The following is a 70785-nucleotide window of genomic DNA, read 5'->3' as shown; positions in this document are numbered from 1 at the left end:
TGTTCTGCTTCATCCATCTGAGTGTTCAGGAGTTTCTGGCTGCTCTTTATGTTCATCTCACCTTCAACAACTCTGGTGTGTGCCTGATAAAAGAACCACAAACATGTAAGAAAGCTTCATTATTTAATGAATCTAGACCAAAGTCTATCCACCAGAGAGCTGTTGACCAGGCCTTACAGAGTCCAAATGGACACCTGGACTTGTTCCTCCGCTTCCTCCTGGGACTTTCACTGCAGACCAATCAGAGACTCCTACAAGCTCTGCTGAAACCAACAGGAAGTAGATTACAGACCAATCAGGAAACAGTTCAGTACATCAAGAAGAAGATCAGTGAGAATGTGTCTGCAGAGAAAAGCATCAATCTGTTCCACTGTCTGAATGAACTGAATGATCGTTCTCTAGTGGAGGAGATCCAACAATCTCTGAGTTCAGGAAGTCTCTCCACAGATAAACTGTCTCCTGCTCAGCGGTCAGCTCTGATCTTCATCTTACTGACATCAGGAAAAGATCTGGATGTGTTTGACTTGAAGAAATACTCTGCTTCAGAGGAGGCTCTTCTGAGGCTGCTGCCAGTGGTTAAAGCCTCCAACAAAACTCTGTAAGGACACAGATTGTTATTGCAGTTATTATTGATTGAGATAAATCTGTTACTAAGTATTTAAATATTTATCCATGTTGTTTAGTTAATTTTTAATGCATTGTCTAGTTGATTTCACTTAATATTGTCAGAGTGAAAAAGATATTCATTCCACATTGAAGCAGTAAAAAATATTCTTTCTGCTAAAAGTGAAACTGTATTAGTTTAGTTAAATGTGGAACTAAATTACTAAATCTAGCCTCCTTGTTTCCTGTAAGGGAAAAGACACAACTCTAGAATAAGCCAGCTCACAACAAATGGCCAAAGATGTTTAAAATAAGACACTTCATTTCAATCTTTCAAAGAATTACATTGTTCACAGAAAACCCCACAAATTTTTATGAATTGTTCAACACAATATCCTCCCTGTCTCCTCAGACTGAGTGTCTGTAACCTCTCAGAGAGAAGCTGTGAAGCTCTGTCCTCAGTTCTCAGCTCCCAGTCCTCCAGTCTCAGAACTGGACCTGAGTAACAACAACCTGCAGGATTCAGGAGTGAAGCTTCTCTCTGCTGGACTGAAGAGTCCAAACTGCAACCTGGAAACTCTCAGGTAAAATGTTCTCAATCCTGGTGAAACCAGATTTCTGTCCATTACATTCTATAAGGGATTATGTAAATCTTATTCCAGTAGTACATTATAATACATCTGACTGTGACATGGCTAATCACGCTAAATTTTGACGCTTAATAACAGTTTGGTTCTTACTCCAGACTGAAAGAAACAACAGGAGAGTTATTTAGAAAGGCAGTGGTCAGGCTTGGACTGGTGTTGTAACTCTGGATACTTGACAGATTGCTGCAAATGACCATTATTGTAGATTCTTCCTCGAAGCAGTCGTGACACTTTCTAATCATAACTGCTCCCAACAAACTAAATAAGTATTTATATCCTTGCTGTTATTTGCAGTGTTTTTTAAATTTAAAATAAAAACAGTGTGCTGTTTCAACACACAAATTTGGTCTGATTATGCTGTTTCCAATAACAGTACAGAAGGATTTTCTCTATGTTGTAGATGTGTCTGTAATATTATTTTTTGTTACCTGCAGAACAAATTACAATTGTATAGGCCTGTCACTATAACAGATTTTGCTGGGCAATAAATTGTCTCAAAAATTATTGCGGTAAATGATAATATTGTTTGAAGACCTTTTCATATTGATTTAATGGAAATTACGTAATAATACATGCGATTTCCTGCCAAAGATAGATAGACTTTAATTTCAAAAGAACACTTAACATTGGGACTGATACACAAAATAAATAAAACAACCAAAAAAATAAAATAGATTCTTAGTCTCCATTAACAATAAATGTACTTGAATAAAAACTAAACAAAATGAAGCCAAAGTGGAAATAAACACTGCATTCAACCAAAAGAGTGTAGATTATGATCTGTATAGTATATTGTCCTAAAGTAATCATTAGATTTAAATAGAGAAGAATCAGACTGCCTGATGCAATAGTTTTTTACCCTGGATGACAATCTTAGAACGTTATTCGTTCTGAGATTTTCCCTTGTGTGTTACGGTAGATCGTTGTGGCCTTTCCGATCTAAATCAAGGATTCGCCCAGACTGGGAGCTTAAAGCAGCCTGTTGAATGTGACCAGTAGCCAATCAGAAAGCGCGGATTCTCCTCCTGCTTTCGGAGGGGAAACACGGAGGGAATCCCGAACAGCTGACACGATGCAACCCGAAGTCCAGCAGACATGGAAACAACATGAATGTTTATTCAACAGTTCGTGCAAAGAAAATATAAATAACTAGGGGAGGAGTTGGAGCGAAATTACTACCAGAAAACCCAGGAAATTTTCAGCTGTTCTTCGTTAACGTGACATAAATAGTTTATAATGATTTTCATTCAGTCAGACTGACACTAGCTAAATGCGTTGCAGGTAGATTGTAGTAAGGAATTGATTAATGCCTGGTTTCAAAGTTAGTAAACTGGACTTATTATCGTTTATTGCGACAGGCCTACAATTGTATTAATATTTTGTTATTAACAGGTTAAGCATCAGTATCTTGAGTGTTTGTCTTCCTAAAATTGACCAGTTCAGACCTTGGTTTCTACCTCCATGTTCTCATTTTCTCATCATGTGATGAATTGTGTGTCTGCAGCTTATCAGGCTGTTTGGTCTCAGAGGAAGGCTGTGCTTCTCTGGCCTCAGCTCTGACCTCCAACCCCTCCCATCTGAAAGAGTTGGACCTGAGCTACAATCATCCAGGAGACTCAGGAGTGAAGCTGCTGTCGGCTGGACTGAAGGATCCACACTGGAGACTGGGAGCTCTCAGGTATGGAGGAACCTGCTGCAGGAGCAGAGAAGGTCTGATAGAGGAGGAAGAGGGAGAAATGTCTGTAGTCAGTCTGCTGGGAAACATTTAGTTTGAAGCTGAATTTTTAATTTGATAATTAAACATTCAGTTTACAACCATCTCATTTATAAATGAATGGATAAATTTTTAACCCCATTTTGTTTCTTATGACAGTTTAATAACTCAAATTATCTCTGGTAATTTTGGTTATGTAACTTTTCAAACAGCAGCTCATTTAAACTGCAGGAATCTTTTACATGTTGCTGTATGAACCTGGGAAACCGACCCATCTACTGGAAGCACAATAACATGGTATTCAGAGCAGCAGGGGGCCAAATATAGCTCCATGTGGAACCAAGAGGTTGGAGAGAGAAAATCAGTTGAAACTGTTTCCTATCAGAGTTCAGTTTGTCTCTCTGTCTTCACAAACCAGGAGCATCATGGGCTGGGCGGGGCTTCCACTGATGATCTACTGAGGAAATACAGGAAGTGATTGGCTGATGGACAGGAAGTTAGATGAATTACTTTAACAGATATTATTGGCATCGAAGAGATATGGCTGAGATCAGTTTTGATTCTAGAATAAATGGAAATATTTCAGTAACAGAAAGAGGATGAGCAACATGTTAAAATAATCATTCATACTCAGAGAAGCGTCTGCCGTGAAGCGGTCACTGTACCTGTACATTGTGGTGAAGAAAGATCTGAGCCAAAAATCAAAGCTCTCAATTTACCGGTCGATCTACGTTCTCACCCTCATCTATGGTCATGAGCTTTGGGTCACGAAAGAACAAGATCGCGGATACAAGCAAATGGGATTTCTTCATAGGGGGCTGGGCTCTCCCTTAGAGATAGGGTGAGAAGCTCAGTCATCCGCGAGGCACTCAGAGTAGAGCCACTGCTCCTTCATATTGAGAGGAGCCAGTTGAGGTGGCTCAGGCATCTGGTCAGGATGCCTCCTGGAGAGGTGATCAGGGCACAATTGACCGGGAGGAGGCCCCGGGAAGACCTAGGACACGCTGGAGGGACTATGTCTCCTGGCTTAACTGGAAACGCTTTGGGATTCCCCGGGAGGAGCTGGAGGAAGTGGCTGGATGGATTCAGAGAAACAAGTAGAGAAATTTATCTAGAATATATATAATATAAAGTCAGAACGTTCTTTAAATTCACTGCAAAACAGACAACAATACATTTTTTAATCTAAACAGTTATTAATATCTAAATTGACACTTTGAAGAATTTGAATTAATATGAGTCACAAGAAGATTTTATTTCCTTTTGGGATCAATAAGCTGTTTTTAATATTAAGTTAAGTATAGCAGTAGAAAGAATAATAAATAATTTGATATTAAAGAAGAGATAACTATTATGAACGTTACATTAGAATCAGTTTGATCCCCACAGCCTGAATCTGATGACCAACTGCTGCCTTATTTGTTCGTCTCTCTTTTATTTTACCAAGACTGCCAGAACCACTTTGGGTCCAGATTGGGTTTAATAAAACCTCTTTGTTAAAAACATCATCTGGTCTGGACTTTGTATTTAGTGAGTTCTGTGTGATGACATGAGGATGGTAACATATTGGTGGCCCATCCTATTGTAACTAATGTTTAAAATATATTGGAGGTTCGTTCAATGTTGATATTTATGAATGTAATTTTAATTGTGGTGATTCTGAAAGTGTGTTTTCCATGAGTTTAGTAACTTTAGTGTCAGGTTGGTGTTTTCAGAACTTTTTAATTTAAATACTGGGTTAAATTTCCCTTTATTTAATGTTTGGCTTGTTTTTGGAATGTTTTAGGAGCGTTTTTTTGTTTTGTTTGTTTGTTTGTTCTTTTTTCCCTTAAATTAGTTTTTGTCATTTTAAAAAAAATCAAACTACATGAGTTTAGTTTGGAGTTTTTTTATACAATCCAGTGTTTGAGCAATTGGATCTAGTTCATGAAATGTTTTTGTGAGTTGCTGCTCAGTTTTCCATCTCTGTATCCAACAGTTAAACATGTAAAGATGAAACTGTAGATTTGCTCTGCTTTGATTCAAGCTGCTGTTTTTCCTCCAACCAGCTCTGATGCTGATCCTCAAAACTGAGCCTGATGCTGATCTTCAGCCCAGCCTTGATTCTCAGGCTTCATTGGACTCTTTCTGTTAAAACTGACATGGATTTATTTAGTTCATAGAGGAATTTAATATTTCTCTTGCCAGCCTCCTTGTTGCCTTTAGTTCAGTCCTTCATGGCTGGAGGCCCAAATATAGACTGAACCAGTTCACAACAAAAGGCAACATGATTATATATAAAACAGTTCATTAAATCAGTAAAGAGGAACATTGTTGACTGGAAAAAAGACATTTTAATAAATAGTTCAATAACAGATTTTCCTCCCTGTCTCCTCAGACTGAGTGGCTGTAACCTCTCAGAGAGAAGCTGTGAAGCTCTGTCCTCAGTTCTCAGCTCCCAGTCCTCCAGTCTCACAGAACTGGACCTGAGTAACAACAACCTGCAGGATTCAGGAGTGAAGCTTCTCTCTGCTGGACTGAAGAGTCCAAACTGCAACCTGGAAACTCTCAGGTAACCCTGGGCCATCCATCCATCCGTCCGTCCGTCCATCAGTTCAGACCTTGGTCTCTACCTCAATCTTCTCATTTTCTCATCATGTGATGAATTGTGTGTCTGCAGCTTATCAGGCTGTTTGGTCTCAGAGGAAGGCTGTGCTTCTCTGGCCTCAGCTCTGACCTCCAACCCCTCCCATCTGAAAGAGTTGGACCTGAGCTACAATCATCCAGGAGACTCAGGAGTGAAACTGCTGTCGGCTGGACTGAAGGATCCACACTGGAGACTGGAAGCTCTCAGGTATGGAGGAACCTGCTGCAGGAGCAGAGGAGGTCCTGGGCTCATTGTAAATGGGTGCAGCGCCACCTGGTGGTGCTGGTTGGTAGAGGAAGTGCTGAAAGGTTGGAGGTGTTTGTCAGAGGTGTGTGATGATGGAAGCCTCTCCCTGGTTTGTGAGTCTGAGCTCAGAGATCAAATCTTTGATTCTTGTTGAATCTTTGTTGAATGTGATGCAGCTTCTCCTTTTGAATGTTTGTATTTCTGGATATTACAGTGAGGCCACAGCAGGTTTTCAGCAGCAGGGCTGTTTAGTGTTTCATTCCTTCATCTGTGTGTGGGAGTGTGGATGGATCAGGTATCCAGGTGTTGATCAGAGTTTAGATTGATTGTATTTTAATGCTGATTATTAAATCAGGTGGAGCTTCCAGAAATGTTTCCTTAGTTTCCTGATGTCCTTTTAGGCTTCAGTGAGTTTCTTCAGGTTGTTACTGAGGGATTTCCTTTCTCCTCTCTGTTGGAGCTTTTCCTGTGTTTGGAGAAATGAGTTGTGCTGCAGCAGCACCAACTGTCCTTCCTACATCCACTGCAGTTTGCAATCCAGATGTTGGACTGTTCCTGTCTCAGTGGAGGACAATGTGTGTCTGAGAGACATGTAATGTCCATGTTTGCTGCTGAAAGAGACTGATGGTCTGACCCCCCTCCTCCTTTCAGGGTGGAGCCTGCTGGAGGCCGATTCTTGACTCCAGGTCTGAGGAAATGTAAGTGTGTTTTTCATCTGATTCATGACAACAAAGCAGCTCACATTCAACCATCTTCAAACTGTCACATCACTCATTCAGGAGTCAAAGTGTCAATAAATGATCAATAACTGCAGCTGGATTGTGTTTGTTCTCCATCAGATTCCTGTCAACTCACCATCGACACAAACACAGTGAGCAGAGAGATCCAACTGTCTGAAGACAACAGGAAGGTGACATATGTGGAGGAGTTTCAGTCATATCCTGATCATCCAGACAGATTTGATTACTATGCTCAGCTGCTGTGTGAAACTGGTCTGACTGGTCGCTGTTACTGGGAGGTTGAGTGGAGAGGAACCATTTATATATCAGTGAGTTACAGAAGAATCAGGAGGAAAGGAAACTGTAAAAACAGTTTTTTTGGAGGGAATGATCATTCCTGGTGTCTGAGCTGCTCTGATGTTGGTTACTCTGTCTGGCACAATGACATAAAAACTCGTCTCTCCTCCTCCTCTGTCTCTAACAGAGTAGCAGTGTATGTGGACTGTCCTGCTGGCATTCTGTCCTTCTACAGAGTCCTCTGACTCACTGATCCTCCTCCACACCTTCAACACCACATTCACTGAACCTCTGATTCCTGGATTTAGGCTCAGTTATCGTTCGTCAGTGTTTTTGTGCTGAGTTCAGTCTAAAGTTTTTCCTCCTGTCAGAAAAACTGCTTAAAAGACCTTTGACTTTCTACATGTCTGTCTCTTTCACTCAGAAACACGTTTACTGATTCATGGATTCAATCTTTTTTGGGGGAAAAGACCTTTTCACATTGATTTAATGGAAATTACATAATAATACATGCAATTCTGGATCTCCATTTGATTAAGTTGCTGCCCAAATTAATCAAATTTAGGCAGCAAATTTAAAATTTCAAATTGAACATTTTTCCTAAAAATTATATCAATGACCACTCAGCCTCCCACAAAGTCCTGACTTACATTAAAACATTCACATCAAATGAAGGTATTCTTTATGTGTTTTAAATAAAAATATTTTTCTTCTGAATTTGCTTCATTTGCTGCTCATTCTTTTTTTTTTCTATTCAAATTTAAATATTTGCATTAAAACATTTTTTTAAGCAACTCTGCATTTCAGAAAGTCCTAATTAAAGTAAAACATTCCCATCCCATGAAGGTCAGAGGTCAATACTTTGAAGTGTAAAGTGGGGAAATCTTCATATTTTCTGTTTCATTCAGAACTTCTACCTGAAACTCAGAACCTGCAGAACATTTTTCTGTTTGGAGAAAAAATCCCAGGAACTGGAAGATCAGAGCAGAATGAAAACTGGAGATCAGTGTTGGACAGAAAAGGTCTGATCGCTGCATCTCTGCTATATTTTACATCTGATAACAAAAAGTAAACCTGTTTTTAGCTGAGAATAAATCAACATGGATACGACCCGCCACAGCACCAACGTTGGCCACACCTGATTCAACCCAAAGTGGAAAATAAAGGATTTAACTGGAAATCCCAAAACACAGTAAAATCAGCAGCTGGTTGTGATTAAAATGCAGTTTGTTGCAGAGGTTCAAACTTCCTGATGGTGACCTCTCCTCCGTCCCTCACCTTGTCTGGCTGCTTTTAATCCTCACTGCAGTGTTAGACTGGAGCTAATCTCTCAGATTAAACAGATTAACACTGAGCTGCAACAGGAACCAAACGTCTCTCCTCCAACTTATTTCACTGATTAATAACAAGGTTGGATAAAAACATTGAGCTTCTCATTCCTTAAAGAGTCTTGAAGAAAGACTGACCCTGTAACTGCAGGAAAGAAGTTAGAAAGTTTAAAATATATATATTTTGCATTTAAAATGAAAAAATAAATAAATATACTTTAATATATGTTTGCCTAACCCTACCCTGAACCCTAATCAAATTAGTTTCCACCAGTTAATTGGGGTTTTTACTGGTTATTCTTCCAGCTTGAATGTTTCACTGCAGTTTGTTTTGTTCCTGTTTCCTCCAAGCTGAACGTTGATTCCATGAATGTTTCCCCTTATGCAGAACCTGAGCAGAGACATTTATGACCTTTATAGTACGAGAGCCAAGAGGTGGAGGATCGGCTGCTGGTGTCGCCTTCTCACGTTCTGATGTCTCCGACCAAACACTCCAACATCAACATCAACATTTAAAACATGCTGCAGGAATGCAGTTTTCCTACTTTCCCACTTGAAACAATCTAGTCTAAACATTACATACAGGGATGCATCAATATGAAGATTTGGGCCAAAATATTGACGTATTGACTGATTACGGATATTTCCACCTTCAAATTTGGTCTAAAATCATCAGGAATTTGGTCCATTAAAAGTGTTAATAATAAAAGTAAAAGCTTCTGCTGTTAATTGAGTAAAGTCTGTTTCCACTAAGAACTGTGAGGTTTTCCTTCAGTCTGTGGTTGGCTTTAATCTCCTGTAGGAAACCAAACCTCCACATCCAAAGTTGTGTCACCATGCAATGCATTTCAAACATAGTGTTTGGATGAGACCCAATGAGTTGATTTTATTTAGAGCTGCATTCATCCATTCATCATCCCAGTTTTCCTGCCATGCAGATTAATCTCCACTTATCAGCTTGGAGACCAAATGTCACAAACTGGGATTAAGATGTTAAGATGTTGAAATCTGTCACATAGAGAAAAGAAACTTCATTATGCTATAATTTGTTAATCTGAAAACATTTTAATGTATTTAATTTTGATGAAAGTGATTTTTACATCAGTTAATTGAACTAATTTTGACACATTTATCTTGTTACATCAATTAAATTCATGTGCAAAAAACATTTTTCTGCTTCATTGAAGGGAAAGAAAGTAGATCTGAACATTTAATCGGATTATGAGCACACTTTAATTCCAGAGAAACAGAGAGATTAATTCTACAAATCTGCTCAACATTATGGCCATTACTCACTGTGCATCAAAAACAATCATTTAAGAAAGATTAAAGACTAAACATGAAATGTAATGGAGCAGTTAGAATAAAAATAGAAAAAAAAATCCAGAGAAAGCTCTCAACCTCAGGGTGGAATGAGTATTCAATGTCTTCTCTGTAGTTTTGACAACATGTTCAACCACAATCCTCTGTACTTCAGGTGAGACTAGATCGGTTTGGCCTAACATGTGAGGTTTCTGGATAAGTTTCAAAGAACTGGGATCAGGGCTCTGAACAAGCTTAGAATAGTGGGGGTTATCAATGTGATTTGGAGGGAAAACAACACTTTGTGTAGGCTCTGTGTCATTATTAGGACACGGGCTTGCAACTGCCTCAACAGGTCCCATGGACTCTTCAAACTTTGACATCACTTCCCCCAAAACTTCTTCAAAAATCCTTCCCACTTAACTTAGCTAAGGACTTTAGTTCAGTGAGGTAGGTATCAGTAACACTACCCCCAAAGGTTTTTGTGTAAGCATCTGTTAGGGTGCGGATACAGTATTTAACATATGGATTATCAGCTGATGGATACAGGTAATGCAATGCAGGTGTTAATTGGTGAACAGCTAAAGCAGAGCTAAACTCCACAACACAGTTCTGATGAAAAGTCAGATGGTCTATCATTGACTGTTAGTGTCCTATTTGTTATACCACATTGTTGCAAAAAGTTTAAAAAATCATCCTTTTGAGATCCAGTTAAACCACTAACAATGACTGCATTTGGTACCATAATTCCTAATTTTTCAATGAAATCCATTGTACCAATGTGTTAACAGACAAGATTCAAATCGTTATTCCACTGTTGTCACAGAACTCTAGGCTCCTGGCTGGCTCGCCAAATTTTTCTTATTGTATGTAGCCCACAAGTTACTTTAAATACACCTAATAATAGCAAATGGCAGGTAATTCAATTTACTTCTCTGACTAATACCAATACTATTAAAGTATATTTTAAAAAGTTGGGCCTGATCAAAAGATTCTAAATTCTTGGGAGCCTAAATGTGAATAACAACAAGGGAGTGCACAAAGTGTCAATAAGAAAGAGTAAAATTTAATAATATAAATAATTGTGGATTTGCATGAACAATTGTAACAAAATTGCATGTGTTTTTTTTTAAAAACAGAAAATAAAATAAAAAACAGTCGTTTCAATGTATCAGTCAATTCAGTGTTTTTCCAGTCTCCTCCAATGTGTCAGTCAATTCTCTCAGTATTTCAACGTTAGTGATCAGTCGGGTCACTATCTACCATATCACTGGGTCCTCTGGGATGGGTCTCGCCATCCAAATTCAGAAGAAGTGAGTCTTGAAGTCTCTGGGCACTCCAGGCAAAAAGTGCACCATAAAAGAAAACCTGACCAATGCTCTGATGGTGTCTGATGCTAATGGGGATTTTTTTCCCCCAGTCGCAGCATTTCTCAAAGGAAAACATTTGTCCAGATTTTACAAGCTCTTTCAGGCTCTAATGAAAACAACGGTCAGCTGTGAGTTCTCAACCGCATCTGATGCGTTCTGAGCAGAATCTCAGCACAGTAGTAAAAGGGCAGGACAATCAACCCCATTGGCTGATGCAATATCAGACCACGCCAGCCATTGGCTTCCCAATCCATCAGGAAAACAATCACTAAAGGCCTACTTCACAGCTTTTAAAGATTTTTGGCACTTTTACATATAGTATATATTTCTGAGTAAAACAAAACAAAATATCTTTATTGTTAAAAGGCTGTCCGTTCTGGTACAACTACATTACCCATGGTGCATCTGTGTTTCCTTTGCTTGTTATCGTTGCACATAGCTAGGCTAGTTTTTTGATCTCATGTTCCGGTGTGACTGTTGTAAGGAGTGGGGTCTGCGGGTGACATCCACCATCAATCCCTTTTTATCCTGTTTGTGTAAAACCTGTGTGCGTTCTATATGATGCAAGTGTGCCGTTTCATATACGATACTGGTGTTTATGTCGATTGTTAGCGCAGGAGGTGGGGAAATCCTCGTGTTTGGCTGCCGACGGTACAGAAAATTTATCTGTAATAGTTCAGGTTGTGCTATACTCGGTTTATATATGTTACATATATATTATTGTATTATTATTACGTAAGCGTATTTACCATAACTGTATTTCTGACGTTTTGTCATTAGTGTGCTTACATTTTACCGATGGTATTGTAGTGCCCTCCGGTGGATTTATGTGGTGCTGCAGACCATTCTTTGTCGTATACCTATGTGTAGCTGTTCTTGTTCGCATAGTTATTAATGTACCTTTATTGTTTTTTCTGTTTCAGATAACCACACACACACACACACATACACATACATAAACTCATCTACTGTACCACCTTTCATCCCATATTCATTGATGCTGGTCAGTCTACAATAAACCTTCGAAGCTGCATCTGCGGAGTTGCCTAGTCCTTCTAACCGAGGAAGATTCAATTGATGAGAGATCTGAATTAGTGCCTGTCTGACGCACACAGCGTTCTTACATTTATACTTCCAATCTTGTGAAAAAAAGACATCAAATTAATATCATTCACTTTTCACTTTTGTTTTAACACTGGGTTACACTTGCCAAATACATTTAGTCTAAACTAATCAGAAAACATTTTAGATAAAGAGGAAAGCTGGTGTATGGAATGCTAAATATGCCTATCAAAGTATGGATGTTCACCATTCACATCATAATAAGTTAATGTAACCTAATCATAACTAGATTAGCTTACAGAGCTAACATGTTGTTTTCCACTTATGAAGACTGTAATCTGCTTATTAAAAACATATAGTGTCATGTCCTGAATAACTCCAGCACAACAGGGACAGCACGGTTAAATGTTTCATTGAACAGAAAAAAATTTCAATTATCTTTTCTGAACCAAATCAACACCAGGTCCTCACTGGAAGACAGAAGATAATTAATGGCTGTGAACAGACAACTGGTTATGAGTCTGGATCTTACTTTATGAAGTGGAGGAGGCGATCGAGGGGTGCAGAGCATCCACAGATCTGGAGGTTGGCTGCTTGCTGTTGGGCTGTGTGAATAGTAATTAGTTTGCTTTATAGGTTGCTTGGCTGGAGGAGATGGACAGTTGGACAGACAGGTGAGGACTGCAGGTGAGCCACAGGTAATCTGGGAGCACAGGGAGCAGCCAGGAGAATGAGACACAGATGCTGAAGGAGAAAATCCACAGGACTGGAGAATCAGTGTGGAATCTGAACACTGAGAACCTATGAGGATGGATGAGATCAAAGGTAAGTGAAATCATGTGATAGGACAGCAACCGCAGTAGTACCATGAGTCGAAGTAAATCATCTGGTGTCTGTCTCTGGAAATCCTCTACGTTCTGCTCCTTGATGAGGGAAATAAATGTCACCTGGAAGCTGCACCTGCAGAGGAGAGAGAGGAGAGAGCAGACATCCTGCAAACAGCAAACCGTCTGTGGATGTGAACATTAATCTATCCAGTTTTATTTGCTATGATGGAGTATAAGAAAAAAAAAAATGAGAATAAAGATGTAAACAGAATATAGTCAATATTACAAGAATAAAATGGTATTATGAAAATAAAGTAATAAAACTATGAGAATAATTTCAACATTTTATGAGAAATAGTTATATATAAAAATAGTCAAAATACTTATAATAGTCGTAACATTTTGAGAATAATGTCAAAATAATATAATCATAAGAAAAAATTTATATGACTTTATTCTTGTATTATTTTAACTTTATGAGTTCTCATTATTGATTCTATTCTCATAATTTTGACTTCATTAGGTTTTTATTTTCTTAGTGTGGGCTAATACTCTGTAATCTGAGACATTTAAGTAACTGTATCTTTTGTATTATATTCTGTACTTTTAGAACACTTTTGTAGCTCCATAGAAGCTACAAAAACCCCAAATTTGAACCTTCAACTCTTTGAAGTCGTGCTTAATGACGCCTATAAAGTGTTTAAAGATTTAAGTGTTTAGCTCATGATCTCTGTAAATCCAGCAGATTTTGTGATGACATGTGGGATGAGAGGAAGAGAGAGAGAAACAGATGGAGGATGATAACAGTATTTAAACATGAGCACCCAGATCATCCGAATCGACCGCTCCTCTCTCTGAGCGTTGCGTCTGATCTGAAGGAAATGATTCAGAACAGGATGTTGAAGGTTTCTGTAGGTCTGGTTTACTGGATGTCTGCAGGGATGCGTCCGCTCTGAGCGATGAGCGTGTTGAACCACCTCAGGGCTCGGAGCAGGAGGTCTGTTCTGCAGCTACAAGCCCGGTGGACGGATCCACCAGGTCCAGGAGCCGATCGATCACCTGGACCTGATCAGCTCCTTCATCAAGCCATGGAACTCCATGCAGGTCAGATCATTTAGCTTTTAACTGCTGATTTTTGATTTTCTCTCTTTTCTAAAGCAGGAAAAGCAAAACCTCACATTGGAAGTAAAAATTCTATTAAAATTTCAGGTTTTTGTTTCACAATTTGACTGAAAACAAAGAATTTTGCTGATTTTTTAGTTAGATTTACTGTTGTGGTTATCAGTTGTTTTTTTATTTAAAATTCTTTGTTAATTTAAGTTTTGAATTGCAGAAAAGCCTTATGGCTCAAAATGTTAACTTTTTTCTCATAATTTCTTAGTTTAAAAAGTCAGATTTTCTTCTTCAGTGGCCCTGATTCTCTCCCATATTTATTGATTTATTTAAATGTTTCTTGTTTTTCTTTTTTCTCATGTTTTGAGAAACTCAAAACATTGGCATCTTGAGAGATATTTATAATCAATGAGATAAAGATCAACCAAGTTGCACATGCAGCTGTTTTATTTGTGGTGGAGTTTCTCTTCCTTCCAGAGCGACCAACAGTCCCACAGTATGACTCTGCCACCACCATGCCGGACAGTGAAGGCAGTGCTCTATGTTTGAAAGTTGTACCTTCAGCCTTTATTCTCATTTGACCACAAAACCCAGAAGATATTTGGCTTCCTAGCAGCAACGACCTTCTATGGAATAAGTGAGGGTGGAGCTGAAGTGATTAATCATGATTAATAGACAAATGAAATAATTGTCTATAATTGCTGAAAGAATAACTCAGAGCAGCAATGAAGACAAAACTTTAGAAAAAATATAAACATTTTGCAAATGAAATGGGAAAATAAAACCTTTGTATTTAAATCAATTTTACCCAAAAGAATAATCCGTTAAGCATCTTGTGGTAACCAATTATTTATTAATGAATGGGAAAATGTATCAACAGATCAGATGTTTGAAGGATTTATTAGCTACTGATGCATCCATTGCTACAAGAATGTGCTGATGTTTATCCAATTAATCCTAGACTGAATGATTAATCATTTATTAATCAGGCTAATTGATTAATCACCAGACAAATCAATTAATCGACAGAACAATCTGACTAATCTGATGCCATTTAGTGTTTTACTTGCAGGTATTTAAAGGTTTGTCTAACCTGTGTTGCTCCACTAGTTAATTGGGGTTTACTCATTATTCTAAAAGCTTGAAGGTTTCACTGCAGTTTGTTTTGTTCCTGTTGCCTCCAAGCTGAACGTTGATCCCCATGAATGTTCCCTTATGCAGGACCTGAGCAGAGACATCTACGACCTTATGCCGAGTACGAGCGCGAAGAGGTGGAGGACCGGCTGCCGGTGTCGCCGTCTCACGTTCTGATGTCTCCAACCAAACACCTGACCTCAACATCAACGTTGGAGGAACGGTACTTCCAGAAAATCCTGCAGGAACTCTAAAATTTAGCAAACTATTATTACCATTAATAATATCATTATTATTGCAATAATAGTAATAAGTGTTATTGCTACACCAAGGATCACTTCTACTATTATTGATATATTAATAGTAATAATTGTATTAGTTATTGTTGTTACAAAAACTACAAAAAGTCAAAGTAAAATAAAAATGTAATAATGATGACAAAATAATAGATAAAACATTATTGAAAATAGAATAAAAGACTAGTTATGTAAAACAAAAGTTTTAAAGTATTGTATTACATCACTTTTTTTACTATTATGTTCAAATTAAAGTTCATTTTATTTACATAGCATTCTGTCTATTTTTTATTTCTTTGATTCTTTGATTTATCTTTTAAATCAATCATCTTTTAAATTTTTTCTTCACTTTTAATACTAATGTATAACTTTTATTTCTCATTTATTTGTGTAATCAGTATTTTATTTTGGCACTTCTGTAATCCCATACAGACTTCTACCTGTGCGTATTGCAGTTTTATGGTTCAAAATACTTTGATTTAATGATTGTGACTCAGAAGAGCGCAGTTGTTCCAACATTCCATAAACTTTTTAAACGTCTCCTCCCAGGTTTACCTCCTGCCGTACAGATTAGCCGCCCGCTACCCAAAGACCCGGATCGGACGTTTGGCCACCTACACAGACACAGCAAGAAGCTGGACCTCTGTGATGATTACATCGTCCAGAGCAACGAGTTCTTCTTCGACCGAGACCCAAAAGTTTTCCACAACATCTTCAACTTCTACAGGTCAAATGAAAGACAAAACACTTGTTACAAATCTGCAGAAATGGATAAAGTGTCCAAACATTTTACTGAAGTGAGATTAAAAAACTATTTGGCAAAAATGTTTACTTAATTATGGAGTAACTCATCAAATTATCAATCATTTAATATTTAAAAATTTAGGTCTTTTAAGGACCAAAATGACAGTAATTTATATAAGTAACAACCAAAAGAAGAAGCTGCAGCTGTGTGTCTGTTTCTGGTGAATCTTTGGTCAAAATATGTTTGTTTTTTCATTCAGTGAATAAAAAAAAATCCAGAAATTTTACTTCAGCAAAAGAACAAATATTACAGCGTAGTAAAAATACTTCTAAAGTAAATTTTTTCCAAAAGTTACTGATGTAAACCTAATTGAGTAAATGTAACTATTGTTACTGCCCAACTCTGACAGCCGGTTCTCACCGGTCCAACAGAACCGGGAGTGCTGTGCATTAAGGAGGAGTTGTGTCCGCATCACTTCCTGGAGGAGATCCACTACTGGGGCGTGAGGATCAAATACACGCATCGCTGCTGCCGCATCTCGTTTGAGGAGCGGCAGACGAGCTGACCGAGCAGCTGAAGGTCCAGAAGGAGCTGCTGGCCGAGGTGGGTCCAACAGAACCTCCTCGAACTGCAACAACTGGCAGCAGCTGCACTGTAAAAACTGTAAAAACACGTTACCAAGAATTTTATGGGACATCAGGGATGTTTAATGTGCAAAACACTTGAACAAAGAGAGGAAGTGACACTTTGTTGTCACCTTAAACAGCAGGAAACTTAAAGAACCGTAAAATCAGAGCATGAATAGAATAATGTTCCAGTTATTCGTCTTTATTTCTGCTGCTGATTTTTTCCACTTCAGGTTTTAAGTCAGTAATCTGCTGCCTGACCGAGTCCCATCTGACCCACATGATGCCGTCGTCTTGACAGATGGGCAGCAGAGTAATCTTCTCTTGGCCCAGATTCAGGCAGATGTTTCCCTCGCTGACGGCATCGCTTTGTTTCCCCAGCAGCAGCATTAAAGCACAAAGAAAAGAAAGAAAACCAGAGGAAACACAAACTGCAGATTCAGTTCTATTCATTCACTGAGCCAAAAAAACATTACAACTCTACCTGTTATGATTTAACTGGGATTTAACTATATTTCTTTATGAGGCTGAAAAAAATCAAATTAATCAAAATCAGACCTGATTATAAAAATATCTGAGTTTTGATTTTTACATTTTATATCTAAGAGAATCGGCTTTGTTGATGTTGGCTTGTTGAAGCACAACTAAATATTTTACAGCTTTAAAGATCAACACGTTGAAATCTGAAAAATAATGAATTACTGTGGATGATGGATGGATGGATGGATGGATGGATGGATGGATGGATGGATGGATGGATGGATGGATGGATGGATGGATGGATGGATGGATGGATGGATGAACCAGTTGGATGAAGGCTGGATGAATGGTCGGATGAACGGTTGGATGAACGGTTGGATGAACGGTTGGATGAACGGTTGGATGAACGGTTGGATGAACGGTTGGATGAATGGTTGGATGAACAGTTGGATGAATGGTTGGATGAACCAGTTGGATGAACGGTTGGATGCATGGTTGGATGAACGGTTGGATGAACGGTTGGATGCATGGTTGGATGAACGGTTGGATGAACGGTTGGATGAATGGTTGGATGCATGGTTGGATGAACGGTTGGATGAACGGTTGGATGAACGGTTGGATGAACGGTTGGATGAACGGTTGGATGAACGGTTGGATGCATGGTTGGATGAACGGTTGGATGAACGGTTGGATGAACGGTTGGATGAACGGTTGGATGAACGGTTGGAGATGAACGGTCGGATCCTGACAGAGTAAGTCTCTCCGCCCTGCAGCTGGAGCTGGAGGAAAGCGACTCCATGTTTGATCACATGACCTTTGGCCCGACCCGGAGGAAGATCTGGAACCTGACGGAGAAACCGTTTTCCTCCATCACCGCCAAGCTGATGGGCGTGGCCTCTTCCTTCTTCGTGCTGGTCTCCCTGGTCGCCATGACGCTCAACACCGTGGACGAGATGCAGTACAAACCGGTACCGAAACCCGGAAGGAAACGGTTCTGAACCGGCCCCGTCTCACCTGCGGTTCTGACCCTGCAGACGCCGTCGGGTCAGCCCAGCGGACGGTTCTACGGCGAGGGCGTCGAGACGCTCTGCATCACCTTCTTCACCCTGGAGTACCTTCTGCGGCTGATCTCCACGCCGGACCTGAAGTGCTTCCTGCGCAGCGTCCTGAACACGGTGGACCTGATCGCCATCCTGCCGCACTACCTGCAGATGCTGCTGGAGGGCTTCGAGGACGAGGACGTCCACCGCCACGCCGGGGACATCGAGACTGCGCGCGTGGGCAAGGTAACTCTGCACTGCACGCTGCGCTAATCCGCTAACAGCTGAGCTAATTTTCTTTTAGCGCTTCAGCTAACTTTGAAAACATTTTAAAGCGCTAATTTATGTCTTGTAAACTTGCAGTTACATAAGGTTTGATATAATATAATTAATATGTATAATATATATGATATAATGTATATCATATTTATGGAATAGATATAATTTGAATTGAATCTTTTGCAATAGATTCTGCTGGTAAAACATTTTGACATTTCAATAATTGGTGTAATGTTTTCAAATTATCTTCCACTTTATATCATATTGGTTTAGCATTTTAGCATTAAAATTTAATAAATACAATTTTAGTTTTGCACTTTAGCATTAGCTTCAGATAAATAGCATGTTGGTGTATCAGTTTAGCCTCAGATCTCACAAATTATTGTGTTGGTGTCGTCCTTTTTCTGAATCTTGGATCTTCTGTGTTCTTCCTCCTAAGGTGGGTCAGGTTCTGAGGATCATGCGTCTCATGAGAATCTTCAGGATCCTGAAGCTGGCCCGTCACTCCACTGGGTTGAGAGCGTTTGGGTTCACTCTGAGGCAGTGCTACCAGCAGGTCCGGATCCAAACCACGTGAGGATCGGGCCTGGCTGGTTGTTGATGGTGATAGTTGTTCCGTGTCGCTGCAGGTGGGCTGTCTGCTGCTCTTCATCGCCATGGGCATCTTCATGTTCTCAGCCATGGTGTACAGCGTGGAGCACGACGTCTACAACACCAACTTCACCTCCATGCCTCACGCCTGGTGGTGGGCCGCGGTGAGTCCGCTCTACAAGGCTTTGACTAGACCGCTACATCGCCGCCACAAGCTAGAGCAGAGGGGCTTTACTTCCAGGATGTTTCTGTTGTATGAAGAAGGAAGGACACTAGGAAGAAAGGAATGAAGGAAACCAGGAACAGAGGAAGGAGACAATGAAGGAAGGAAAAATCAAAGAAAGAAAGGAGGACATGAGCAAGATAAGAATAAGAGAGGGAAGGAAATAAGAAATAAAGGACACTTGCAAGAAATAAAGGAATAAGCAAACTAGGACGTGAGGAAGGAGACAACAAAGGAAGGAGCAAGTCAAGAATTAAGGAAAGATGGGAGGGAGGAATTAGGAGACAAAGAAAGAAGTTGTGGAGGAAGGAAGGAAAGAAGGATACTTGGAAGAAATTAACAAGCCAGGAAGGAAAGAAGAAACAGGAACGAATTAATTAAGGGAGCAAGGAAGAAAGGAAGTAAAGGAGGACACCAGAAAGAGCAAAATTAGATAAGGAAGAAATTAAGGGAAGAATGAAATGAAAGTAGCAAGAAAAGAACAATACAAAGAAGGATAGAAATAATGAAAGAAGGAAAAAAACTGGGAAGAGGGAATAAGGAAAGGAGACACCAGGAAGAAAGAAAGGACTCTAGAAGGAGAATGAAGAAATCAAGGAAACTTTGCTCCCTTGGTAAATGAAGTTGTTTTAGAGTTAGGATTAAGACTGTTGATCCAAAAGTAATAATATATAATAAAATACTTGGATAGCTGTAGAAACGTCTCCTAATAGAGAAATAAAAGTAAAGTCTCCTCCTGTCTGCTGGTCCAGGTGAGCATCTCCACGGTGGGATACGGCGACATGCTCCCGGAAACCAACCTGGGCCGCGTCTTCGCCTTCGCCTGCATCTCGTTCGGCGTCATCCTGAACGGATGCCCATCTCCATCCTCTACAACAAGTTCTCCGACTACTACACCAAGCTCAAGTCCCACGAGTTCGCCATGGTCAGCCGGGCGCGAGGGAAGATCCGCTTCATCAAGAGGGCCGCCAAGCGCTTCGCCGACTGCTGCGACGACGTCGCTCAGGCGAAGCCGCCTGGAGGGCGACGGTTGGTGGGCGACACGACGACGGAGTGAATGCGGTTACTAAACGTCAGAACCTGAACCTCCATCCATCAGCTGTACCCGCCTGTCTTTCCCGAGAGAAAACAAACACATGCAAACAACCAAAAAGCAGCAAATTCAGCTTCGTTGCAGCAAATGCATTGAGATGGACTGGGATGGAGCGCCATCAGGTGTTCAGTTTGTAATAACAGAAAACAATGGCGGTCCATTTTCCAGTCATATTGTCACCATGTTACTTATTACTAAATGTTTAGTTTGGAGCTAAATATGTAAACTAAATACTTAGCTCTAAATAAATACTTAGCTTGCTAACAAAATGTTTAGCTTATAGCTAAATAATTAGCCTCTAAACAGCTAATATTTAGCTTGATAAGTACATGTTTAATACAAAGCAAACACCATCAGTTAGCAAGCAAAATATGTAGTCTTGAGGATATTTTGCTTGCTAAATTTAGTTAAATTAGAAAAAAATACTTAAAATATTTAGTTTTTAGTCGAAATATTTAGCTCAGACTAAACACAATTAGCTATAAAAATATTGTTTTTGAAGCTAAGAATTGAGCTTGAGGCTAAACATTTAGCTTGCTAACTAAATATTTAGTTTGAAGCTCTTGTTTCTGGTTGTAGCATTTTAGCTAATAATCTCTAATATATAATTTTTCTACACAATTTTTAAAGAAACTTCACTGTGGATTTGCGGCACATGTTTCTGCCGAGGTCAGCATTTGAATATGGAATCTGCAAAAACCAAAAGGAGGAAATTCAAAACTGTGCCATAAATGTTTTTAAATATATTCAGTCATTTGTTGTGTTTGTTCAACCCTGAGAAATCAACATGTTTTTACACAAGCAAGTGAGGATGAGATGTAAAATATGTAATCATTAATAATAATAATACACTCTGAACACAGAATATTTCAATAATCTTTATTTTCTTCTCAGTTAATAACATTTATCACAATATTTCACAAACAAAAGAGACTGAATCAGTCCACAAACTAGTGTGTGCTGACTTTGTTATCGCTGAAAGGTTTGATGCTCCACTTTGATGTTTTCCAAACCCCACAAAAAAAGTGAATTTGTGTCATTTTTATCCGACATCCTTTAAATCAGTGACGCAGATCAGGATTAATGGCTGAAATCTCCAAAATGTTCCAGACTTTGTCCACTTCTCACGTCGTCCTCGATGTCTTGGACGTTTCATGGTCCAAACGAAGCGACGTTTGAACATCTGCAGTCCGTTTGTACGAAAACAAAATCTGCAGAAATCCGTCTACTTGTTGAGATTTTGCAGCAGGATTTCGGCTCCTTTATGGTTCTTGATTCTCTGGAGCTCCGGTGTGATGGCTCTGAGCGCCGCCTTCACCTCAGCAGCCACTGAACTGTCACAGCTGTTCACAAGGCTGAACAAAGAAAACAAACGTCAACACAAAACTCCTGCAACACATTAAAAAGTCCTAAATTAAGAACCGTAGGAGCAACACCTATATCAGCTGTTTGTGAGCATAAAGTCTCTTATGATAGTCACACATTCCAGATGTTCTCCATCATCCCTTCTGTAAGTTTTGCAAAGATACGGAGCTTCAGCTGATTGTTTTTAACTTTTCTTGTTGTCTTTGGTAAAATGTGAGGCTCACACATCGCTCACCTGCCTGGTGACAGGTGTGAGGAACTTAGTGAGGTTGATTTTTTTCCTTTTTATAAGTTATATGCGGTTATAGCCGATGGACGGATTATTCAACAATAAAACCACTTGAAAAAACATTTTTATGCCTGAATTAACATCAAATTGTACAGAAAATAAAATACTTCTCCCACTTTTGCTGTCAGTCAGATTTTGAATTAGTGATTATTGATTTGAACATTAAACACATAATTAGTGTGAATTGAACCAGATGTACCTGAATGAGCATGGTTCCCATGGTAACCCACTAACAGCTGAACCTGACCAGCTGATTGAGCTTCAATCCCAGATGTTTTGTTTCTGTTTCAAGTATTTTTTTATAGGTTTGAGGCGTTAAAGGTAAAATGTGTCAAAATGTAAATGTCAGATTTAAAAGACAAACCATTTGTTTTCTAAATAAAAACTAATTTTATAGACAGATGTTGTTCAAATTGAGCGTAAACCAGCAAAGCTGAGCATGAAGAAGCAGCAGCTGACCTGCAGAGCACCATGGCTCCCCGGTTGACCTTGACCCAGGTCTTCATGGTCTCCGTCCCGACCGTGTCCACCAGGATCCTGCCGAAGCGCTCTGTGGGGACAGAGACGTCAGAGAGGACAGAGAGGTCAGAGAGGACAGAGACGTTCTGCGGGTCTTACCCTCCCTGCCGTTCTTTTCCAACATGGCGTCCTGCTCTATGAGCCACTTCAGCACCAGGTGTCCTGCTGGGTGTTTCGGCCAAGTGGAGCTGCAGCAACAAACAGAACAAACTATTCAGACTCCATGTTTTTGGTTTTATTATCCATTTTGCTTACAATAATAATAAACCGACTGAGTAATTAGTTAATTTTAAAACCAATTTTCCAGTTTTGATCTTTTGACCTTTCAGGTTTTTAATCAACCTCATCTCCATGGAAACGCTGCTTTCAGCATATTTTTGTATAAACATTATAAAGTTCACCAGACTTTCAGAAACTCTGACATGTTCCAGGTTAGGAAGGAAGGACAGATTAAGGATGCTAGAGAAAAAAGAAGGAAGGAAGATTACTTCTTTCCTCCTAGAGGAAGGACATTGCAAAGGAAGGGAGGAAATAAGTAAGAAGGAAAGGAAGGGAGGAAAAGGAGCATACTAGGAAGGAAGAAATGAGAACAGAAAGCAAAGAAAGATACAAGAGAGGATGGAATAAAGGAAGGACAAAGGAAGGAAAGAAACAAGGACTTAAGGAAGTAAATAAAGGAAGGGAGGACAGTTTCAACGTGAAAGATGTGGAGACTTCCTGTCCGGTTCCCCTCACCTGTCCCTTGTCTCCTCCCGGTACCAGCTCCTGATTGGCCAGCTGGGCCACGGCCGTCATGGCGGGCCGCAGGTCGCCGCACGCCGACGCCAAAATGTCTCTGACGCTGACGCAGGCCGCCTTGCTCGTTACCATGGCGGCGACGTTCAGAAGGAGATGATCCAAAAGCGCCGGGGAGGCGGCCTCCAGCAGCTCCCGCCGCCGGGTCGCCATGTCCTTTTTACTGAGCAGAACCAGAGGCAGAGGTCACATAGAGGTCATCTAGAGGTCACCGAACTGGATCGACTTTTAATGTTTGACTAAAAACAGAACTCTACTTCCTGTCTGAAGGATTAGAGGCTTTTATTGTGAAGGTTTTAGAGGAAATTTGTGAAGCCGAGCTGAAAAGTCCAAAAACTCTAAAGTCAAACATCCCATAATATTCCCAACATTCATTTTGTGTTTATTTTTATTCAACCTGAATTTAAAGAGCAGAGGAGGAAGGAGCAAAGGAAGGAAAGGAGATGAGAGAATGAAGAAGGAAAGGAAAGATGGAAAATAAAGGACAAAAGAAGGAAAGAAAAGAAGGACCCAAAGAAATGAATGAACCAGAGAAGGAAAGGAAAGAAGGACAGAAAGGAGGAAAAGAAGAAAATAAAGGTAGAAGCTGACTAAAAGTAGAATGACTGAGATGGGATCACGTTGGTTTAATCTCACTAAAGATTTATTACATTTCAGAGCCAATCAGAAGCTTTTATTGTGACATGAAAGGAAGTGTTCGCTACCTGTGTGCGTTGCCGTCTCCTTGCTCCAGCTGCTTGACGACGTCCGGCAGCATGTGGGTGGGATCTCTGGGGCTCAGCAGGTAGAGCAGAACCTTCTTGCCGTGTTTGTTTCCGAGGACCTCCGGCAGGGCGGACAGCAGCTCCTGCAGAGCAGAGCAACGATTCAGTTCCTCCAGGAGGACAAACCCGTTTACAACGGCTGACTAACGTTTACAACGGCTGACTAACGTTTGATTCTACTGGACAAAATGTAGAAACAACAGATTCTTACTGTTTATTCTGTTAGTATTATTTTGTAAAGTCAAATTTTGTTTTCTTGGCTTTTTTGTAATTTTAACCAAAATAAAGTGAAACTAAATGTGAACCGGGTCGTACCGACAGAACCGCCTGCTTGGCCAGCTTGGTGTCATCCACGCAGTCGAATATCGCCAGGAGAACCATGTGACCAAACTCCCCCTGCAGGACGAAGAGTCCATCATCATCATCATCATCATCATCATCAGCTGATGGTTTGATTGGGCTACCAGCAGCAACGATGAACTCACCGTGGCGAACTTCACCATGTAGGTCTTCATGGTTTTTATAATGACTTTTCTGTCCTGAAAAACAGAGAAAATCTTTGAAGCTGCAGTTTGTAGCTGGATGATTGGCGCTGTCAATCAACCTCATGTACGTGTTGCTAAATGTGTTAATGTAAAAACAACTCAGTTTTACAGGAAAACAGTTTATCTGCCTTTATCATTAGCATTCACAACAGGTTATGCTAGCTAGTTATACCTGGCTCTGATTGGCTGTTTCTAGTTCCAGCTGAGTGGTTACCATGGAGATTAAAGGATTTCTCAAACATGTATGAAATGCAGATATATTGTGAATCCCAAATGATAATAATAATAATAACGGTATAAATGGACTGAGTTTCTCTAACAGTGTTGGACATCTGAACCCACCTTCGCCGTGCCGTGCCACAGGCAGTGCATGGCGACCCGGGCGCCGTCGTGAGTGTGAGCCATGTAGACCACGGCCTCCCTGATGGACTCGATCATCTCCTGCTCAGAGTCACAGCAGGCAGAACACGAGAGATTACATGCAACATCATGCAAACATCTGAATACACTGGAAATAAGACAAAACCAACTTACAACTAACTGTTCAGTAAGATATGGGGGCTTGTTTAAAGAGAATAATTTCTTAAAGGTGACCGATTTGCACAAATCTTTCTTCAATAATAAAATTTTAGTTGCTTCGTTCTGCTTATTTTCATCCTTTCAGAATAATCTGTTTTCCATCTTCTGTCACTTTAAATCCAAATAAAGTCACAAGAGCTTTTATTTCACTTGCAACCACACATCTTTGATTAGCAGAAGTGGAGCCTCCTGTTTTAAGCACTTGGGATAATGGTTGTAGAAACAGCAGAGAGAAACTAGAAGTTCAAAAACATGCAAAACGTGAGTCTAGCATAATAAGTCACCTTGATTATTAATGACAAAGTTCTAATTCTTATACTTATTTCACTTGAAACAATATATTTTTTAATGTTATGAGTGAAATAATATGCTAGTGGAACTAGCAGTTTATATTGACTTGAAATAAGTTCCTATGTCTTGATGACAAGCTATTTGTAATTAATCTTGTCTCATTTAAAATGTACTAAAATATTTGCTTTAGAAATTACACCAAAACTATGTTTATGTTTCGACAGGAAGATGGCGGCGCTCACCGATCTTTGCTTTTCAGGTGCAAACTGGAAGAAATCCAGAAAGACTTTATGGACCACAGAATGCCTGATGACCTGTTCTCTGTTGGAGAGACGCAGAAACAGTCAGCCATTTTCTAACCAATAACTAAAATTTAATGCATTGTCTTTTAGTGCATTTGCTTTTACTTCTGCGCCAGCGGCACGATGACCTGCTTGGTCTCCTCCATGATGTTCTCCGCTTCTCCGGGTTCGCCGCCAACACCTTCTCGATGGTGTTGAGCTCAAACGACTGGAAAACGAGCAGCGAGGATCGGTTAGCTCACCGCTGACCGCCAGGTGTGTGTGTGTGTGTGTGTGTGTGTGTGTGTGTGTGTGTGTGTGACCTTGCAGATGGCGTAGGTGTTCCCGTACAGCTCGCCGGTGATCATCAGCCTCTGAGCGAGCATGGCCTTGTCGTTGTAGGCGTACTCGACGATGGTGGAGGCGGTGGCGTGGCGCAGCATCTTGCGAATCTGACCGCTGAACAACTGGATGACGGCGGCCACCATCTCCTTGTTCCTGAGCGGGAAGGAGAACCAGAAGAAGAAGTAGTTTGACTTTTGGGGGTTTTAATTCAGTTGGAACGGGGGAGAACACAACGGTCAAATCTGACTCACCCGTACATCAGCAGCTTCTTCACCACATGTTTCCCGTACGGCGACTTGGACATGTCGAGGATGCTGTCTGCAGAGGACGGTGGATCGGTTATTTTATTTCATTTTATTTTACTTTAGAGCTGCAGCGGGTCAGAACCGGCGCCTACCTTTCAGCTCCTCAAACACCTGAAATCGCTGCTTCTGGTTGCCAAACTGGATGAAACTCTGCAGGACTCGGACAGAGTCGTGGGCGAACGCCATCTGCAGGCAGAGGAGCGCCATCGCATCAGAACAAAAGAGAGAAATCTGATTCTGAGCTGCAGCGTTAGCATGCTCATCCCTCAGGTCGTACGTCTCCATATTTTCCATCAGCCACTTGAGTTTCAAAATGACAGTTATTTTTCAAGATGGCCGCCGTTTTTGACCCTTTCAAAGTAGTTATCGCCATAAAATGTGACCTGTTTTCATGACCTTAATAAACTTTGTCACATCATGTGTTTACAGTTTTGATCACCTGAGTCGTAAAACTTTAATGCAACAAAATATGAAGCAAAATCAGAAACTGCTGTTTGTGAGTCTGGCATGTCGTCAACTGGAAAGAGATGAATTTGTGTCACATAAATTTTGCAGTAATTTTAGTGATTATCTTCCATTAATTTAATTTTTTCTTCAAACAACCAACCTGCTTTATCTTCCCACGGATGAGTCCATGAAGCTCCTTCATCAGCTTCGACTTCTGCTCTGTGTCACATTTCTTCCTGTTGACCCAAATGACAGCCATCAGTTGGAATCAGAAGAAAACCCAGCTGACCTTTGACCTCCACTCTGAGAACACCATACCTCCGGAGATTCCCCCATAATTCCTTGCAGCGGCTGATGATGTCAAACATCTCTTTCCTCTCCAACTGCTGCCGGTTGTTCTTCAGCTCCCTCTTCTTCTGCAGCCGCTTCTTCTGCTCTTCTTCTGCGGTCGGCGGCTTCTTGCCGCTCTTCTGCCTCTTCGCCGGCGGACCTGATCACAGACGCAAACACGACTCAAACGCTGTCGCCAACAAAAACAAAACACAAGGATGTAAACTCACCGCCGCCCCCTGCTGGCTGTTTCCTCTTCCCAGTTTTAGAGAAACCTGTTTTTTTGCCATCGTTTGGTTTTCCTGGTCTGCTCTTCTTCTCCGTGTTCTTGTACGGCTTGAAGGGTTTTTTCACTCCAGGTTTCCCTCCGAATTTGGTCCCCGCCGAGTCTGGAACGAGTCCACAAGCTGAAGCCCGAGTTTAGGGTGTAACTCCTGTTAATATGACACACGTCTCACCTTTTCCTTTTCCTTTTCCTTTGTATGACAGTTTTCGTCCAGGCTGGGAGGAGAACAGTTTTTGGGGTTTGGCTTCCATGGTGATGCGGGATCCCAGGAAATACTGAGAGGAAAACAGGAACAAAACTCACCTGCTCATCAGGTAAACACATTTTACCTGATGAGTGGAACAGGAACAGCTGACAGAAGGAATGCTTCACTGGTTCGGGTTTAATTAGCCTGTTAGCTTAAGGACAGAATCAGTAAATCTATGCTGGATTCCAGGAAGGTTTCAGTTTTACAGCAGATCCCAGTTTAGGGCGCTTTTAAATTGATTCAAATTATATCTTTTTTTCTGTTCCAAGAAATGAAACAGACATTTAAAATGCTTAATTTAAAGAGTTTTCAGTTGATTTTAAGATAATTCTTTAAATTAAAAACACAAAGTCATTTTGATGGACGAGAAATTATTAGATGGATGGATAATCTATGCTAACAACTGATAGCGTAATCTGGTCATGTTACTGTGGGATACTGAATAATAAAATGCACATATTGTCTCTGATGAAACTGAGCTGTAAGCATCTCGCGACAGTCATGAAACTATCATAAATCATCAGTCTTCGGTCAGAGGACTCTTCGGATTAGTTGTAATACTGACTGCTACAGGAGAGCCTTCCTGCCCAAAGCATCACCATTCAAATACTTAGATGCCATGAATCACTTCCACATTTAATTTCCTTTCGTGATAAATAAAGTATATTTGGATACAATATTTAGATGAAAATCCTCAACATGCAGGGTTTATTCCCATCGCAGCAGGAGGAGGTTTCTGTCTGAACAGAAAATATTAACCTCTTTAAATATCCACAATATAAGTTTGGATATTTATCAACAAATGACATTAAGTAAGTAGTAGAGACACAAAATAAAATATGGGAGTTTGTGTTGTAACATAGAACTGAGTCATTGTTTGAGGAATCCATCGGTAAACAGCAACACTTTGAATAAAACCGCGTCCTGTGACCAGATTCTGCTCTTTCTGTCGCTTTATAGTCATAAATGTGAACATAGATAATAATTTGTGACATATTAAAACTGAAAGTAACAAATTATTTCACATTTTCAATGAATAACTTACAGTTCAGCTGTAAGACGTTGTTTCAACTCAGTCCCATGCGTCTGTTGTCGTTCCGGTTTACGACAAGCCGTAAGTCATCTGTCGCTGTCGCAAAATATGTCTACCTTCATAAAAAGTGCGTTTGAAGCTCCGTTTCTACTTTTATCGTTTTTTTCGCTTTATTATTGCAAAATGCGCATAGATACGGTTAAAATGATGAATCCCAGCTCTTCCTCCCGGTCCTGCATCTTTATTTCTATCGGTACGAAAGAATCAGACTGAGTTATTTTTGGTTAAAGGTGAGAATTAAAACCATAATATTTATGCATTGTGTTAAGAATTTTTTTAAGTGTAATATTAGTTTATTTTATTCTATTTATTTTATTCTATTAATTATAGAGAACTACATCAACCAGAATGCTTTGCAGCCATGGCATTGCGTCGCTTTGTTGCCTGGCAACGCGTTAACAGACGGGAGACGTGCGAGAGCTGATCTATAATTTTTAAACGGCTGACAGAAAAAAAAACAAATCGACTAAATAAATTAGATTTTTTAATATATTTTTTAGTTTTACAGGTTGAGAAATCTTGAGTTTTGTCATTGTGATATTTTTGCTCATAGGAAGGAGATCATGGCGGATGAAACCGCAGGTTCAGTTTCTGACGGAGCTGAAAACACACCGACCTCCACACAGGAACACACCGAAGGTAATTCAGGCCCTGCTGCTGTCGCTCAGTTTCTGAAAGTTAAATTACTGTGGACACTTCATAATTATGCTGAATTTACTTAAATCAACTTCTGGCATGACTGCAGAACTCAGAGATGGGAATGACGTCACATTGAATCCCGATATGGCGACGCCCCAGTAGCCACTGAAGATCATTTTACAAGCCAATGCCACTTTTAAATTTCTTTAGTTTAGAGTTGCAGGCGCTACATGCAGCTTTGATTTTACACTTTACAAAAGCGTCAGTAAAAGCAAGGAGCGGCCATATTGGATTTCAAAGTCAGCGTTTCCAAAGGAAAGTTCAAATTGTGGATCTTCCAGCTGATTTTCTGACTCAGAAGCCAAAATTTCTGACCTATAACTACAAACACGATAACTATTAGGCCACTGGGATTCCAACACAAACTTTTTTTGTACAATGATCTATTACGACGATGGAACATTTTCACCAATAGAATCTCAGTAATTGTCTAGAATAAAGCTATGCAACCTAAAATTTGGATTTGACAAAGGAGACAAAATATTGTGATGTGAAGATAGTTGCAGAACTGAGTCTCTGTTGTTTCCTGGATGTGATGAACCTGGTGTGGATGTGGATGTTCCCTCCATCACCAGGAGGCGATGCTGAAGTGCCTGAGGTTCAGCCGGAGCCCACAGAGATGCTGGAGGAGAGTCCGGCTGAAGACGTGTTCTACAACTACGAGGAGCTCCGCTCCAGACCCACCATAACCCCCGACTCAGAGATCCCAGAGAACCTGCTGCTCTTCTCGTATCCGCACCGCCCAGCCCAGAACAAACTACTGAAACAATTACAGCAGCAGCTATTACAATAACTACACACCTCTCCTCTCCTCTGCTCTCCTCCTTGACTCCTTCGCTCTCCAGTCACTCGTTCGGCTACGACAGCTGCCGTAGGTCCAACCTGAGGCTGCTGGACGAGACGACGCTGCTGTTCATCGCAGGAAACCTGCTGGTGGTGCTGGAGATCTCCACCCGGCAGCAGACGTACCTGCGCTCCTGCAGCGGCGGAGGAATCGGCGCCATCGCCGTGAGGAAACTAGAATACAGCACGTTAACCTTCTTATGGATCTAAACCGTTTTAACTTAACAGAAAAAATATCACATTTTCACCTGGTTCTGCTTTTAAATATCTTTCATTTTAAAATTAAATGAATCCATTCAGGATTCCAGGACTAACGATTGAATTGTTTATTTCCTGGACCTTTAGTCATAAACTCTGTTACAGTTTTTACTGCCTAAAATACTGAAAGTATTTGGGCCATTGTAGACATAAAAAACACGACTAAATTCATGCCAAAAAATCTAGAATTTGGTAGAAAAAAAAAGTCTGAAGTTTGAGGTTAATTTCTCAAATTTTTGAGAAAAAAATGGAAAATTTCTCAGTCTGAAAAAAAATTACTGGAAAAACATCAGAAAACTGAGATGAATCTCAGAAATTTTGTAGAAAAACTTCAGGTTTCAACTTTACAACGTTTGGAAATTTCAAATGTTGCAAATTTGCTAGAAAAAACCTCAGACATTTTGAGATTACTCTCAGAAATTTTTTAGAAAAAATAAAGAAATCTCTCAGCTCGAAGTACCAAAATATTATTAGAAAAAAAAACTAAATATTTTTAGAATAATTTCAGAAATTTTGTGGAAAAATCCAGCAAATTTCAGAACTCAAAAGTCAGTCTATTTTTACTTTTGGAAATGTTCAGAGTTTTCTAAAGGACTTTTGAGAATAATCTCAAAATGACTGAGTTTTTTAATGAAATTTTACTCTGTTTCTTTCTATCTATAACATCCCTGATTCGTTGTCGTATAAAACCCAAACTAAATCTGTTCTTCTGCGTGTTTGCAGGTTCATCCAGCCGGACAGCTGTTTGCTGTGGCAGAGAAAGGAAAGTATCCGTTCCTCCTAATCTACGAATATCCCTCACTAAGGCTGTACCGCATCCTCAAAGGTAAACATGTCCACACTTTCCATAATCCTCCCTGTGGCGGCGCTCAGTGTGAACGTGTCCAGGCGGAACGGAGCGCCAGTACAGCTTCGTGGACTTCAACCCGGACGGCAGCCTGCTGGCCAGCGTGGGCGGCGCCCCGGACTACATGCTGACGGTGTGGAACTGGAGGCAGGAGGAGGTGATGCTGAGCTGCAAGGCCGTCTCCCAGGAGGTTTACCGGGTCAGCTTCTCCCCGCACAACCCGGGTCTGCTCACCTCCTCCGGCTCCGCACACATCAAGTACGCAGCAGACCCGACCCGCTCACAGCGCAGTTCAGCTCTCTGCCTCTAGGCGGCTTTTAAAGGACAACACAGAAATAATTGAGGGTCTAATGCAAATATTTAAACACCAAGTCATAGAAAATTAATATTAATGTATTATATATGAGATAATTATATTAATTTTGATAATGGAATTCTATATTATTAATATTTTATGTTAATGTTAATATTTATGCATTACATTCAAATGAAAAATTACTTTTAAATATTTATATTTAATATAGTATTTAATGTTTACATACAAATATTTGAATTTAAATTAATATTTAAATATATAAACATTTATCATTTAAGTCTTCATTTCTTACCAGACTGTGGATCTCTGCAGCTCCTCCAGAGTTTCAATAATAAAACAAAGAATTTAGTTCAGATTAGAAACTTGTTCTGTTTTTCTCTGAGGCAGAAAGAATCTCAGCAATGATCAGCAACAATCAGCAACGATCAGCAACAATCAGCAACGATCAATGTTTGATTTGTTTTGTTTGGATTTGTTTGTTTGGATTTGTTTTGTTTCTTTCTGTCAGGTTTTGGAAAATGGCGGAAACCTTCACGGGTCTCAAACTGCAAGGAATTATGGGGCATTTTGGGAAAACCGCATCAACCGACATTGAGGGCTACGTGGAACTTCCAGATGGAAAAGTGAGGATGTCGTTCCTGAAAGAACCTGGAAGAACCTGGAATTCTGCCTGGATTCCTTAAAAGCAATCCAGGAAAAATTCACATTTTGTACATTTTGATCTTCCATTTGAGTTTCTACTGATTCTGAAAACAGCTCAAACTCTTACAAACAGGCCAGGCAGTTTTGGCAATAAGTTAATTTGAACTATTTTTGTTTCTTTGTCTTGATGTCTGGAAAATGAGCTGATTTAAATCCCGGCTCATTACCCAGCAACCGAAGCTGAGTTCTGTTTGGACAGCTGGTTTTACAATGGCTGCTGGAAAACACAAGTGTTTTGTTGTAATTACCATCCAGAAACCACTTGCTGCAAGCTTGTTGGTTGTGCAGAGGCTCCACTTCTGCTTTTCAAGAATGTACAGTAAAATGTTAAATGTTAAGCAGTCGTGTATTTGGATGTAAAGTGACTAGATGCCCCAAAGCAGATCAAAATGCAGAACTGAATAAACTAGAATCTCATTATCTAAGAATGATTTTGCACAGAAAATGTAATGAACATGTTTAAACAAATTATTTAGGACGGTGAAAACACCTTCAAGAATCGTGTGTCTCCCTGTCAGGTGATATCGGGCACAGACTGGGGCAACCTGTTGCTCTGGGAGGGCAACACCATCCGGATGGAGATCACCCGTAAGGAGGGGCGGAGCTGCCACGTCGGGGTGGTGCAGCCCTTCACCCTGGAGGACGGGCAGCTGATGACGTTCGGTGCGGACGGAGCCGTGCGGGTAAAACGGGCGTGGAGGTAAACGCGGTCAGGGGGCGATCAGACGGGCGATCAGACGGGTGACGCTGCGTCTCTGACTGCAGAAACTGGGACTTTGAGAAGATCAACATGGCCACCATGAGCGACAGCAGCAGCAGCAGCTTCGAGGTGGAGCCCATCAACGAGCTGCTGGTCGACTACAACGTCTGCCTGACCTCCATGGTCCGGACCAGCGTCCGACTCCTTCATGTGGTTCGCTCAGGTCCGACCGTGCAGCCATGGCCACCAGGGTAACCGAGGCAAAAACTCAGGTCCACTCAGTCTCAATGTTTTCTGCTTCACAGGATTCAAACGGAACCATCTGGAGACTGGACCTGTCCTTCACCAACACCGTGAGTCCATCCATTCATCGAACCATCCATCGAACCATTGAACCATCCATCCATCCATCCAACCATCCATCCATCCATCCATCCATCCATCCATCCATCGAACCATTGAACCATCCATCCATCCATCCATCCATTGAACCATTGAACCATCCATCCATCCATCCATCCATCCATCCATCCATCCATCATCCATCCATCCATCCATCCATTCATCGAACCATTGAACCATCCATCCATCAAACCATTGAACCATCCATCCATCCATCCATCCATCCATCCATCCATCCATTGAACCATTGAACCATCCATCCATCCATCAATCCATCCAACCATCCATCCATCCATCTATCCATCCATCTATCCAACCAACCAACCAACCAACCATCAATCCATCTATCCATCCATCCATCCAACCATCCATCCATCCATCCATCCATCCATCCATCCATCCATCCATCCATCCATCCATCCATCCATCCATCCATCCATCCATCCATCCATCCACCAACCATCCATCAACCAACCATCCATCCATCCATCCACTCATCTATCCATCCATCCATCCATCCATCCATCCATCCATCCATCCATCCATCCATCCATCCATCCATCCATCCATCCATCCATCCAACCATCCATCCAACCAACCAACCATCCATCCATCCATCCAACCGTCCGTCCGTCCATCCATCAACTTGTTGAACTTCTATTTAATTCTTCAGAATTTGAACTTGAATCCTGACATTCTGTTTCTGTTGAGGCTGCTGATCCAGAGTGTCTGTTCTCCTTCCACGCCGGGCCGATCCAGGGGATGGACGTGTCCAAGAAATCCCACCTGATGGCCACCACCACTCTGGACCGTGAGCCCAACGTCGTTCCGCCTTCACACCAAATGTCCACGCATAAAAAACACAAAAACTACCAAACTGAAGCTTTAGCTGCTTGTTTCCGTTCTCTTCAGGTTCGGTCAGAGTGTTTGACTTCGTGGCTAATAAAGAAGTTGCAATGAGCCACTTCAACCAGGGGGGAACGACGGTCTTCTGGGCTCCACTGATGGTGAGAGTTAGCACGTTTTATGGGCAGCGGCTCAGGGCAGCTTTAGAAAGGGGAGGGTAAAAATCACAGTTAGCAAGACTGAAAGGTTTTGTCTAACCAGAGGGGTTAGCAGAGGAGCACCACAGGGATCTGGTCTCTCACCAGTCATTTGTTGACTTCAGACCTGCACAAATCAGACTCACATGACTCAGCAATCGCCGGGTAGATTAGAGATGGACAAAAAGCTGAATGTAGAGAACATTCAATTTATCACTGCAAAAAAAACAAAATCTTATCAAATACTTTTAATCTAGTTTTCTAGTACCAATATTGTACATGTACAATAAGATATTAGGATTAAATATCTTTGCTTTTCAGCAAGACAGAGGAACCTGTTTGAAGTCCACAATAATTTAAGTGGATTTTTACTTTATAAGATTTTGTGATGTTGCAATGTATAGACAACTCTTTATGAATGTCTTCAGTCAGAGGGTTCTTCAGAGCCGCTGTAATACAGACTGCTACAGGATTATCAACAACTTTTAGAAGAATCTTGAATAACAGAAGTTAAATAAATGTTTATTTCCATATGGGGTCAATAGTTTTCTTTTATTTATTTGATTAAATTTGGATAAATACGTCACTGATATTTTATTAGAGACCTGAACAGAGTTGCAGGGGTCAGCAGAAGGAGGGGCCCGCCCGGGGCCTCATTGATGCCTCAGTAACCGGTTCTGTTTTCTCCCAGGTCAACCAGAGCAGTGGGTTGCTGGTGGCGGGTTTCGAGGACGGAGTGGTGCGTCTGCTGGAGCTGTTCAACCCGCAGCGGCTGCAGGACGTGACGTCGAGCCGGGGCCCCGTGATGGACGCCGAGCTGCGCCTCAACCAGGCCTTCAAGCCTCACAACGGCCCCGTCACCGCCGTGGCGTACGACCGAAACGGAGAGATCCTGGCCACAGGGGTGAGTCGGTCCAGACGGAGCCAAACGTTCAGCCTGATGGGTCTGCAGCACGACTTCAGGGGAGAAATGGAGCGATTGATTAAAAATGATGACCAGGACGATTAAAACTAATCTGTTCGATTTCTAATGGTCTTCATTAGGATGTTATGAATACTAAGGCTAGTTATAAATGATGGATAAACAGCTTCCCTGTAACTGTAAGTTGTTTCTCCACCATGAACACATTTAGCAGCACAAACACGAGAGTGATTGACAGCGCTAAGGCCAGCCTCCTGGCTCTGATTGGTTGTTTTTGGTGCATTTCTTCAGACAGTAATAGCAACACAGAGAGAAAGTGGAGCAAATTTTCACAGATTCTGTCTCATAACAAACTGTGAACATGATGACAGTTTTAAAAATATAAAAAACATATTTTTATAAACGTGACGTCCTGCAGCTTTAAAGTGGACTGAACAGAGCTGGTGGGAATCCATCCAGGTAACCACAGATGTCAATAATCACTTTGTACACAAGCAGTTTGACCCTGAGGTCATTTAAGTTCCTTTAAATCTGTTTCCAGGTCTGTGTTGGATGAATAAAGAAGCATTTTTACAGAGACACTTCTAATCTTTTAAAATCTCCTCCTTCCTGTTCAGAGTTCAGACTGCACCGTTTTCTTCTTCACGGTTGGAGAGAAGTACAGCCCCATCGGCTTCATCCTGGTCCCCGGTCCAGTCAAAGCCCTGGAGTGGTCCTCCCTCCTACGTAGGTCTGAGCTCCTTCGCCTCGCCCGGCTGCAGCTGGACGCTGCTGCTGATGAAAGCTTCTGTTTCAGAGTGAGAACCGGCTGCTCATCCTGTGCCAGACCGGACACGCCGTGGAGGTTCACTGCCCCGACCCGGAGGACCACGAGTCCACCAAAACCTTCCAGCTCCAGAACCTGCCCAGGAGCTCCTTCAGGTTCAAGAGCATCAAGTCCAAAATCAAGGTGTGGAAATGAACCATTCACCGCTGCAATCCACCACCGGGTGGGCGGTTCTGATCCGCCGCCAGGCGGTTCTGATCCGCCGCAGGGCGGTTCTGATCCGCCGCCGGGCGGTTCTGATCTGCTGCAGGGCAGTTCTGATCCGCTGCAGGGCGGTTCTGATCCGGTTCTCTTTTCAGAGAGACGAGGAGATAAGGAGACGGCAGGCGGTGAAGGACAAGAAGAGGAAAGAGCGAGAAGAGAAGATTAAGGAGCTGAAGAAGGCGGGGTTGCCGGTTCCTGATGAAGAGGAGGAGGAGGAAGAGGAGGAAGAGCTGCCCCCCATCATCATCCCGAAGCCTCCCAGTCCTCTCTGCTGCGGCTTCTACTCACAGCCGGGACAGTTCTGGCTCTCAATGGTACCAACGGATCAAATCGATTCATAGTCTCTTTATTCTGGATCAGAATCAAACCGTCAACTTTATTTTCAGTTCATAAATCAGAAAATGCTTCAGCGACAGTAAAATGCTAAAAATTAAGGCCTTAAAAAGCCTTAAATTAAGTTGATTTTAAATAAATTATACATTTTATTGTAGGAGGATTATTTGATGTATTTTGCTCACAGGACTTTTCTGTTGGGGAAATTTAACTCCAGGTGGATTAAAAAGGTTTTAAAACGTCTCGACTCGCTGACGCCTGAAGCGTCTAATTTGTCCTGCAGGGCGGCTTCGACGCAGGTTTCCTGTATCACTGCAGGCTGTCAGAGGATAAGGATGGGGAAGATGATGCGCAGCGGCAGGACGAACCCTTCGCTTTCCTACAAATCAACAACGCCGAAGACGATCCCATCTGCTCCATGACTTTCAGGTCAGGTTTTACAGCACGACTCATCACATTTTGTACGTCCTTGTGTTTCCTCTTGGGCTTCAGCTGTTTTGGGAATTTAATTTTTTTTAATGTCTCCGTTTCCTTTGGCCATAAAACTGTGCAAATTGGAATTATGAAAGTAAATTTCCTTTATGGAAACACGGCAATTCCAAATAATTGAAATTATTGTATCTCACAAAACTGAATCACATGATCAGCAACCAGATGTTGCTACTGGCAGAAAGGATGAAGAAGATGATGACAGGAAGTGGATGAAGGCACTGCATGTTTTTTATGAACATATTGTGTAAACAAACTTATCCACAAATGGCTTTAACTGGAAAATTGTGAAACTATGAGCTTTGGACATTAGCAAAGCTAATCTTCAGAGGTTTGTGGGTTGTTTCCTTCAGTGAGTTTCGGTGTAGCGCCCCTGCAGGCCCGGAGGGTAACAGGTTGTTTACAAGGTTTAGTTGATTTGACTCAGAGCAGAGAGAAAGTGAATTGCAGCAGCTGGAGATGGAACAGATGGTGAAGTTTTGATTCTGAATCGAACTGATCAATACCTTCATTGCCCTCCTACGTCCTCCAGACAGCATCCATTTGGTGATGTTTCCCTGCACTGCTCTAGTGTTTATGATGGTATTCCCTCATGTTCACCAGCTCTGAAAGGAAGCTGCTGTTCTGCGGCATGCAGTCCGGCACCATCAGGGTCTACTTTCTGCAGCCTGACGACTACAACCTCACCTCCATGAAGGCTTACTGGGCTCTGAGCATCCATGACAACCAGAACGGGCAGCTGCGGCACCTGCGCTGCAGCTTCGACGACCTGTTTGTGCTGACGGCTGGAGACGACGGGAACATCTTCTCCTTCTGCCTGCTGCCACCCGAGGAGCTGCAGAAAACTCTGGACAAAGTGGCCAAGATTCCTTCACCTCGGGTCGGTTCCCCTCATGACGTTCTGATGAAGTGAAGCTGAAACCCTGCATGTGCTGATACTGTGCTCTCAATCTGATGAATGAACATGTAACATGGAATAAAGGACGTCAACATGTTTTTCATGTCAAATGTAGACAGGTTTGGAAACCGAACCGTTTGCTCTGGACATCGAAGACCCAGCAGCTTACAGGTGAGAATAATTTAACTTGTTTATCATGCTCTCCTTTTTTATGGGTTGGTTGAGTGGATAATTGTTTACTGTCAACTAAACAGTTAACTTTGCTAACCATAAAGTACCATAAAGTTCAGTTGAAAAAAAAACACCCAATTCAGTATTGATCATTTTAACTAGCAGAAGCTAATGCTAAGCACCATACTAACACTGAATTTAATGGAAGCTAATGGTAATACCAGTACAGCATCGTTTGGTGATATTATGGTGCAAACATGGCAACATGGAAGTCAGTGGAAGCTAAAGTGCAAATTCAGGCATTTTGCTCCTCGCCATGAGTCTGTGACGCAGCAACGTTTCGATTAAATTTGTTATTTTACAGCTTCCTGTGAAGCTTCTGCTTCAGGAAGTGATCTGTTGGCAAACCTTTCACTCATGGTTTCAGTTTTATAGTTGTTGAGTTTTGTTAATGTTGCTGCTGTTTTGGCACACAGGACATTCCTTCTGTAAGAAATATAGATAAACTGCAGCATCACACTTATTATTCCCATTTTATTTACTTTAATGTTTAAATATATGAATTTGATGTCTGTATGAGACGAGTGCTTGAAAAAAGGCTGTTTTGTGTCACAAAGTTGGTCAATAAAGTTGATTCTAATTTAAAACAAATGTGAAATTACCAAATTTATTAAAATGTTTAGGTGAAAGTATTTTTTAAAAGGATAATAATAATACGATATTAGCATATTATAGCTGTTTTCTGCGTCATTTCTTTCTACATTTTCTTGATTTTGAGTTTTAAACCTGGAAGAAGCTCTGGTAGCTGCTTGTCTCTCAGCCAACCTCCACCTTCACTCCGCCCAGCATCGAGACGGCCAAGCAGAAGACCGAGAAAGACAGCCTGCGCCGGGAGGCCGAGCAGAAGGAAGCAGAGACGCTGAAACAGCTGCTGGAGCTTCGGAGGAGATTCAACGAGGTCCAGAGCGACAACGAGAGTCTGCCGGAGCACATCCGGCTGAAGCCACAGGTACTGGAGCCAACAGCAGAATTCAGCTGCAGTACCGCCCTTCAACTCAAAGGGGCAGCACTGAGACGATTTCAGGCCAAATATATAGCAGAACTAAACAAGTGTACACAAAAATGTCACAATTATCTCAGAAATTTAAAGATGCCATCTTTAAGGACCAATTTAGATTTTATTTTTGGTTTGAAATGCACACCACACTTTTCAGATTTTAATTTGCGCATCTGTTCGTGATGTTAATTCTGACCTTAACAGACAAAAATCTCATTAACTAAAAATACATTTGAGCAAAGTTAAAATTAATGAGCATGTTTTGAAGAGGCTGTAGACTTATCGTATTTAAACACGTTTCCACGGCGGTGTTGTTGATTTGCTGCCGTTGGTTTCTGTGCGTCTGGCCGGGTTCGTGTTCGTCCAGGCACTGGTGGTGGACCGGCGGTTCTTCGAAGAAGAACAGAAGCAGGAAGTGCTGAGGTTGATCGAGGTCCGGAAGCAGATGGCCTGGGAGCAGGAGCGCTGCACCATCGCGCTGAAGAAGCCCAAGGAATGGTACGCAAACTACTTTGGTTTTGTTAAAGAGTTCAGGTTGCGTTCACACCAGCTCAGTTCAGTTCGCTTCAATCCGACTCCAGTTCAGTTGCTAAGAAAGTCCGGTTTGTTTTGTGGGGTGTGAATCTGTAATCAACCTCTGGTCTGGGTTTAGTTGAAGTGAACTCTTGGTGTCGTTTCATGTGCATGTGAAACTGGAAGTGGACTACAGAGCAGTGCATTCTGGGTAAATACAACCAAAACAAAGGTGCTATCCTGGTGCTAGCGAGAGAAATGGCTTGAGAAACAACTGTTAAAATCTGACATTCCATTTCAAGAAGAAGAAAGTTGAGTTCAGTGTTTTTTCAGAAGTTTTTGTGTCGTTTCCTTCAGTGGTTCTTGGAGCAGCGCCCCCGCAGGCAAGGAGGGGAACAGGTTGTTCAATGGGTTGGTTGGTTTGACTCAGAGCAGAGTGAATGTGAACTATTGCAGCTGAAAATGTAACAAACGTTTCCATTTAGTCCCAAATTGAAAACAAATCACATATAAAAACACTTGATGTTTAAAAGTCTGTGTGTTTCAGGTCTGACGGGTCCGTGCAGGTCGACCTCATCACGGTTTCTGCGATACGCAGCGACCACAAACAAAGTCCCCTCTGCCAGCGTTCCCAAAGCTTTTAACTCTAGAAGAACCTCAGGTGGACCGCAGGGTCAGCATCGCCAGAGAATCTCTGCCGGAACGGAGGAGGCTCAGATCGGAGCTGCCCAGAGACGTTCTTCCACCGGAGGGTCGGTAGCATCAGGCTGACGGTTATATCTCCAGGTTTCAGCCTGCAGTAACGCGCTCCCTCCCTGCAGAGAAGCCGATACCGCAGCCCTCCATCCCCGTTAAAGCCAAGGTCAAACTAGGAGACCGGGAGGAGGAGAAGCTCCGAAAGGCTGCAGAGAAAGCAGAGGAAGCTCGAGCCAAAATACTGAGGAGGAGGGCGGAGTGGGCCGAATGTGAGTCAAAAATCAGGTTTCATCTGTTTACTGCAGAGCCAGAAGAAACATCTTTAAATGGGCCGTATTACAAAAAATCTACTTTTTCAGCTTCTCATCATGTTCTAATGTTATTTCCTGATCAATATCATTTAATTCTTTCATGCATGTTTAAGAAATCCTTAAATCTGTCTGGCCACCATTCACGTTGTCCCACCTTTGAGGCTCAGCTCCTTCGGACTAGTCAGCAGCAATTAGCAAACACCTGCTGAGCTCATTGTAGGAGCTGCTGCTCAGAGAAATGCTGGTAGAAACGTTAAAGGGTTAATAGAGGAGAGATGTTGGGATGACTTCCTGAAGGCGGAGCTTCAGAAAGAGCGGAAGCTTCTTAAAGAGACAGGTCCAATTCCAAGGCGTGAAATTACAAAGTGAATTGTTTGTAATTCACTTTGTAAAAATACTGCATGTATCATATCTGATACATGCAGTATTTTTATAACAACTGAAGGTAACATAGTTACTCAACTATGCTACAAAATAGCACTTTGTGCCTAATGCTGCCCCTTTTAATAATTGGATTTATATTTGTTTTACTGATGAAAAATCTGTCTTTCGATGTCTCAGTTATGCAGATAAGCCGGAGGAGAACTATATGGACACACTGCATGCTCAGGCCATTAAGGAGGACAAAGACAGCATCAGGGACTTCATCAGGGGGAAGCAGATGAGGGTGAACGCCGAGCAGAGAAGAAGAAAGAGCTGGTGGCTCTGAACGAAAAACGTACGAAAACACTCAAACGTCGTCTCGATGCTTCGTTTCACACTTTATGAGCCAAACCATTTCACTATTCACTAAATTAAATAGTAAAACATGATCAAGTATTAAATTATTATAGCTAGTTCAAATTTATTCAAAACTGCTTTATTTAAAATAAAAGGGTAAATTTAAAAAATCTATTATTTTTAATAATAATAGAAATAATAATTGATTATTAGAATATCTGTATTTGAAATAAAAATAATGTTTTTTTAAATAAATATATATATATATATTAAAATATTATATAATGTCCAAAATGAGGTTCTGGAAAAGTTTGAAATGCTTGAATTTCACTGTGAGAAAAGTTTACGAACCTGGATTTTCTATTTAGACAAGTTTATTTCTGACCCAAAATTAGTTTATAAAAAAATTAAATTTTGCTTTACATATGTGTCAAAAATAATTTATTCCCTTCTCATAAATCAAAATAAAAAACTCCAACTCCTCCTTTTGCATGTTTCCTTTAGTAATTTGAAAAATTATTTTGCTGAAATTTTTTGAGATCCCGATACGTTTTTTAAAATAAGGGCTGGTTTTTTAAGACTTTATTGTTAGATTTTGTCTCTACAAAATGTTTTATTTTTATTCTTAACATTACTTTCAGCTCATTATTTGACTCTGAGCTTTTTTCCCCAGATCTATGAGAAGCAGAATGAGAAGAACGAGCTGATCGTGGCGGTGCGAGACATCAAGGTCCAGGTGGTGTCGTGGTTGAAGGGTCAGGCCCGGCGGCTCCATCACGTCCATCCTGCTCTGCCTGCCGACCTGCGGCTGCCGTCTCCCCCCTCCGTCTCCATGCTGCCCGAAGAAACGCCGGAGAAGAAGCTGCAGATCAGCCAGGCCATGCTGGAGCGATACCACATCCTGAGAGAGGAAAGGTACGCAGCAGGGCTGGATCTAAAGGGGGACCAGAGGGGACCATGAAAATAAAAATATTTAAAGGTGACCTATTATGTCTCCTTGGACTGGTTAGGATAAGTCCATAATCTAAACAAAACATGTTTACTACATTTCCTTCACAAAATTATTATTAGATAATGAGATTTTAGTTGTTTTAGGGCATCTTGTGACTTTAAATTCATATAAACTCTTATTTTTACAATCACACATGAAAATGGCTGCAAACAGATCCACAGTTATATAACTGTACATCTTTGAAAAGTAGGAGCGGCGCCTCCTGCACAACCAACAAGAATGCAGCAAGTTGTTTCTGGATGGAAAGTGAACAAAAGAACACTTATCTTTTCCAGCAGCCATTATGCAGAGCATACAGTGGTGAAACCAGCTGACCAAACATGCTGGAACCAAACTTGGGTTGCTAGGTAACAGGCGGGGTTCTTACAATCGGGAGGCTTTTCAAAGAGCTAATTTTTCAGACAACTAAAAACATGAACTTATTGCTAGATTTTTTTTAAGCAATTGTTTTTAGAATCAGTCGAGACGCAAATGGAAGCATAAAAACATGCAAACTGTGAATTATTCATAGCAGGTCCCCTTTAAAATGTTTAGCACAAAGTAGGATGCTCATATTTCCAGTGTGGAGAATATAAAACATGGCAATTAAGTAAATTAGTCTCAATCTGGTCTAACTTTTTTGTTAGCATTGCTAACAAAAATTAGCGGTGTTCACTCTAAAGCACTAGTCATAAATATTAGCACTGCTAAAGCTAAATGCTACTCCAGAGTTCTGAGAATCCAGAGACATTTTTGCTCTCAGTCCTGCTGAAAAACAACAATTACTAGAAGTTTTGAATCTTGTGTTTCATTGAATGTATCCATTACATGTTCTGTTTTTAGTTGTTTTCTTTGCTTTTCTGATTGGTTGTTTTTAGATGAATATCTCTGTTTGTTAGTCTGTAATGTTTGTTTTTATTCACTAATTAGTGAATAAATTGAATGAAATATACAATTAAAATGCAGTAATAAATGTATATCTCCCTCATAAAGCAGATTCATTTCAAACCGAAGGAGAATCTGATTCCCTCTTCTCAGATTATATTTGAAACAATCTCGGTTTATTTATGTTTCTTTTCTAAACAGAATGAAGACTTTGCATCTGGGGGAGGAGGACAACTCTGAGTGTTTACTGGAGCAGCTGGAGAGAGAAAAGAAGCTGGAGGAGGAGAAGGAAGAGGAGCAGGAAGAGCAGGAATGCTACCTGGCTTTAGCAGAGGCCACTGAGGATGAGGACGAGAAGAGTCAGCAGGAGAAGGAGATCCGGCTGCTGCACGAGCAGGACTGTCTGCTCCACCAGGTCCATCTTATTAACTCTCCTCTGAGCGCAGAACAGAGCAGGACGGTTGAGTTCTGTGTGTTTCCTTTAGATGGAGAGCTCGGTCTGCTGCTTCGACAAGAAGCTGCTGCAGCTGCACTTCAACAAGCAGCAGCTGGACAGCCAGCTGAAGCTGGCCGACCTGCGGCTGCTGACGCTGGTGCAGGAGATGCTGCTCCTCAAGCAGTTCGACAAGAGGGAGGGCGTTCTGCAGGACAAGCTGGATGCCCTGATGCTGGAGGACATGAACATGATGGTGAAGAAAACACACAACCACCCCGATTCCTTCACTTCTCTCTCTAAAACTTAATCAAACCTCAAATATCAAGTTTTCATGTTTTAAAAATCTTAATATATGGAAGCTGCACATCTTAGTCTGATCATTTAGAGTAAGTTGTAATAACATAATTTAATTCTACTGTAACAATAAATGCAAACTCTTTGCCTGAAAATGTTTGTCTTCATTAAATTAACTGATTTAGTGACATTAAAATAATAAATCTTAATTAACTAAACCCCAAAGTTTATTTCTTAACCAGAAGCTATAAAGTTATTGAAACTGTTTTTCTGGCTCCTGCTTATTATTTACATTAAAAAGTCACTTTAACTCATCAGCTGACACATTTAAACCAAGTAGAAGTAATTAACCCATTATAACCAATCAGAAACTCAAACCGGTAACTGATTAACTAACAATTAACTCGATCAATAACTAATAAACTCACCTGGTAAATTATTCACACTAAGAAATTACCTCACTCACTAACTTACCCACAAACATCTCACCTAATTTAGTTATTTCATTTGTTAACTAAATAACTTCTAACTTAACAAACTAACTTATCCGTTAACCGCTCACATTGACTCATTACTAACCTATTAGTCACCATGTTGACACTCACACAGTTGGTTCTCTACAACATTTTCACACTGACCAATAAATACATTAATCAACTAACTAACTAACTAACTAACTGACTGACTGACTGACTGACTGACTGACTGACTAAACTAACTAACTAACTAACTAACTAACTAACTAACTAACTGACTAACTAACTAACTAACTAACTAACTAACACATTATTCTTCTATCTATTGAACTAACTCACATTAACTCATTAAGCACTAGCTCTGCCTCCAGGTGAGTCAGTTACCTGAAACAGGAAGTTGTTCAGCGTTTTGTTTCTGCTCCGCCAGATGAAGCTGAACGAATACAACGACGTTCTGGAGATGAAGAGGGAAAACATCGCCAGGCTGCAGGAGCGGGAAGGCGCTGGCCGCCACCTTCAAGGCGTCGCTCGGGGAAAGCAACCCGTTCCAGGACTTCCTCACCAAAGTCTTCAAGAAGAAGGTGAAGCGGGTGAAGAAGAAGGAGACGACCGGAGAGGAAGGTGACGGAAACCGGTGAACCCGCAGGATTCATTTTGACCAGGCGTCCATCTAAACACCGGTTTGTTTGCAGGACAAGAGAAGGACAGCGACGAGAGCTCCGAGTCTGAGAGCGAGTCTGATGAAGACTACGACAGCGAGTCTGAGGAGGAAGGAGCTCCTTTCGATGACACCGTTTGTCCCCCGGGTCAGCAGCTAAACGACCTCTGACCTTTCTCCACTCCGTCCAATTTATCATATCAAATCAGATTCATGATGCTAAGCGATTTCTTTTTCTTCTCGCTTTCTTTTCTAAAGAAGAAATTAGAGATGACAGAAAATACCTTCTAAAAGTGGTTTTATTTCTGTATGGTGGAGTTTTATCGCCGGCTATGATAATTTCTGTTTCATTACAAGAATATAGTTATAATATTAACAGAATTAAGACAAAACCAGGAGGGGGAGCTATTGTGGAAATTTATATTTAGCATGTTTTTTACTTTCATTTGGTTCAACTGCTTCTAAAAACACACTGATTCATTTTTTGGTAATAAATTAATGTTTTTGTGTGTCTGGAAAATGAGCCGTTTCTGAATCCTCCAGAATGTAACGTCACATTCAGCAGGTATTACGCCGTTACTGAGCAAATCCAGACAAAAACACCACAAACTTTGAGATGAGTCCATGAAATCTTAGACAGAAAAATGAGGACATTTCTGAGATCGAGATAAAAAAAAATTGCTTTTGAAACTCGGAAATTTACTTTTTTCAACAGTTTTCTGAGTTTTTTTGGTAGGAATTTTTTTTAAAGTAAAACCCATCTGCAAAAGTCAAAAAATTTCAACTTTTAATGCAGTTTGTTCTAGAAAATTTCTGAGTTTGGTCGAAAAATTTATGAATTCATTCTAGCAAATTTTACATTTTTGGAGCTCAGAAACTTTCTTGTTTTAGCGGAAATGTACCCCCCATTTTATTTCTGTCCACAATACTAACTCATTGTTGTACGTTTTTAGAATGAAAACATTTAGCCTGGCTCTAACAGTCGCAGAGTTGAGCTGAATTCAAAGTCCAAATAAGCTCTCAAACAAGATGGCCGTCGTGAGTGCATTGACATCGCCATGAACCCAAGAAGTTAATCAGCGGAAAATAAACCCAGATTTCCAAACTTTTCATTTTCCGCCCTGACCTGTTGTGTCTCTGCGCGCCTCAGGCTGCGACCAGGAGCTGTTTGAAAGCACGCTGGAGCTGCGGGAGCATCGGCTGGACGTGGAGGACCTGCTGACGGAGGAGAAGAGGGTCATCGAGACTCTGAGGAAGGAGAACGATCTGCTCACCAAGAAGGTCAGCGCTGGCTGTCTCCGGCTCTGCTGCGTCTCTGCGACGCTCTGCTGATCGTCTCGGTGTTTCTGTCGGGTTTTGGTTTCTGTATTTGCAGAACAAAGTTTTAAAGAACAGCCGGAAGGCGCTGGAGGACGACACATGGAGCTCATCAACAAGGAGAAGCAGATGAAAATGAACGAACTGGACGTGGTGGTTCCTCTCAGGCTGCATCAGGTGAAGAAAAGCTTCATTCATCAAGAAAACACGACATTATGACAGTTTTATTAAGAGCTAGAAAGTAAAATGTGAACCAGTGTTTTGTAAATCTCTATTTGAAACATGTGTTGAAAACCAAGTATTGTTTTTTCTTCCACTTCATATTTAAGCCCTAAAGAGTTTATGGAAAGGTAAAATCATCCAAGTCAAAAGAAAACAGATTATTTTATAAAAATACAGTAGAATAATGTTTTTTTATTATTTGGCCAACTTTAAAAAATGGAAGCAAAACAGCAATAATATAGATTTAAGCTGAGAGTTTAGCATGGTAAATGTTTAGTTAGCTGTGACGTCTAAATGATTTTCTTAGTCTATTTTCTCTATTTCTGTACTTGTGTCGAATTTTCCTAACCAGATAGCGTATCTCATCGACGACGCAATGCCCTCTGACCTGAGCGAGGCGCTGGTGCTGTACCGCACCGAGCTGCACAAGCTGCAGCAGCGCGTCCACCAGCTGGAGGCGGAGAAGGTGGACGAGAGGAACCTGCACCGTCTGGCTCGCCAGCAGAGGAACAAGCTGGTCAACGAGGGCCGAGACAAGAACTGCAAGATCCAAGGTGAGCTCTTCATCTCTCTGTAAACAGAAACGTGTTCACTATCAGTCTGAACGGCGCGTCGATGCAGAGCTGGAGAGGGATTTCAACCAGCTGCAGATGACGAAGTTCGGCCGGCTGGTGGATCTGGAGTCTCTGCAGATGATGACGGGCAGCAGGAAGCTGGAGGAGCTGAAGCAGGAAAAGCTGCACTTAGAGTCAGTTCAAGCCAAGGAGGTGCAAGAATGGGATGTAAGTTCACCAGAAACAGAAACATCTCTCTATCATTTAAGAACTGAAACTGCTAAGACGAGCTGTGCTAACGTTTGCTGTAAAATCCAGGCCAAGATGGAGGAGAGGCTGGAGGCTTTAACGGCAGAGATGAAGAACAACAACGAGTTTCTCTTCGACATGACGGGTCTGTGGGAGCAGAAGAAAGGCCTGGAGCCCAAACTCAACGCCAGGCAGAAGAAAATAGTCAGTTTCTCACAGATTACATCAGCTGGGTTTCCAGCAATGATTTTTAATCCACATTCTGAAACAGTTGATGAAAACGGGAAAATTCTAAATAACTTCCTCCATCTTGCAAAACAGTTTCCACACAAGCTTCACATGGTTTTTGGCTAAAGAGGAGATGGACTCACATGTGTTGAATAATTTCTGACGTAGTGCCTTACCAGAGCCACAAACTATAAAAGAATTCAGTCACTCAAAGTTTGCATGACAATATGATGAAAACATGGCTACTGTGGGCAAGTTCAAGGTAACAGCTTACCATGTTAGCCATGTTTCTCTCAATGTTTTTCTCTGCATATTTTGAAATATTGCATTAGAAAAGGTTGATTCAACAAATCTAAACAACTTCCTCAGTTTTTACGCTTACTTGACATATTTTGGCTTTTCTGGAAAATAGTTCATTACCTAAAGGGAGATGGAAACACTTTGTCAAATAATCTCTGACATAATGCCTCACCAGAGGCATGAAACCCAAACGATGTCCAAACCTCCAGCTGGGAGAGGAGGACATGTTTGTCAAACAAGATGGCCGCCATAGGCTTTCTAACATCAGTATGGAAATCCAAAGAGTGTACTGGTGAAAAAATATCCAGATTTTCCTTAAATTGAATCTTTAAAGACAAAAAAAATGATTTGATAAATTGATCATCTGGGACCAAAATGACGATTTTATACTCTGATTTTGGGTTTTATTGACCTTTTAATCTTGCGGCAGGTTTGAGAACCGGCCAGGAAGGTGCTGGTTTGGTTTTTAACGACTGGTTTGTGTTCCTGCAGGGCAGACAGCAGTTCCAGGACCACCGGAGACGGATGGACCAGGACGCCATCTGGCAGTACAAGGAGCTGATAGTGAGGCAGACGCAGCAGGCTGATGCCATGTGGAGCGACATCACCCTCCTGTCCACCAGAGGGGGACACGTGTTGCCCGACAGCTGCCTCCAGCTGCCTCCCACCACCCTGCTGCCTACGCCCATCGCTGACCATCAGACAGAAATCAACAAACATACACCAGCAGACGGCGCTAGTCTACTGTAGACAGCAAGATGAAGCTGCAAAGCAGCACAGCTGGTGCTGCATTGTTTTATGTCTCAATTAGAGATACATACGGAAGAAGATTAGGGCCATTGTTTTTAAAAAATTTTAAATTCTGAATTTAATCTCAAAATTTAGATTTTTGATCTCAAAAGATTAAAGTTAGAACTGTTTTTTTCTGCCAGTGGCACTAATCCTCTTCTGTAGATACATGAACAAAATTAAACATATTTGACTTTTCTTGCGATTTAATGTGGGGGGTTTTTTCCACAAAAACTGCTGTAATTTTTATAGTTATAAGTTATGAGGATTAAAGGGTCCCCACAATTCAAGTCTTCCAGCTTCTTACCTGTAAACAACCCAGTTTTAGTCAATTTTTATATCGTCCTTGGAGTTTACTGCTGGTTAGTGATGTAAGAGGCTCTTTATTCACCAATGTAATGCTAATATTTAGTTTGCTGTGCCTGTAATACCTTACTGTTACAAGGTTTTTTTTAGCACTTTCTCAGTGAAACTTGAAAGGCTTTTATTAAACCTGAGGAACTGTAAAAGTGTTCAGGTCAATTGAACCTGACATTTATTTGGTCCTTCGAGCCGGAGCCCACCATACCTAAGGATTCCAGCAGGTGAGGTGGAATCCAGAGAGACTGTGCGTATGGCTAAACTCTTTAGAATGAGTTTATATTTCCCTTTCTGGCACTGGAGTCAACCTGCCAGCTGGAATCTGATGGTTGACGTGACTCTGTGAAAGGGCAGAGACAACTTTCTTTTATGAAAGAAAGTGTGAAAGAATCGACCACGTTAAAAAATAAACCCTGTGTAATCCTAGACTCTAACAGCTAAATGAAAAGAAAGGTTTGGAACCGTACCCTGTTCTCCTGTTCTGGGAACAGGACCCGAGAAATACCCATGGTACAAAGATAGCAGAGTCCTGCAACAACAGGCGGTTAAATTTCATAATAAAAGTTTGAGTCTGAGAGTGATTGGACGTACAAATACCATTTGGTATTTTATCTCATATAAACTAGTAGGATTGCAAGTACCAAACCAATTGTGGATGCAGAGGAAAGAATTAATTAATTAAAATGAAAAAAAAAACATTGGCTGTTCATGAGATGCACAGTATAAGTAAGTCCTGCTTTAGCCAGGGTGAGAAATGAGACATTACACCTTTCAGAGATCATATTAAAATATTCACATTTGCACAATGAAATGTTTTCTGTAGCTTGTGATACAGTATAAACTCTTGTAAAATATTTAATTAGTTTTTATTTACGTCTGGCCTTCTCCAGTGGTTGTTCACTTTGCCCAGGTTGATGGGTCAGTCTACCTTTTGCTTTATGTACTTGAATTCAACATATTGACTGTTAATGGCCTTCATAATCTGTGGGTGGAGGAGAATGGCCTCATACTTCTTTTCCAGTGTACGAATGTCTGCTTATCCATAGACAAAAGTCTGAACTCAACGCTTCAATATCAAATGCAGACCATTCCTTTAATTTATGCTCTGAAAAATGAGCATCAATGTGACCACAGAGCTTACTAATAAAAAGAATATCGCTGTAAACTGTACTGTTCTTCTAGTTGCACAAACTCCGACGGCCGTTTGATCTTAGAAGAAGCGCATTTTGTTTTTACTTTGGCTTGGTGAGTGGATGTCCCACTGAGACATGATAAGGTTTTAGCTTTCACGTCTCTATACTCCGCCACACTATTCTCACCTGCACGGTGCCACAGCGCATACAACCAAGGCACGTACACAAATAGCATGCGATGGTTGGCTGCGTAGTGAAAGTGAACCGTATCGTATCATTGGCTGGATTCCTGTCACTCACAGAGGTCGATCACAAAATAGTACAGAAAAAAATGTTATTGGTCCAAACTGATGTCTGAGCTCAATGTCCAGTTTACGTCGGACTTTATTTTATGCGCTACATAGATTTTCTTGTGTGCTGAGAATATGCGAGCAGTGTGCGATTGCTCAGGCGCACAGCTTAGAGGGAACATTGCTCACAGCACATTTGGACCTGCCAGGTATGACCAGCACCCTTCCCCACGACCAGAGCCAACTTACCACCAGGTAGTGGTTCGTAGACAACTCCGCACCTCTCTTCACCCGAGTGTCCAAGACATATGGCCACAGATCCGATGAAACGATGACAAAGTCGATCATCGAACTGCGGCCGAGGGAATGTCCTGGTACCAAGTGTATATATGGACACCCCTTACGCCTGAACATGGTGTTCGCTATGGACAATCCGTGACGAGCACAGAAGTCCAACAACAGAACACCACTTGAGTTCAGATCGGGGGGAGTGTTCCTCCCAACCACGCCCCTCTAGGTCCCACTGTTGTTGCCCACGTGAGCATTGAAGCCCCCACCAGAATGAGGGAGTCCCAACGTGGGGCACTCTCCAGGACCCCCTCTAAGGACTCCAAAAAGGGTGGGTAGGCTGAACTGTCATAAGGCCCATAAGCACAAAACTACAGTTAGAACCTGTCCTCCCACCCGTAGGCGGAGGGAGGCTACCCTCTTGTTCACCAGGGTAAACCCCAACGTACAGGCGCCGAGATGGGGAGCAACAAGTATGCCCACTCCTGCCCGGCACCTCTCACTGTGGGCAACTCCAGAGTGGAAGTATGTCCAACCCCTCTCCAGGAGACTGGTACCAGAACCAGAACCATGCGTCAAGGCGAGACCGACTATTTCGAGCCTCTCAGCCTCACACACCAGTTCCGGCTCTTTCCCCACCAAAGAGGTGGCCTTCCACATCCCAAGAGCCAGTTTCTGCAACCAAGGATCGGACCGCCAGGACCTCCTCCCTCGGCTGACACCCATCTCACTTCGCACCAGACCCCTTTGGCCCCACCCATGGGTGGTGGGCCAACGGGAGGGGGGACAAATGTCTCCTCTTCAGGCAATCAAATCTTTAAGACAAATAAAGACATCTGCATTTATCTTATCTTAACTACATGTATTGCATTTAAAAAGTTAGATTGTGTGTTGTTGATCAAACAATTAGCATTGGCTAAACAAACAAAAACCACATTGTGTTCACTACTCATCACTTCCATTTATAGATCAGTGCATGACAGCTTCTTGGTTCCAAGTTCACTGGGTGTTCAGATCTAAATAATTTTTATATTTTAAGTTTTTAAAAGTGCACAATAAACAAAAAGATATACTAATTGCTTGGAAACCTGTAGCTCCTTTGTCTCCAGCTGGAGCAGGTCTGAAAAACCACTTCAGGCGCAGTGACTGGCTGAATCCTCTGTGTGACTGACTGTCAATCCAACCAATGGAGCAGCAAAGTTGGGATCAAGGGCAATTTTTACCCTGGGTTACATTTGGTATTGTGATCCCATTAGTGGAAAACCAGAGAGTGAACGATCTGGAATGAGTTAATACATTGTGGTACGCAATTCCACCAAACAAATAAATAAATCATTAAAGATTATAACTGAAAGATGGGAGATATAATATATAATGTTTTAGGAAAATAGTCATCTTGAAGATTCAGATCATGTCTGCAGGTTTTGAGTTACAGGTAGAAGTTTTGAATGAAACAGAAAATATTTTCCCACTTTATGCTTCAAAGCATTGACCTCTGACCTTCATGGGATGGGAATGTTTTATCTTAAGTAGGACTTTCTGAAAGATAGAGTTGATAAAAAAAATGTTTTTAATGCAAATATTTAAATTAAAACAAGAAAAGAACAGAATAAGCAGCAAATGAACCAAATGCAGAAGAAAAATATTTTTATTTAAAACACATGAAGAAAAACTGCAGCAAATTTACAAGGAAGATTTAATATACAAATCTGACATGTTGAGAAAAATAGGAGCCAATAGAAACAGAAAATTATCAGATTGAGAAAAACTGATCAATATTTAAATGAAATCTGATGAATGAAAGGAAAAAATAAGAGAAACAACATCTTGATATTCAGAGTGAAGCTTTGACTGGAAACTGACAGAAAAACATGAGGGTCCTGGAATAATCCTGAATAATCCTGGAATAATCTTGGAATAATCATGGAATAATCTTGGAATAATCCTGGGATAATCCTGAATTACCCTGGAATAATCCTGGAATAATCCCAGCTTCCATCTTTAAAGAAGTGGAAGAAGAAAAAGTTTCCAAGGACTCAATCAGAATCATTTCACCAAGAAATAGATTGTAGAGACTGAACTATCTGTTCACCAGTGAGAGAGTTTCTCTGACAGGAGGAAAACTTTAAACTCTAGACTCAAATCATCTCAGAAACACTGAAGAGGAACCAGAACTGAACCCAAATCCAGGAATCAGAGGTTCAGTGACTTTGGTGACGAAGGTGTGAAGGTGGATCAGTGAGTCAGAGGAGACTCTGTAGAAGGACAGAATGGGACAGTTCACATACACTGCTACTCTGTTAGAGACAGAGGAGGAGGAGAGATGAGTTTCTCTGTTATTGTGCCTGAAAGAGTAACCATTAACATCAGAGCAGATCAAACTCCAGGAATGATCATTCCCTCCAAACCAACAGTCTCTACTGTTTCCTTTCCTCCTGATTCTTCTGTAACTCAATGATATATTAACATCTCCTCTCCACTCAACCTCCCAGTAACAGGGACCAGTCAGACCAGTTCTACACAGCACCTGAGGCCAGAAATCAAAGCTGTCTGAATGATGAGGATATGACTGAAACTCCACAAATGTCACCTTCCTGTTGTCTTCAGACAGTTTGAGTTTTCTGTTCACTGTGTTTGTGTCGATGGTGAGTTGACAGGAATCTGATGGAGAACAAACACAATCCAGCTGCAGTTATTGATCATTTATTGACACTTTGACTCCTGAATGAGTGATGTGACAGTTTGAAGATGGTTGAATGTGAGCTGCTTTGTTGTCATGAATCAGATGAAAAACACACTTACATATCTTTAGTCTCCATGGACCTGGAGTCAAGAACTGGCCTCCAGCAGGCTCCACCCTGAAAGGAGGAGGGGGGTCAGACCATCAGTCTCTTTCAGCAGCAAACATGGACATTACATGTCTCTCAGACACACATTGTCCTCTACTGAGACAGGAACAGTCCAACATCTAGATTGCAAACTGCAGTGAATGTAGGAAGGACAGTTGGTGCTGCTGCAGCACAACTCATTTCTCCAAACACAGGAAAAGCTCCAACAGAGAGGAGAAAGGAAATCCCTCAGTAACAACCTGAAGAAACTCACTGAAGCCTAAAAGGACATCAGGAAACTAAGGAAACATTTCTGAGGAGAACAACTAAAGCCTGGAACAGACTGACACCAACATCCTGACATCTCAACCCTGAACAAAGCTTTGCAGCATCAAGGCGACTCTTAGCACCATATATGGACATATTTCCTCTAAAGGGGGCGGAGCCTGGATTGGAGGAACCAGCAGAAGCTTTCAGGAACAAACCTTGGGAACCTCTGGAGGAGAACATGGAGATGAGATTCCGGCTTTAATCAGTGGATTCATGGATAGAAAACATGAAATGTCTGAGAGCTGCAGCTCCATTTTCTACAGATCTGCTGGAACATCAGATAGAAATGAAGAATTTCATCATTTCACATCAAATCTGTTCATCTTCCACAGATACAACTGAATTATTGAGCTGAACTGGTTCTAAAGTTCTGGATGGTAAAAACATCCATTGTTTTGTGTCTCATTAGTTTTCCAGAAAGAGTTGAAATGTTTCAGAAGCTTTATCCAGCAGCTCAGTAAAGATCTCTCCTCTTTCCAACCTGATTTAGTCCATGAAGCAAACATCTCACAGAGGTATAGTGCAATAAGTGCACTTGTAGTAATTACTAACAAGACAGCCCATTCTAGCTAACATGTCTTATGTGGAACTTTTCCACATTTTGGCTACAACTTCTCCCTAAAATATCTGAAAATGTCTTCATTATTAATTCCACTCGTCATCATCATTCCTGTGTTAACGTCTCTCTCGTTTTTTTCTGGGAAACTACTGTATTTTCCCTCCCACCAGGCTCCAGTATTAGAGTTTTCCCTTAAATATGCCCCCCACTCTCACAATAGCTTCTCTCTCTGAGCCTTTATGGTAGTGTAAAGCAGTGCATAAATGTTCAGAGAGGGGGCGCTGTTGTTTTCTGTAATGGCTGGCACTACATCAATTCTGACATGTCCTGCTGTGGACAGCGTAGTGCAAGAAATTTTCACTTTATTCCTTATAGTGTGTTTACTGCCTGTAAGATAAGCAGCAGCTCTGCTAGCCCAATGTAAAATATACATTACATTAATATACTGAGCAATTTCTGTTTATTCAGTTTGCCTATTAAGTACAAATTAAATCTTTCTACTGGTGATGTTTGATTATTTTGTAAAAAGAAAACGGTTGAATGGTGACAGTGCATTTACTGCCTGTAAGGTGAACGAAATAAATGCTCTAAAGTCTCTGAAGAGCCTGAGTCTGATTCCTCTCCTGCACGGATCACACCCATCTTTACTCAAAAATCACAACGCAGAGTCCATAGGGTGTCTTACACCAGCTGCAGGTTTAAAGAGGGAAAAGCCACTCATTCCCTGGACAGAAGTTCAACTGAATGCAGTGTTGTTTTTTTACTGTTCAAATTGTCAACACATCATGGTAGCCGGTGTGTTGCTCCAATTTACACACTACTTCATACTTTTACCCACATTTGGTCAGTGTTAGGTGCTAATTTCCATCGCTGAATGAGCTGCTTAATGATCATTGCTGCAGATAAATCATGTTTTATTGTGTTTTCTCTCTGTGACAGTTTAGATTTAAATTTGGGATTCTATGCATCAGAATTTCAGGATGACCTGCGTCTCTCCAGCATCCTTAACTACAGTCATTTTCAATAAATTACAATATTTATGAAAAGTATTTCAGTAACTCGGCTCACAAGTTAAACACATCATACGATTAATTCCCCACAAACTGTTTTTTAAAGCTTTTATTGGGGCCTGCCATTAGCAATGCATAAGGAGAGCATTGCATTGCATGGCAGGCACCTATTGTTCTTCACCTAATAGAACGCCTCTTTATTATAAACTTCTTCATCTGTGACCGTTAATGCGGCTCGTACCGCTGCGTGCCCACCCACAAAAGTGGAATCAAAACGTGCGGCTCGGCGCTGGCATTGGTGCTATTACTTTTGGTGGGATTCAGAGTTACAATGAAAAAGTAAAAAGCGAAAAACCATCAAAAATTTTCGTCAGTTACAAACTGCCCAAACTAAGTGTAACTAACAAGCAGTGCGATTCTGACCCCAAATAAATTTTGAAATCGCCACCACGCCTACAAATATTTCCCTATCGGTCTCAAACTCGGTCATGACATAGATACGGGTGCCTGCTCCGGTAAAATGTTTTCAAAATTTTCCTAGGTCTTATGATTTTCTGTCTAGGGGCTTCAGAGTGAAATGATGCGACAGGATTTCGACTCGCTCAGCCAGGTTCACTTCCATGTATTTCTGAAAAATGTCAGACCTCAGCGCACACCATTTTTATCTCGTCCCTGTTATTACTGTGAGTGACTATCAGAGACGAAAGATAGCCCTCTAATACGCTTCAAACGGATTTCCGATACGTATCATGGTTTCCGAACGGAAAGGAAACCGTGATACGTATCACGGACCGCTTTTTTTAGACAAACTGGCTGCCTCAAACTGATAGAATTCTGTCTCCCCTGTCTGACTCACAGCTGCAGAGGATCCATTACCATAGCAACGAGCAGCTGATTAGTACTACAAAATGCATCACTGTAGTTTTTACTATGGCAGAGCTCTGAGGAAGGAGCTGACCTTTAGTACTACTTGTGTTTTGGACATTTTATAACTGATTTTAACCAACCATTGTTACACATGGAATTAGTATGTGAATTTAAATTAAGGTTAATGAAAATTTCAAAATAAAGCTTGACTATTTCTCTCAGGCCTTTCAGAAAAACTAACTGCTTCAAGCATTTACAATTAAGACTCTCTTTGTGTGTCACACTGACATGAGAGTTGACCTTATCCTTAGAACTACAATGACTGCAGGTTTGGACTACAACATGGCGGAACACTCCGTGCCTACAGAGGAGGTCTGAGGTGATTGGAAAAACTACAACATGGTAGAACTGTTAGTTACTACTGAGGAGAAATCAGCTGCCCATGACAAGTACTTGTTTTTTGGGAATTTTAGAACTGATTTAAAAACTCCATAGTTACACATGGGATTAGTGTTACCATTAAAAATTAAGCTTAATGTAAATTTCAAAATAAAAGCCTTGACAATTTTTCCATCAAGTAAGTGATCTTTTGACCATTATATAACTGATTTAACCCAATGAGTGTTAAACATGGAATGAGATTGGCCATTTAAAATAAAGCTCAATGAAAATTTCAAAATAAAAGCCTTAAGATCCGTCTGTGGCTAATGCAGCGCCGCAGGCGCTGCAATGAAATTTGCTTGCATGATCATTTTCACTCAAGTTAGGGCTCTACCTTGCACAGCAAGGCAGAGCATTAATATCACAAACATTAGCATTTCACTGTTCCCCACTAGTGCACTGCCGTAGGCAGTGCAATAAAATTATCCAGTATGATCTTATTCACTTGGGTTAGGGTTCTGCCTTGCTGTGCAAGGCAGAGCATTAGCATTAGCCTTTTACCTTAAATGAGGTATTAGCTATATTTCTGACTTATTACCAATGTTTGGTATGGTGAATGGTAAGTAAATTACAGAGATCATGCTCGTCATTATCCACATGCTACTGACCATATTCATGCTAACATTAGCATTTTGGCTAATTTTAGCTTATACTTATTTTAACATACTGAATGGTGGCAGTCCATGTTAGTGAACATTCTTGTGATTCTCCACTATTATACTTTCATTTTTAGCAAAGCTTGGCATTGATGCTAATATTTAGCATCAGAACGCTGGGTCCAAACCGACGGGCACACGTCAGAAAAATCTTCAGAAATTTTCTCGTTTGTTATTGATGATGATTTGTTGCTTACAGTTAATGAAAACTTTCTAATCAAATTACAGACCAATTAAAAAACACCTTAATGCAGAAATGTGGGTCTGTTCAATATCTGCTGAAGTTGTTTTAAACCTGACAAATGAGCCTCATGTACAGGGCAAGCCCAAGGCAAAAGCAAACTAAAGAGTTGCTTTGGCCCCTCGTTGGCGCTGATTTTTTTTTTCAGTAATAATTTCTGTCATTATAATATCAATATCACACATTTTTCTCATGAATAGTTTCTTCACTTTTTATATAATGTATATTTTATTAAATCCTGAAAGTTGTGAGTTTTGTTTAAAATCTAAAGTTCTTTATTTTTTCCTCCCAGAAATTTAAACATCCATCTGACCAACATGGAGTTACTTTTCTTCTCATCTTTGCTTCTTGGGGCTGATTGGTCTGGGAACTCCAATCAATATTGTTTTAAAGTCTTTCTGTCATCAGTAGATGATCATGAAATCTAACTGAACTTTTATTAATTTAGTCAGAGTCCCTATTAAACTATTAAACCATCCCACTCTTTAATTTTCCTTGTAATCCATTCTTAGTCTGGAGAATATTCCAGAAAACTGGGTGATGATCTCTGCCTCCAGATGAGGCGTCTAAATATTTAATTATCAAATTAAACATTCAGCTTCAACCTAAATGCTTCCCAGCAGACTGACTAAAGACATTTCTCCCTCTTCCTCCTCTATCAGACCTTCTCTGCTCCTGCAGCAGGTTCCTCCATACCTGAGAGCTTCCAGTCTCCAGTGTGGATCCTTCAGTCCAGCCGACAGCAGCTTCACTCCTGAGTCTCCTGGATGATTGTAGCTCAGGTCCAACTCTTTCAGATGGGAGGGGTTGGAGGTCAGAGCTGAGGCCAGAGAAGCACAGCCTTCCTCTGAGACCAAACAGCCTGATAAGCTGCAGACACACAATTCATCACATGATGAGAAAATGAGAACATGGAGGTAGAAACCAAGGTCTGAACTGATGGATGGATGGATGGATGGATGGACGGACGGACGGACGGACGGACGGACGGACGGACGGACGGACGGACGGATGGATCTGTAATTATGCTTCTTTTTGCACCTTAGATGCATCAATTTGTCAAGAGCCCAGAGTTACCTGAGAGTTTCCAGGTTGCAGTTTGGACTCTGCAGTCCAGCAGAGAGAAGCTTCACTCCTGAATCCTGCAGGTTGTTGTTACTCAGGTCCAGTTCTCTGAGACTGGAGGACTGGGAGCTGAGAACTGAGGACAGAGCTTCACAGCTTCTCTTGAGAGGTTACAGCCATTCAGTCTGAGGAGACAGGGAGAAAAATCTGTTATTAAACAATTCTTCAAAATGTTTGTCGTTTTTCCAGTCAACAATGTTCCTCTTTACTGATTTAATGAACTGTTTTATATATAATCATGTTGCCTTTTGTTGTGAACTGGTTCAGTCTATATTTGGGTCTCCAGCCATGAAGGACTGAACTAAAGGCAACAAGGATTCTGGCAAGAGAAATATTAAATTCCTCTCTGAACTAAATGAATCCATGTCAGTTTTAACAGAAAGAGTCCAATGAAGCCTGAGAATCAAGGCTGGGCTGAAGATCAGCATCAGGCTCAGTTTGAGGATCAGCATCAGAGCTGGTTTGAGGGAAAACAGCAGCTTGAATCAAAGTAGAGCAAATCTACAGTTCATCTTTACATGTTTAACAGTTGGATACAGAGATGGAAAACTGAGCAGCAACTCATAAAACTGTTTTTGAAAAAGAATCAAATTGTTAAATTAAAGGACTGTATAAAAAAATAATTTTTGTTTGAGAAAAAAATGACGACAAAATAATGTGGGAAAAAATAGAATCAAATTGAAACAAATTTGCTCCTAAAACAATCCAAACATTAAATACAGGGATATTTAACCCAGTATTTAAATTAAAAAGTTTTGAAAACACCAACCTGACACTAAAGGTCACTAAACTCATGGAAAACACACTTTCAGAATCACCACAATTAAAATTACATTCATAAATATCAACATTGAACGAACCTCCAAATATATTTTAAACATTAGTTGCAATAGGATGGGCCGCCAATATGTTACCATCCTCATGTCGTCACACAGACTCACTAAATACAAAGTCCAGACCAGATGATGTTTCTAACAAAGAGGTTTTATTAAACCCAATCTGGACTCAAAGTGGTTCTGGCAGTTTTGATAAAATAAAAGAGACAAACAAATAAGGCAGCAGTTGGTCATCAGATTCAGGCTGTGGGGCTCAAACTGATTCTAATGTAAAGTTCATAATAGTTATCTCTTCTTTAATTACTAATTATTTATTATTCTTTCGACTGCTGTACTTAACTTCAAATTAAAAAAACAACTTATTGATCCCAAAAGGAAATGAAATCTTCTTGACTCATATTAATTAAAATTCTTCAAAGTGTCAATTTAGATATTAATAACTGTTTTGCTTAAAAGATTAATTGTGGTCTGTATGCCTGGTTACCCATTTCATGGTAAGACATCTATTATTATTTTATTCTACTATTGAAAAAAATATTTGCATCATAACTGATAGATTGTGATGGACAGAAATCTGGTTTCACCAGGATTGAGAACATTTTACCTGATTGTTTCCAGGTTGCAGTTTGGACTCTTCAGTACAGCAGAGAGAAGCTTCACTCCTGAATCCTGCAAGTTGTTGTTACTCAGGTCCAGTTCTCTGAGACTGGAGGACTGGGAGCTGAGAACTGAGGACAGAGCTTCACAGCTTCTCTCTGAGAGGTTACAGCCACTCAGTCTGAGGAGACAGGGAGGAAAATATGTCATTAAACAATTCTACAAAATTAATTTTTTTTCCAATCAACAATGTTTTTCTTAGACAAAGAAGGAACTATCTTATTCTAAATCACAAAGTTCTGGATTTAAGAGAAATGTGAGCACTTTTGAGAGCCACTGAATGAAGCCAAATCCCATTCATCTACTGGATGGATGGCAATCTTCTGAGGAGTAGCTTATAAATACTAATCTGAAACCAGTTTGTTGATTTGGGAAATTAAGTTTTTTATGCCTGAAAAAAATTACAGATATGATGACTTGTAACACACATGTCAACACACACCAACTGACTGGTCCTGACCAATCAGTTGGTGTGTAATGATTCATTTTATAGTTGGACCTCCAACATTAAAGGACAGAACTACAGGCAACAAGGAGGTTGGAAAGACAATTGTAATTACACAATTATCTATATTAATCCGATTTCAATTTTTAACATAAAGATAAATTTTGCTGCTTTAATATTCAACATTCTGTCCAGCTGCTGAAGGAAATGTGTTTCTCTTTTCCTCATCCACCCACAGTAGGATGCTTTGAAGAGACAATGTACCAATGTATAAACTGAAACATGAATGAATATTATAATTTAATATGATATAAATCATCATTAGCAGATTTCTATCAATCAAAAAAACAGTAATGTCCTTACAGAGCTTTGTTGGAGGTTTTAACCACTGGCAGCAGCCTCAGAAGAACCTCCTCTGAAGCAGAGTATTTCTTCAGGTCAAACACATCCAGATCTTTTCCTGATGTCACTAAGATGAAACCCAGAGCTGACCAATGAGCAGGAGACAGTTTATCTGTGGAGAGACTTCCTGAACTCAGAGACTGTTGGATCTCCTCCACTAGAGAACGATCATTCAGTTCATTCAGACAGTGGAACAGATTGATGCTTTTCTCTGCAGACACATTCTCACTGATCTTCTCCTTTATGTACTCAACTGTTTCCTGATTGGTCTGTGAGCTACTTCCTGTCTTTGTCAGCAGACCTTGTAGGAGTCTCTGATTGGTCTGCAGTGAAAGTCCCAGGAGGAAACGAAGGAACAAGTCCAGGTGTCCATTTGGACTCTGTAAGGCCTGGTCAACAGCTCTCTGATGGAGATTTGAGTTGTTGAAAAACTTAGAGAAAAAAGCTGGTGGATTTTCTTCCATCAGGTTGACTCCAGAGTTGATGAAGGTCAGATGAACATGAAGAGCAGCCAGAAACTCCTGAACACTCAGATGGACGAAGCAGAACACCTTGTCCTGGTGCAGACCTCTCTCCTCTTTAAAGATCTGTGTGAACATCCTGAGTACACTGAGGCTGCTCTGATATCGATGCCACACTCTGTCAGGTCTGATTCATAGAAGATCAGGTTTCCTTTCTGCAGCTGATCAAAAGCCAGTTTTGCCAGGGACTTGATCATCTTCCTGCTCTCTGGACTCCAGTGTGGATCTGTTTCAGCTCCTCCATCATACTTGACCTTCTTCACTTTGGTCTGAATCACCAGGAAGTGGATGTACATCTCAGTCAGGGTTCTGGGCAGCTCTCCTCCCTCTCTGGTCTCCAACACATCCTCCAGAACTGTAGCAGTGATCCAGCAGAAGACTGGGATGTGGCACATGATGTGGAGGCTTCGTGATGTCTTCATGTGGGAGATGATCCTGCTGGCCTGTTTCTTATCTCTGAATCTCTTCCTGAAGTACTCCTCCTTCTGAGGGTCATTGAACCCTCTGACCTCTGTCCCTATGCCAACACAATGAGGAGGGATCTGATTGGCTGCTGCAGGTCGTGTGGTTATCCAGAGGAGAGCAGAGGGAAGCAGTTTCCCCCTGATGAGGTTTGTCAGCAGAACATCCACTGAGGTGGACTCTGTAGCATCAGTCAGGATCTCCTTGTTGTGGAAGTCCAGTGGAAGTCGACTCTCATCCAAGCCATCAAAGATGAACAGAACCTGGAAGTGTTCAAAGCTGCAGATTTCTTTGGTTTCACTAAAGAAATGATGAACAAGTTCCACCAAGCTGAACTTTTTCTCTTTCAGCACATTCAGCTCTCTGAAGGTGAATGGAAATATGAACTGGATGTTCTGGTGGGCTTTGTCTTCAGCCCAGTCCAGAGTGAACTTCTGTGTTAGGACTGTTTTCCCAATGCCAGCCACTCCCTTTGTCATCACTGTTCTGATTGGTTGATCTCTTCCAGGTGGGACTTTAAAGATGTCTTCTTGTCTGATTGTTGTTTCTGGTCTGTGTGGTTTCCTGGATGCTGTTTCAATCTGTCTGACCTCATGTTCATCATTGACCTCTCCAGTCCCTCCCTCTGTGATGTAGAGCTCTGTGTAGATCTGGTTCAGAAGGGTTGGACTTCCTGCTTTAGCAGTCCCCTTGAACAGAGACTGGAACTTCTTCTTCAGACCAGATTTAAGTTGATGTTGACAAACTGCAGCAAAATGTCCTGAATTAACACAAAAACTAAAATTAGCAACTAAATAAAATTATCCTCTGAAGATAATTTGAAAAAACGTGATTCCGTCTCTTCAGACATCAGTAAATTTCTGATTTATACATCAGTTCAAATCTTTTGTGGAAATCCTCTTACTGCTCTGCAGACGGTCAGCCAGCTCCTCCTGCTTCATCATCCTCAGGAAGTTCAGTGTGATCTTCATCACTGCCTCTCTGCTGCTCCTCCTCTCCTCATCATCCTCACTCTGACTCTCTGAGCATTCTGGGTTATGTGGTCTCAGAACTTTCTGGATCTTCTTCAACTCGTTCTTCACAAAAGTGACAATGTTGTCCTCCAACAGCTGGAACAGAATAATAAATAAAGGAAACATCAGACTGAAATTTTGAAGCCCAACACCACATGGATGTTGGACAGACTGACAGTCCTCTGGTCTACAAAATGCAGCATGAAGGTGACTTTGAACAGAACTAATGGAAAAGTAGTTGTAAATTTACAGACCATAAATATGGAGTCCAGCTGTGTTTGATGCTGATGGACAGATGGACCACTGGGAACCTCTGAGCTCTGCTGGTCCACTCTGTGGAGGAACCAGGAACAATTAGGAAGTCAGAAAATATTCATCCAGCATTATTCACCAAGAAATCACCAAGAGTTTCACATTAAAATTCTTAAAGCACAAAACAGAGCATCAGATGAACACAGTTTAAATAAGTTAGAAAGAGGAAGATGAACAACAAGGAAGAAGACCAGTAACACCAGAATCACCCTGTAGACATTTGAAAATGTTGGTGCTGAACTACAACTTCATTTCACGCTGTCAGAAGATCTGATGCTGGTGGAGACAGAGTCCCAGAGCTTATGGACAGTAGAAGTGAAGGCTCTGTCTGGGGATGTAGCAATACGATAATATCATGATATGATATGATATACAATATTCTGATCACAATACAATATGTATCACATTTGGCAAGCGATACGATTCAATCCACTTTTTTGATTTTCTGAAAGATTTTAGAAGGACAGAGTGATTTTAGTGACATTTTGTGTTCCATAGACTTGGATTTAATTAACTGAAAACTGATTAAAGCACCAACTACACAATACCTGACTCTGATTGGACAAAGCCTAACAATCTACAGCTGGATAAAATGAATCAAAGATACAGTGAGAAAATTAGTTTCTATCATTTAGTTTATGTGGATTTGACATAAAACTCAAAGTTTCAACAGTGATCCAATAGCTGAGTGGGGAGATTATCAGCCTCTGTAGACTCTCAATATGCAAATGACTGACATTTGGAAAAATATGGTTTACTTATGTTATTATAACTCTGGTTTTACTTGGCCTGTTAAGACAATTTAAAAACTGGGGTGTAGTTTAAAATGTGCATGTTAAGCACAAATTGAAAGTGAGACTGGTTGAGGTGGAGTCTTGCTGCTACGCCGTCACAAACCAGACATGTAAAAAGACGGTATAAGCCTACGGACCCCTATGGTTTAACATATTGATACTCGCGCGTGAAAAATCGATACCTTCCGAGAGTGGGAAAATAAATCAATAAATATTGTACAATTGATATAATTATAGTGCCCTAGTTCTGTCCACACAGGTCTTCAGGCAGTGTGGGACATCCATCAGGTTCTGATGACTAGATCTGAGGTGATGTGGACATGGAGGAGGTCTGAGATATGTGGGTGTGTCCATGTGGATCCTCTACTGGATGTCGTAGAGAGGATTTAAAATGGATCCTGTAGATCCCTTGAAGCCAGTGAGCTCACATTGTATCTGTCCTCACAGAGACAATCAGAAGGTCCATGAAGTGATATCTGGATGTGAGCAGTGAACCAGGTGATCTAAGTAGTTGTAAAGATTTAATCTTCCTGCTGATCCCATTAAGAAACAGCAGAACCTCTGATGGTCCACATCAGCTCAGTTTGGTTAAGTTCCAGCAGATCTCACCAACCACATCATGAAGCTTTCCTTCCCTGCTGAACTGCTCTCACAATGCACACAGGAACCAAGTCCTGATGGACCAGAATGGCTTTACCAGGTATTTCCCAGTGGAAATGTGATCCACTGTTAGTCTGACATGGAGCCAGGAAGCAGCAGAACATCATCATCAACATCTCTGGATGTTGATGATGTTGATGATGATACCACCCCGGCCCAACAAGGGCCGGGGTGGCACTTGTTGGGGGTGGCAAGTGCCACCCCGGCCACCCCTCTGGCTCCGCCACTGCATCTTCAACCTTAGGTGTTTTAATGAGAACAGAGCAGCTGATTTCTGTAGATAATGGATCAAACTTCTGGAAATATAACTGGAAACATCTGAAACTTTTTGGAAGGAAAGTGGATATTTGTTCTTGGTTTCTAAGGAAATGTAGTTTCTTATTTCCAGAACTTCATAGGAGTTATACAACTGAGGAGACTGACTAAAATTTGCAAACATATACCTTGAAATGAATTTAGGAACATATTAGTTTCTGATGCAACAAAGCTGTTCACAAAGAATATAAACTGTGTGCACAATTATTATGCTATGCAAGTTGTAGATTTAAGGATTAATTGTATTGCTGAACAACTTCTCTTGGTCAATCCAAAATGTTAACAACCTCTCAAACTTGAATATGTAAGAAAGTAAACAGGACAACAATATCTATGTGAGCACGATTATTTAGGGTGCACCCTAACGATATATTAGGGTGCAGAATTTATATGAAACTGAATTAAAACGAAAAATGTTCCCATCTAACTTGTTTAGTGTTAAACAAGTTAATTGTTGATGATCAACTTTCTGTAAAGCAGCAACCACAGCCTCCCAGATACTGTTCATAGATATGAACTGTTTTCCTTCACAGTAAATCTCTTAATGGGGTTTAGATGGTGAGGAAGAAACCACTTCATTGTTCTTTCATCTTTAAGTGTTTTATTGGCTCTTGAAATAGTGGAGTATTTGATGCATGCCATGGAGCATTGTCCTACAAATTATGATCTTGAAAGATGTAGACTTTTTCCTTTTCCTTCAGTAGGTTTAGGGTTATAAAACTTAATGGTTTTTCTCATATTCTTACCACACATTTCAAGCAAGAGCTGGGAGAAATAAAACATTAGAGGGCAGCATGTCACTAAAACATATGTTAAAAGAATCTGTCTAAACACGATCTATCAGCACTAGCATGGCTAATATAATAAATGAGGCACTATGCAGCGGTGCACAACCATTTTTTTCTTTTTAGAAATGTATGACAAGTGCCGCCTCTCATTAGGAAGGTAACAGCGGTTACCACTGAGCGGTAAAATGTAAATACCTGCAAAACTGGACGGTGTAACTCTAAAGCCGTTGATGTGTTTTGGATCAAGCAGGAACCAACATGTCAGTTTAACCAATGAAACAGCGTCGGGCATCGAGCTGCCTTCAGGGACAGTCGGAAATTACAGTTTTCCTGGCAAATCTTTGCCGATCTCATCAGTATTATATTTTAAAATGACCATTTCCAGTGGGGTGGCAGTAGGGGTGGCAAGGGCTCTGTTGGGGGGCAAGTGCCACCCCAGCCACCCCTCTGGCTCCGCCACTGCATCTTCAACCTTAAAAGGTCCAACTAGCTAATTTTTAATATTACCTGCAGCAACAGATATTGAAACCAGCCTAAGTTTGCCAGTCAGGTGGCAGGACTGGTCTGATATTTTGTAAGAGCAAAGCAAATTATCACTATTTACCTGTTTTGCTTAATACTTCTTAACATGTTGAATATTTTTCTAGAAAAACATGATTCTTTAAAAGAAGAGTCCTTAACATAAATGACAAGGTATTGTAGAATAACTTTGTCATCTTGAGCTTAAATGAATTCAGCTTTGATATTAAAGAATAGTAAAATGTTTGAGAAAAAATTAAAACAAAACTTCTATCTTTGCCCATCATAGAGCGATGAGCAGCTAGTGGCTGGTTGGATGGTCGATGCTGAAAGCCATGAATCTTTGATTCATCCAGCCGACATTTGAGACAAAACCTGCAGCAACATTTGCTACTTTCTACATGTTCAACCTAAAATATGAGGCAGCAAAGACTTTGGAGTGTATTCAACGGTAAAACTACTCCTATGATTTTATTTGAAATCGTTTTACAATAAATAGGAACATTTTTAGGAGCTACAAGCAAGTTATAGTTGAAAGTTGACCAGTATGGAGATGGGTTCTCTTAATATTATCCAAAAACTAAGACTGTCTAATATTAGCACTATTTCCCAGAGATTACCGATAAAGTTCATGGTGTGGTGAATCTAAATTTACAGTAAAATACTGGCAGCTACAGATGCCAGTAATTTACTCTTTGTTTAGTTTTATCACTGCCAGTATCTTACTGTAAATTTACAGGATTATTTTTATTTATTTGTTCATCTTTTGTCTTTAATGGTACCAAAAGGCCTGGATTTGTTGTCATTTTCTATAACATTTTTCAAACCTTAAGTTTGTAAAACAAACAAAATGGAAGATTAATTAAACTCCATTTAAGACACTAGAAACTGTAATTTTTAAATTTTTTGTAACATTCTTTTTGCAATCATGATCAATTCCTGACATCAGAGGCCAATATATCTGAGTTTGTAACTAATTCAACGAGAAAAAGTTCTTGCATTATGTTTGTATTTTATCTGTACATTTTTAAGTAAAAAATCTTTCCAACAGCATGCTATGTCATCCCTTTTTTGTGATGGAACGTAATGATTATGCATATTAAAACTTTACCAATTTTAGCACTTTTATTATTACTATTCTACTGCATAACTAAGGCTGTGTAATATTAATACTTTTTCTCATAGATTACTGATACAGTAAAATACTGGCAGCTACAGATGCCAGTAATTTACTCTTTATTTAGTTTCACCACTGTATTTACTATAACAGTAAATTAAGTTAAAATTTTATTATAGTGTTGAACATATAATTTAACAGCAAATTACTGGCAGCTAAATTCACTAGACTATACATTTTTTACAGTATTTATACTGTTTTACCTTAAAAGTAACACACTGTAAATATGGTACAGATAACTTAACTTTACAGTAAAATGCTGCCACCTGTAGTTGCCAGTATCTTACTGAAAATGTACAGGATTATTACTTAAGCAGTTGACACTACACGATTTTAGAAAAGTCGGCCAATTCTGAAAACGTGAGAGAGAGAACACACTAGCCGATCTAAAATCGTAGGTGTAACGGGTTCGATCGTAGAGTGTGAGGTTTCACTCGGAGACATTCTAATTCCAGATACAAAATCACTTCAAATTAAAATTCTACACTACCACAGCTGAATTTAGAGTAAACAAACAAACATGGACAACGACGTTGAAGTGGTAACTTTAGTTTGCGGACTTATGTTAACCCAAAAAAGATGTAACCAACAATCAAAGCTTTGGATTAAGAACTGGAGATATCGTGAGCAAGGATTATATTTTTGCATCGTAACATGGAGGTGAGGGTTTTTTCTTTTTTCATAAAAAACTGTTTTTAATGTTTTTGGTTTCGTCATTTCATTAATCGTTTACTATGATTTTATAATTTTTTGCTGTGTTTATGTTGTTGTAGAATATATGCATTTAAAACTGAAAGCTGAACCATCATAGCAGCTTAAAGTAGAAGAAAGCATTTCCTGCATATTCGTTTTTAGAAAATCAAATGGGAGTTCTCCTTTTCCCCCCAACTGACCGCGAAAGCTTAACGTAGCCTATTCCAGCTCCTTTAATTGAAACTTATTATATTGTTTAAAATTGTTTTATGACTGCAGAATAAAATCAAATGCACCATTTCAACCAAAGATTGGACTGTGCTTTTCAACCAGATGTACTCTGTGCAATAATTATATAATTATCTTTTATTAAAAAAAAAAACCCAACAACGATCCAATAGCATGCTGCTCTGAATAAGGATAAAGTTTTACTTATGGTTTTATGAAATCTAATTAAGCACATTTCATTCACCGTAGCATTGTAAGTGGTCCCGACGTTCCACCGACTGAACCCGATCAGTCGTAACACACTACAGGATGATCGGTTACGATTGTCGGGAGAGACAATCTTAGAACTCAGAACGTCTCTAAGATTGTCTTGAGGGCAAAATATATATAATATATATATATAACTGCAGGTATTAAGAATGGAAACCAGATCTGAATGAATCTTTGTGTGAATTTTTCTGTCAGCTTTTCAAAGATTTATTTACATTTATTAAAGTTTGGTTGATTTCAACTTGCTGATCTCTAACATCACTAACCTGGTGGAAGATGTGTCGACGTCTTTAACTAGACATGTTACCATAAGCATTGATGTAAGACATGGAAATAAAATAACCTGATGTTCAGTCTAATGTTCTTAAGACAACAGAACCCAACAGAACCTGGTATCATCACATGGCCACAATAACAGATATAAACTGAACAGCAGTTAGAAACATCTCACCTCTCTGATGGTGGAGATCCAGGAGATTTAAAGTTAATGAACCCATCCTTTGACCAGTTGCTCTTAAAGGACACACAGCTGGGATCTGGTTCTGGTTCTTGTTCTGGTTCTGGTTTGAGTCTCTGATGGATCCTGACAGAAACATGATGATTAAAACTGAATCAGCAAAGAGGAGCAGCAGCAGCTTCATCACGTCTGTTCTGGCCTGATATAGTGAATATGAAATAATTCTGTTTAAATCATTTAAGGTCTAATTAATATTTTATTATGCATCTCCATGGTAACCTCTCCTGTATCTTAAAAAGTAAGAACCACTTTGTTAAATAATAAATACAGAATCCCATGTCATGTTGCCATAAACAGGATTTTATAATGTAAACTATTTATTGGTTTTCATGTGTTACTGCAGCCATGTTTATTTTTATTTATTCATTCATCTTTTGTCTGTAGTAATACAAAAGGCCTGGATATAATATCATTTTCCATAACATTATTTTTGAAACCTTAAGATTGTAAAAAATGAAAAAAATAATAAACTCCATTTAAGACACTAGAAACTGTAATTTTACAATTTTTGTAACAATGTTTTCACAATCATGACTAATTCTTGACACTGAAGGCTCATGTATGTGAGTTTGTAACCAATTCCCTGAGACCTGGAAAGGTGCTCACAATATTTTTCATATAAATGTTTGTACATTACAGTGCATTTAAATAAAAAATCTTTCCTACAGAATGTTATTTCTTCCTTATTATACAATGTAACTTAATGATTTTGCATTTTAAAACTGCATACATTTTAGCACTTTAATTGTAACTATTCTATTTTAAAACTAAAACTTTAATATTAAGACTTTTTCCCAGAGATTATTGATAAAGTGCATCAAGTGATGAAACTAAACCGACAGCAAATTTCTGGCATT

General features: G+C 40.5%; 2 protein-coding genes and 1 pseudogene across 2 annotated transcripts; 2 read left to right on the top strand and 1 right to left on the bottom strand.

Moving 5' to 3' along the window:
- The first annotated feature begins 12723 nt into the window (after positions 1-12723).
- Positions 12724-20325, top strand: LOC129351990 (potassium voltage-gated channel subfamily V member 2-like; annotated as a pseudogene).
- Positions 20326-21232: 907 nt separating this feature from the next.
- Positions 21233-28818, bottom strand: LOC129352017 (pumilio homolog 3-like). The gene is given in 20 exon segments (XM_055020839.1): positions 21233-21716; positions 22475-22565; positions 22634-22706; positions 22708-22722; positions 23270-23492; positions 24034-24176; positions 24409-24489; positions 24579-24632; positions 24981-25079; positions 25751-25829; positions 25916-25967; positions 25970-26018; positions 26113-26287; positions 26386-26452; positions 26532-26625; positions 27047-27122; positions 27205-27376; positions 27447-27605; positions 27675-27777; positions 28795-28818. Coding segments are annotated over 19 exon segments (1911 nt in total). The 5' UTR covers positions 27754-27777; positions 28795-28818; the 3' UTR covers positions 21233-21586.
- A 472-nt stretch (positions 28819-29290) lies between these two features.
- Positions 29291-49209, top strand: LOC129352030 (cilia- and flagella-associated protein 44-like). Its single transcript, XM_055020846.1, is given in 38 exon segments — positions 29291-29481; positions 30117-30270; positions 30387-30549; positions 31366-31468; positions 31531-31747; positions 32314-32428; positions 33026-33201; positions 33273-33404; positions 33406-33430; positions 33513-33560; positions 34321-34420; positions 34522-34616; positions 35344-35556; positions 36192-36304; positions 36373-36523; positions 36700-36918; positions 37221-37366; positions 38030-38306; positions 38440-38495; positions 39342-39504; positions 39920-40050; positions 40613-40677; positions 40680-40817; positions 40887-41034; positions 41634-41774; positions 42453-42707; positions 43870-44083; positions 44154-44357; positions 45302-45369; positions 45371-45495; positions 45567-45680; positions 46683-46813; positions 46908-46949; positions 46952-47026; positions 47424-47625; positions 47693-47853; positions 47944-48078; positions 48895-49209. Coding segments are annotated over 38 exon segments (5349 nt in total). The 5' UTR covers positions 29291-29405; the 3' UTR covers positions 49153-49209.
- Positions 49210-70785: the final 21576 nt, after the last annotated feature.

The sequence above is a fragment of the Poeciliopsis prolifica genome, unplaced genomic scaffold (assembly GCF_027474105.1).
Source record: "Poeciliopsis prolifica strain line A6 unplaced genomic scaffold, Auburn_PproV2 SCAFFOLD071, whole genome shotgun sequence".
In the NCBI taxonomy this organism is placed as follows: Eukaryota; Metazoa; Chordata; class Actinopteri; order Cyprinodontiformes; family Poeciliidae; genus Poeciliopsis; species Poeciliopsis prolifica.
Note: the sequence above shows the minus strand (reverse complement) of the source record. Positions and strands in the feature narration are given on the sequence as shown.